Consider the following 72,089-nt stretch of genomic DNA (forward strand, 5'->3'; position numbering starts at 1 on the left):
ACTTACATAAATGATTAAAATATATAACATAACTATCGTAATTATTATAATTTTATGATATAATTATAATTAGCATATTTTGTCATAATTAAATATTGATTTGATATAATTATAATGAAAAAAGTTTCCTAAAATAATATAATCATACATTATTTATGAGCTAATTATAATACAGTTAAAGATATTATTATATCATAATGTCTACTTACTATATTAATATAATATCAAAAGGTACATGTTTCATTATTTTTTATAGATAAAATCGGTTTTTATTGGCAACTAAATTGTGTTTAGGTCAACGAAAATTATATGTTTAGGTAGAGATTTTTTGTCAAATATAATAAAAATACAAATAAAGAAATAAAGGATAAAAATAAACTTAAATAATATATCTGGCACCACTTCATTTTATTAATTATTAAATTATTTAAAAATAGTACATTCACGAAAAATACTCATAATATATAAATTGAGGCAATAATTTAAAATTTTCTAATTATAATTTAATCAAATACTAATATAAAAATCAAATTACCTAAACAATATTGAATCTATTCTAGTTTTTAGTCACGTATAATATAGAGTCATTATCGTAACGATAACCAACTGAAATAACATCGTAAATATCAACATTTAGAATTCGTGCAAATTCAAACCATCCTCTTGTTAAATAAGCTTCATCATCCGCTATCCATGCAATGCGGCAAGGTATAGAATTGTCACACCGAGAAACCAAACTAACCCTTATTCCTCTCAATGGCATTGCATGCATGCAAAAGAAAGCCGGTAATTTCTGAAAAAATCACAATATGTTATAAAATTATTCTAATAATGAACAAATTAAAATAAGAAAATTTAAATATATTACCAATCGTTGAAATTGCATATCCGAGTTTGTCACGAATTTAGCAAAACTGAACTTAAATTGAGAGAATTCAAACTCATTATGTGCTCCACTTTGAAGATTTTCGGGCAGACGTAAAAAGCATGGAGGGGATGGAACTTAAACTTGCCTTATAAAATTCCGTGGATGCAATTCCTCAATTAAAAATCGAGCTCCTCCCAAGAAAGCTAACTTTAACCACATTCCATTAGGTTAGTCATAATAGGTGAGTAGATCCAACCATCCTTCGGTAAGGTAGAGATTATTGCCCCTTCTTTGAACGCTTACATCCATGTAGTTGGAACCTGAATCAGTGAAGATAACTCGATGAGGTATTTCATGGATATGATGCATTGTAAACGATTGTAGTAAAAGACAATCGAACTGGAACATTAGATGATAAGAATAACTTAGAGTAATAACAATTAATAAATTATTAAAAGAATAATATAATAGAATGAGTATATGAAAAATATTATAAAAAATTAAAAATTGTACCTTAAAAGGATCAACTTCAATAAAAAACGAAGAATATATTCTTATTCTATGAAGTAGTAAAAACAAATACTAAATATAAAATTATGAGCTGACTCTCAAATTTAGATTCATGTACCACAGAAAAATACTATTTATAGACCTTAGTAAAACAAAAATAAATATGTAAATTACTTATTATTAAGGCAATTTTTTATTATGTACAGTAATTACGTATTATAATTGATAAGTAGTTTAATAGTGTATCAAATATTGATTTGATATCTATACCAATATATAATGGGGATATGGAAGTTTGGTATCCAAATATTTCTTCCTATTTTGCCCCTGTTTCTTTTTTAAACCAAAATGAGTTGACTCATGACAAAACTTAAAAACTGAACTATTTCTAATACATGAAACTGACACCACGTACTCAAAAGACATAATATTTTGAAATTAAATTTATTAAATGTATTTTTATCTATAATTATTCATGATAATTTTTAAAAATTATTAAAAAATAAATAATTAATATAAATAACATTATACTACAATCATAATAATAATATAAATAAATAAATTACGTCAACAAAATATTAATTATTTATGATTTTTTATTTATAATTTTTTAATAAGTATTTTTTATACATAATAGTCCATAATACAATAGTATATAAGTGATCAATATATCATTATAGTTCAATAACTGATAGTATATAAAATATATTTATTTTATTAATAGTTATTTCAATGGGACAATAGTATTTAAAGTATTGAAATAATTAAATTTACAACACATGGTTTACATATTTTTTATGTCCAATATTTATTTTTTTAAACAAAATTTACAAATAAAAGTGTACTCATTAATTAAATTTATACCAATATATACAATATACAATATATAATGGACTATACCAACGTATAATGGGAATAAAAACATTTGGTACCCAATTTTTTCTTACTATTTTATCCCTGCTTATTTTTTTATTTAGACACTGGATTCAATATATAAAAAACTGTTATTTACTCCACGATAGAATGTCAAACTGATTCCATCAACCCACGATATATTTTAAAACGGTAAAAAACTGTACGTACTCGCTTTAAAAACTAACTCACTTTCAACTCTTAAGAGACTCTTTCCCTTTCAATCGTGCTCTCACAAACGTTTTTTCTCTACATATTATTCCTATCTTTCTGACAAATAAAAATGGAAACTTCACGAAATTCGCAGACAGATTATGCTAGGCGAAGAAGACAGAACATGACCGAAGAACAGAGACAACAATACCTGGCTAGAAGACGTGCAAGTTATCGGGAGATGATTCGACAAGGAAAACAAGTTGCCATATCAACTGATACAACTTCAATGCCAAACACTGGTGGAGGTGCCGATTAACTACAAACATAGGGGTAGCCAGATTGACTACAATTAGACAAATGGCCAGAGCTACCATTTATCATCAATCTGTTACAGGTAACACGATAACATAATTTAAATTTCTTTGTTATAAATTGAATTAGTTCTTAATAATTATATTTTATTTTTTAAAAAATGCAGGAATGAAAGCCCATGGCAATAGAACTGCCATAGGTACAGAAATAAAAATAACATAATTGGTTACTATTTTATCATTAATATTTTGTAACAAAATTAATTAAATTAATATTACTATATATGGTTTATCATCTAAGCAGTATCTTTCTTAATCAAACAACATATTAATCGTATATGAAGTTAAAAGTTAACATTCCAAATTTTTTAGACATCATTCATCTATAAATTTTTTTTTCAAAAATTAATGGTCAGTAACTAATAATAATATTTCTTTAATATATTTCATTCCCGTCGTCCAATATAATATATAACGTAATATATCATTTTTATATATTTGTATTAAAAAAATAAAAAATGATGTCATGTAAGACTAACGACAAAAAGTACTCTTATATTAAAGTTTTTGATAATGATTTTATAATAAAAAATAAAATTTATATATTAAATTAATAAATCAATGTAACATTAAAATTCTTAACAACACTTTAATTTAATTTTTTTTAATTTTTTGTATTCTCAATTGATAATGATATATAATTCTAAGAAATCAAAAATAAAATTAGGATATATCTCACCTACGTACAAATATAACAGCTAAAAAAATAACAAAAGCTATCTATCTATACCAATATATAATGGGAAAACACATGTTCTCATCTATTTTTTTTATCCTTTTTTTTTATTAAAAAATGAACTTACCTACGAACAAAATTTAAAAATTGAACCACTTCTAATAAAGAAAACACATACTACGTACTTAGGATAAATGACATTCTGAAATTAAATTTATTAATTATATTTTTATCTTTAACTTTTCATGATATTTTTTTAAAATTTATTAAAATTTCAATAATTAATATAGATAACGTTATACTATAATAATAATAATAATAATAATAATAATAATAATAATAATAATAATGATATAAATAAAATTATGTCATCAATAAATGCCAACATATAATCGAGATGCACAGATTTAGTATCCAATTCTTTTTTTAGTATCCAATTCTTTTGACTCTGTTTCTTTTTTATTAAAAAATGGGTTTAACAGAATTTAAAAATTGAACCACTTATAATAAAGAAAACTGACACTACGTACTCCAGATACATAATATTTTAAAATTAAATTTATTAATTATATTTTTATCTTTAATTTTTCATGATATTTTTTAAAAATTATTAAATATAGATAATTAATATAAATAACGTTATACTATAATTATAATAATGATATATAAATAAAATTACGTGAACAAAATATTAATAATTTATTATTTTTTATTAGTATGTTTCATACATAATAGCCTATAATACAATAGTATATAAGTGATCAATATATTATTATAGGACAATAACTGATAGTATATAAAATAAAATATAATTATTTTATTAATAGTTATTCCAATGGACAATAGTATTTAAATTATAAAGAAACATAAATCATTATTAACTAAAGTCATTGGAATAATTAAATCTACAACACATGGTTTACATATTTTTTATGTCCAATATTTTTTTTTAAAATTACATATAAAAGTGTACTCATTAATCAAATATATACCAATATATAATAAACTATACATAATGGTTAAAAAATTACAAGAGTTATTATTTTTTATTTTCTGTTATAAAAATAGTCCTACATAAATAAAGATTAGTTCCTTTTATTTTATAAAGATTAATTCCTTTTATTATCAACATAAACACAAAAAAACAAGAATACATTATAGTATAACAAATAAATTATTCTTTAATCATATCTTTGTATTCTTAATTGTCTTAATTGATGAAATACTCATCATATCATCAATTTAAGGTAATAAATTAACAAAATAAGTTAAAATATCTCATGCATTAATGGACGAAATTCAAACCTTTGAGAAAAAGTACTATAAAAAAATATAATAGAAGCATAGAAAAAACTATTTATATTATAATAAAAAAATCTAGATCAATTCTAAAATAATTAAAGTTATCGATATTTTATTTCTTGCAATCAAAATTAACTAATATTATGATAACTAATTCTTCTCTTATGAGTTTAATTATGCTTATTTTATATATTGCTCTTTAAAAATATAGGTACCGAAATATATGGTAACGGAGTTAGTCCAAGTAACAGATCTCTTGTAAACACATCGATATAAGTTATTTTACCTGCACATTAAATCTTCTTAACGTAGAATATTATCAAGATTAACCAACTTAATTAACACGCTTTATTTTATTGCTGAGCACTAATTTGTTATTAATTCTAAAATAATTAAAGTTACCGATATTTTGTTTGACACAATCAACGTTAACTAATTATTCTCTTATTAGTTTAACTTATGCTTATTTTCTATATTGCTCTTTAAAAATATAGGTACGAAAATACATAATAACAGAACTGGTCCAAGTAATAGATCATCTGGTTAGTATCTTTATATGCTTTAAACATGTAAATACATCGATATAAGTTAATTTGTCTGCACATCAAATCTTCTTAACGTAGAATATTAACAAAATTAACCAACTTAATTAATACACTTTATTTTATTGCTAAGCGCTAATATTCTATTTTTTTAAAAAGGTAGATAACATATGAATGTTGCATTGTTTTTAAATATAGGTGTACATCAAGACACTATTACAACTACTAATTCAATTCCTCAACCAATTGCTTCTTATGAACCAACTATAAACAATACTAGAAGTCATGCAAATATAAATGGTGAGTACTCTATTTATATTTTTAATATTTTATCATCATCATCATATAATAATCATTACTATATAAAATGTGATTAGTTAAACTTATTGTATTATTATGTTTATTAGTTATCGTAATAACAAATGCATTTTTATTATGTTTATTATCTGTACTGCTTATTATATATTGTAACCAAAATTTTGAATTTAATAAAAAAATTTAAAATAAATACTTAACAAATAAAACATTTAAAATAATTGATACATTCATGAAACTAATAATACTAACAATAACTATATAATAAAATTTTTGTAACAATATATATCTTTTAAAATTAAGAAAAAAAAACTGAACAAAAAAAATTTAAACACAAAAACAACAATTAATAGATACTACAAAAATATTGATGTCCTATCTCATGTATTTAAAAATAAACTGTATAAATTATATGGGTCCTTTTTATTATAAGGTCATTAACAAATTAAGCATTTAATAAATGGTGAAATTTACAAATAGCACAAAGTGTTCTAATTTCTTAAAATAAAAAAAAACTAAACATTATATTAAAAGTTACAAGTCAACACGTAACTAAATAATGTAGATCTCAAATTAAAAACATAGATAACGGTATATACATTCTTATGAGTTATAAAATTTTTTTTTAATGAATTACTGATTTAAGTACTAACTCAAAAAAATGCTACTACATCGTTTATCCAATAGCAAAAACTATGAGACACATAATATTATTTAGTGATGCAAAATAAATTTTAATATCGTTATAGTTACTAGGAAATAAACCCTTAATGATAACAAGATTATCAAATTAAAATTTAATAATGTATAAAATATTATAAACATAAACACCAACAAAAATAAAAAAACACCATGTATGTTAACCATAAAAAAATATTTATGCAATTTTAATGGACAAATTTTTTATTATATCGTTAATTTATCATAATAATTTTAAAAAATATAATTAAAATGATTACAAATTAGTGGGCAACATTCAAAATTTTCATAAAATTAAATAGCAAATAAAAACACAATAGAATTATATCATTTTAAAAATATTCTTTGTATATTTCAGTATAACTCAGAATAAAAATTTGTTCTATTAAATAAATTATATTTAACTTCATATATTACCTAGAACTTCAAACTTTGACAATCTTATATGAGTTTAGGCAATAGAAAAATATAGAAAAAGACACGACATTTTTAAAAATTACGTTTAATTTTGAAAACACAAACCTCAATTGAAAAGTTGTATATATATTCTTTGTTCACCCTTGATTTCACTATCTAAAATAATATGAAATAATTAATAAATTCTACCCGAGTACCTAACCATACAATTATTGGCACATGTAGGAAAAGAAATCTATAACATAATATTTTAATATTCCTATGCGAGTGCAGAAATTAGACACCATGTCCGAACATCCCACAATTGTGCTCGAAATTTTCAAGCGAATACAACAGTGCTTCAAACTACACTGCCTCCTACAAGGACATGTACACACTGTAATGCACGTCTGTTTCACCATGAAACATTTGACATGTGTTGCAATGGAGGAAAAGTCTCTTTGCCCCAAGTAAATGCTCCTCAGGAATTACTAGACATCTTCTTAGACCCTTCTGCAGAAGGGAACCATTTTAGGAAACACATTCGTGGTTACAATCATGTTTTTTCATTCACTTCGTGTGGTATACACATAGACGAACAATTAGCTTCAGCAAGTCATGGTATATATACATTTCGTGCTCAATGATCAATGTACCACAGTATAGGAAGATTTCATCCTGATCAGGGGGCGCGGCCACGCTTCTTGCAACTATATATATATACACGATACTAATCACGAGTTACAAAATAGGATGCTGGAGAACACACAACTGCATGAAAGTTTGGTTTTGAAGCTACAACAATTGTTGCACCGATATAATCCTTTTATCCATGTATTCCGCTAGCTTGCACAACGACTAGATGTGCAAGGGTGTAGTTTGGTGATCAGAGAGTGACCTGCTAATCAACCACAATACAGTCTCCCAACTGCTTCACAAGTAGCAGCCATAATAGTCGGTGATGACATTGAAACAATGGTGCGAGGACGGGATATCAAGGTTCAAACTCATGCTGGTAACCTCAGAAGGATTCAAGAGTTTGTTGGGTATTACGATCCACTACAATATCCTCTTCTTTTTCCATTTGGAACCCATGGATGGGATATAAATACTCGAACTCAACGTGAAAACAAAGTATCATGCCGGACATATTATAGCTATATGCTCCAGGTATAAACTTCTATATTTGTTACATCATTTATAGACTTCCGTAGATGATAGTTTGTACCAATATATCATTTCACAATTTCTAACAATTTTCTATAATCCTCAATATTCGTAGATCCGCCCCAATGATCACTCAACAGTTTTGCAAGCGGGGCGACTTCTTCAACAATATGTTGTTGACAACTATGTGAAAATGGAAACAGGCAAGTTAAGATGGGTTCGACAAAGACAAAAGGAACTTTGAGCTGAACTGTATCAAGGCTTGCAAGATGCTTTGCACACAGGAGAGAATAATGCTGGTAATTATTCAACTTAACGGCCACATGATTGATCATTACGTGTTCCTAATTTTAAACTTTAAAACTAATAATACTTTTCTCTAAAATCTGTTTTAGAAAATGTTGGCAGAAGAACGATATTACCATCGTCGTTCGTGGGCAGTCGTCGAGACATGACTCAACGGTACGATGATGGAATGGCTATTGTTCTTAAAGAAGGCAAACCGGATATTTTTCTAACTATGACATGCAATCCATCATGGTCAGAAATAGCTTCGGAACTCAGTCCTACTCAAACTCCATAGGATCGTCCGGATCTAACAACTAGGATTTTCAGAGCCAAGTTCGAACAATTAAAGCAGGATGTTATTACCAAAGGTGTATTGGAAAAGGTGAAAAGTTATATTTATGTCACCGAATTTCAGAAAAGAGGATTGCCACACGTACATATGTTGCTAATCTTAGAAAACAATGACAAATTGAGTGATCCTGACCAATATGATAGTTTGGTCCGAGCGGAAATACCATGTAAAGAAACAGAACCACACTTACATGAGGCAGTGCTAAGGCATATGGTCCATGGTCCTTGCGGAACACTAAATCAATCTTCAACATGCATGAAGAACGGTCAATGTAAACGCAACTACCCAAAAGAGTTCATACCAGAGACACGACGAGGTGATGACTCATATCCTCAATATAGGAGGCGATTTGATACTCCAATTCATATCAACCAAAATGTCACAATTGACAATAGATGGGTGGTTCCGTACAACCCTTGGCTACTACTGAAGTATGATTGCCATATCAATGTAGAGATATGTAGCAGTATCAAGAGCATAAAATATCTATACAAGTATTGCTATAAGGGACCAGACCGTGTGGCAATGGAGGTTCACAAAAGTTCTCATTATGATGAGGTGCAACAATTTATTGATGCAAGATGGATTGCCGCTCCAGAGGCATGCTGGAGGATATTTCGATTCAACCTTTACCGAATGTACCCATCAGTTGAGAGGTTGCAAGTTCATTTGCCAAATCAACATCAAGTGAGCTTTTATGAGTACCAAACTATTTCTGAAATAGTTAATAATGACTATTTCTCAAGAACAATGCTCACTGAATTCTTTGCACTTAATCGGGCCGATGACCAACAATCTAGACATCTTTTGTACAGGAAAATTCCAGAATATTACAGTTGGCACAGCAAGGAAAAAGAATGGCGTCAACGTAGGTCACAAAAGAGAGCTATCGGTCGGATCTATACCATTTCGCCAACAGAAGGTGAAAAATTCTATTTGCGTATTCTCTTGTCAAATGTAAGAGGCCCAACTGGTTGGGATGATTTGCTAACGGTCGATGGTGTCCAATATTCGTCCTTTAAGCAATCCGCTCAGCATCGAGGACTGTTGGAGAGTGATAGTAGTATAAGATCATGTTTGGTTGAGGCATCCATTTTGAGAATGCCATGTGCTTTAAGAAGGTTGTTTGCCACCATTCTAATTTTTTGTGAGCCAACAGATGTAAGAAGTCTGTGGGACGAGTTTCTTTCATGTATGGTGGATGATTACGCATCAACAAGCACTACAACCTGCAATGGGTTGACAAATCGTTTGCTTAGGGATTTAAATGACATCCTCCTACAACATGGAAAACATATTGCACAATACGATTTACCAGCTCTAACCTCGGACAACGACAATGACAACTTCATGCCTAGAATTATTCAAGAAGAAATGTCCATCGAAATTCCTCAAGAAGACCTGTGTTCTATAGAAAGATTGAATCATGACCAGTCTGCAGCTTTCAGGTGCATTATGAATACAATTGATCGAAGAGAAAGTGGAGTGTTCTTCGTGGATGGACCAGGAGGAGCAGGTAAGACATTTCTTTACAGAGCTATAATTGCAGATTTAAGAAGTAAAGGGCATATTGCCTTGGTAACTGCGTCCTCAGGAATAGCTGCAACTTTACTGCCTGGTGGTCGAACAGCTCATTCTAGATTTAAGATCCCAATCAATGCAGAGCCATCCTCCACGTGCAATATAAGTAAACAATCTGATCTTGCAAAACTGATTAGGCAGACGACCGCGATAATTTGGGATGAAGCGCCAATGACTAATAAAGAGACAATGGAATCACTGGACCACACATTACGAGACATCTTAGAAAACAATAATCCATTTGGAGGGAAGGTGATGGTTATGGGAGGGGATTTTTGCCAAGTACTACCTGTTGTGCCGAAAGGAAGTAAGTCGCAAATGATTTCAGCTTCTATTGTTAAATCACATTTGTGGGCATTCACCAAAATTCTCCACCTGCGACAGAATATGCGATCCCTTAATGATCGTGATTTTGCGGAGTATCTTATGCGCATAGGGGATGGGATTGAGCCTACCATATGTGAAGACTTGGTACAAATAGAAGTAGGCATGGCAATACCATGGGAAGGTGAGGCATCATTACACAAATTAATAGAAGAAACCTTTCCAAATTTGCAATCTCATGGGTGGGATGCATCTTATATGGTGGAGAGAGCGATATTGACACCCAAGAATCATGATGTGCAACAGCTTAATGATATAGTCATCAACCAATTTCTAGGAGACGAACGAATTTTAGCATCCTTTGATGAAGTAGAAGGAGATACAAATAATCTGTATCAACAAGAATATCTTAACTCGATCTCCACAGGTGGATTGCCACCTCATATGTTGAAGGTAAAAAAAGGTGCTCCTCTGATGTTACTGAGAAACATAGATCCTAAGGCAGGCTTATGCAATGGCACAAGGCTACTGTGTCGAGGAACTTTTCAAAATATGTTAGACGTGGAAATCTTAACAGGCCATCACTCTGGAAAAAGAGCTTTTTTGCCTCGGATAAAACACAAAACAACTGAGAACTCAGGACTACCCTTTGTGCTTATTAGAAAACAATTTCCTGTAAGGTTGAGTTTTGCCTTAACGATAAATAAATCACAAGGGCAAACTATCCCTAAGGTAGGGATCTATCTCCCTAAACATGTGTTTAGCCATGGTCAATTATATGTTGCTCTATCTCGAAGTGTTTCTCAGTCAACCACAAAAATCTTAGTCAAAGAAGGAACAGTAGATGGAAAAAGGGGACAATTCACAAAGAATGTGGTGTTCAAAGAAATTTTGTTACTTGCACCTCAGGTAATTTATGTCCTTGGCAAATATGTGAGCCTTTTTACAAGTATAATCCGTGTATTATGTAATTTTATCATTACAATATCAATATTGGAATAGATAGTTTTGTTCACTAATTTTAACAACTAATGACTAAGATTTTTAACAGATAAATTGATATCAAGAGAGCTCATCAGCATATTAAAAGAGATAAGCGAAAGGAACTGGAACCTCTACTTTACCCAACAGGTATGCACCAACTACGATTCACATATAAATTATATCATACATCCTTAAAATATATCATTATTGGTTTTTTAATAAATTATAGTTTGCAATGTTTGTATATACTTTGAAAAGAATTCAAAATTTGATTTCTTTAAATGTTGCTATCAATTTTATAATTTTAGCAATAAAATTATAAAAATTAAAATTTTAAAACTAATAAAAGGTAGAGGTATGTCTTATTTGGGATATATCATTACTTAATTCTAAAGTAATATATAGGACACTACTGTAATATATTGTGATACATATATGCAATAAATTACAGGAAACAGGATTTCAATCGTTATGGAATACATGGAAGGATGAGCAATCAATGAGACCAATCGACAATAAAGTAAGGATTACAGAATTATTGACAGTGACAACTACACTGATGATACATATTTTTGTTTTAGTGTTATTGATCAAACGTGAAATTGACACAGGTTCATCCAATCAAAATTTATTCTATTGGTTGGGGAGGTACAGTTAAAGCAGACAAAACTCAACTATGGAAGATGGTAAAAAGGAAAATATTGGAACAAAAAAATAAAAGGTAATGCAATAAACTTTTGTTACATAATAAATATTTCCGTCTATTTCGTCCTATATACCAACTATGTTAAAACTTTAACTCTTTTTTTTTCAGCCATGAACTTAGAAGAACACAATTAACTCATTTCGAACCAAAACAATATCATTGCAGGTAATTATTATTAAAAAAAATCCTAACAAAAAAAGATGTAATTTCATTTAATTTACATTTTGTCAATGATAAACAAGGATTAATGTCATTTCTTTTGTCCTTTCAGAAAGTTCAATGCAAAACAAGATGTCACAATTCTACAGGTTTTAATTAAATTCTTCTCTATAATAAGCAATCAATTTAATTGAATAAACCTGAAGCGTTTATACGGTTATTTATATGATAAACAAAATCTGACAGTTTTTCAAGATGCAAGAAGTTATTGACAAAGAGATATATGATGAATTACGAAGGATTTTTTCCAGGTACACAATCTTTGTATTTTCCTATTTTTTCAGTAATACTCTTATAGTTTGATATTTTAAAACAAAAAAATAAGCATATTCATTTCTTCTATCCTTCCATTATTTGTAGGAAAATGCAGGTCTCTCCAGATTCAGAATCATATTTTGGCCTACCACTTAAAAAAGAAGAAGACAAACATGAATATCCATGATATTTAGAAAAAATTAATCTTTTATAAATAACTAACATGCATTTGAGTTTATAGATATATACTCTTTTTAAATTAGGATAATATTTTTGTCGTTATTTCTGGAACTATATCTTTTTCTGATAATATACATATATCTTTATTGTGTGCTTTTATAATTTAGCATTTTAAAGGTTTTCTATAGTAGTTTTACCCTCAACAGAATATGAAACAAATAAGGTTACGTTAATTTTAAAATGATGAAAAAAATATTTATTTGGCAAATTTAAAGAATAAATGATATATTGATATCAACACTAAAATATGATATAAATAAGATCACGTTAAACTTAAAACTTAACAAATATAATCTAATAAATTTAAAGAACGAATAAATATATTTTAAAAAATAGTACAAAAATATGTTTTATTTTATCTCATGTATTTATTAATGTATTGTACAAATTATATGAATCCTTTTTATTATAGAATTTTTATCCAACTAAAAATTTAATAGATAGCAAAATTTGGTCATGGCAAAATGTGTTCTAATTTCTTAAAAAATATCAAAATACTATATTAAATATTACAAGTCAATAGGTAACTAAATTAAAAATTCTCAAATTAAAAACATAGATAACATTGTATATATTTTTATGAGTTATCGGACAAATTTTTATTAAATAACTAATTTAAGTACAAACTAAAAAAAATGCTACTACAAATATTATTTAATGGCAGTAACTGTAATACACATAACATCATTTAGTGATGAAAAATAAATCTTAATTAAATTACAGTAACAAAATAATAAGCCCTTGATTATAAAAAAACTTATCAAATTGAAATTTAATAATGTATGGAATATAACATAAACACCAAAAAAAAAACAAAATAAAGTACAATGAATAAACTATTTTTTAAAAATATTTTTGCAATTTTAGCAGACAAAATCCTCATCATATCGTTATTTTGTCATAATAAATTTAAAAAGTTAAGTTAAAAATATTATAAATTAATAGACGACATTCAAAACTTTTAAAGAAATACAATAGAAGTATTATCATTCTGAAAATACTTTTTGTATATTTTAAAATAGTTGAGAATAAAAATTTACTCTATCGAATATTTCACCTCATATATTACCTAGAATTTTAAACTATGACCATTTTATATTACCTATCTGTTGTATGGTTTTATAATTTAACATTTTAAAGTGTCTTATAGTAATTTTAGTTTCAACAAAATATGATATAAATAAGATCACGTCAATATTAAAATAAAAAATCTAATAAATTTAAAAAGTAAATAATATATTAACAAAAAAAATAAAATTAATTTCTTAAAAATAATAGAAAAGCGGCTGAACAGGCACGTTAGTGCCTGTTGAGCTGCTAGTAATTATAATGAAGATATGTTCCTAAATTAGTATAATTATATATTATTAATTAAATATTAATTATAATATAATAATATAATTATAATAAAAGTATTTTTTATAAAATAATTTAGAATAGATGAAAAATTTCATTCGTTTTGGAGGGAAAACGAACTCACGAGAGATCAACACATCACCCTTATTAGCTGGGGTAAAACCAATTTTAGTATATTAAGTAGATAATTTTTTTTTGTTTGCAATACATTTAGGGCTTGTTTGGGTGAGCTTCTAAGAAAAGATCTTTTTTCGAGTTATCTTTTTTTAAAAGATCTTATAGAGAAGTAAAAGTAATTTTATGTTTGGATATCTCATGTAAAAAGGTCTTTTTATCTATCAATTATGTTTGGATATAACAATATAAAAGTACTTTTTTGTTTATTTATTACATGAAAAACATCTTTTTTTAAGAAAAAAAGATCTTTTAAAAAAAGATGTAAATTACAGCTTCTCAAAAAAGATCTTTTTTTTATTTTACTAGTGCTTTTACTTTTACTACTAGAAATTTGCCAAACACGTTAAAAAATAAAAAAAAGATATTTTTTCATTGAAAAAAGATATTTTTTTAACAAAATAATGGCGCCCAAACATGCACTTAATACATTGATACTCTATTTGTTCTCTAATGATAAGTGTCTCTTCCTAATTTTGTTTTTATATCAAATTAATTGTATTTTCAGATTTCAATAACTCATTAATTAATTTATAGATACCTTTTAAATATTTATTGAAAATAAAATATTAGTTAATATCATGAATTCATGATCATAGAGAGAAAATACATTGTGATTATAGCAATAATTTGTCTTTTACTTTTACTTTCAAATTTGTAAATATTTAAGAAAATTTACTGATTATTTTAATCAATATATTCGATTAAAGAAGACAATTAATTTGAAAAGAATGAATAATGTATTTGAAGAATAAAAAATCTCTAATTTGATTCTTAATCAATATCCTTAAAGCACTCTTAAAAAAAATATTTAAAGAGTTAAAACTTAAAAATTTTTATTTTATTTTAAATATTTAATAAAAGAATGCACTCTTTAGTTGAATATTTTTTAAACAGACCAAACAGGGTGTTGAAAAAAACTAAAAAAAAAAAAAACACAAAGAAAGAAAGAAAGAAAGAAAGTGAGTGCAAAAACAAAAGAGGAAGAGGAACACTGTTAAGAGCGATCGAAAAGCTTCGCACTCACACAGAGGAAACAAAGCTCAATACATAATTTCAGCAAACAAAATAAATTCAAAAAAGGGGGAAACAAAACGAGAGAGAAAGAGATATATGTGTATACAGAGAGCGCCATAAGCCATAGTCGAAGCTTCGAAGATTCGGAATCAGCAAGTTCCGAGGTTCGAGATTTCTATGCAAATTCTCTGAACTGCGCTGAGGTCAGAGCACAATCAATAATAAACTTCAAAGCTTTATTTACGTCGTTGTTCTTCATTGTGCTTCCTTCCATTGTTGCAAATTTCAAGAAAATAAAAACTCTGGCGTTGCTCAATTTCGTTCAACTAAGTCGTCTTTTCAGGATTTGGAGTTCGGAGCTCTCGAATTTCGCGCGACAATGAGGATTTCTGCTTTGATGCAAGTGGTGTTGTAATGCTCGCGCTTCGCGCTTTTACGACGCAACGGGCATGGTGTTTCATGCCCCGAGTTTGGTGATTCAAGCTTAGGGTTTTGATTTGCCACGCAATTCGTTGAATTCAGGTTAGTTTCAATGTTTCCGTGCTCGGAGCTAGCACGTTCCATTTGCGGTTTTGATCTCTAGGGTTTAGGTGTTTGGGATGTTGAGATTTAGCTTTTGCATTATTTGGTGTATTCGTTTGTAAGTTTTGAGCTATGGTGTAACTGTTTTTCAGTTTCAGAATTGTAACTTTCTGATATGTTACTGTTATTGGTATGATTTGTGCATCTGGTTGTTGTAGTATTCAGGGCTTATGGTAGTTTGATTTGTTTAAATGATATGGGAGAGGGTAGATTTTGGTTTCTTTGCAAATAGAAATAACTGTAATTCAGTTGAAATTGATGTTCCGGGTTGGTTGGTTATTTGCTGATTTGTTGTCTGCTGTATGAATCTTTCTGTTCAGAGATGCAACCACAGCAGAGCTCTAGAATTGATTTGGTCGAATTGAAAGCGCATATTGTAAAGAAGGTTGGAGCTGATAAGTCGAAGCGCTATTTCTATTACTTGGGCAGGTTTTTGAGTCAGAAGCTGAGAAAGAATGAGTTTGACAAATTGTGCTTTCGGTTACTCGGAAGGGAGAACATTCCATTGCATAATCATTTTATAAGATCAATTTTGAAGAATGCTTGCCAAGCAAATTCCGCACCACCAGTACAGCCATCCGGTACTCCGAAATCAGTGGCACATGCTTCTAACATATCTCCTAGTAGACAAGATGGACATGAACAGAGTGTTACCAACTTCCAAAGTCAAAATCAAAATGCACCCATTTGGTCAAATGGGGTTCTGCCAGTCTCCCCACGCAAGGTTCGGTCTGGAATGCGTGATAGGAAGCTTAAAGATAGACCAAGCCCTCTTGGACCAAATGGGAAAGTTGACTCTGTTGTTCATCAATCCACAGCTACTGAAGACAGTGGTAGTAAGGTTGAAATGGAGAATGGAACACTTAGTCATTGTGATTATCAAAGGCCCATACATCATCTTAAAGCAGTTGCCGAGCTACCTGAGAATGAAATAGGGGATGTTATTCAGAGACCTGCCGAAAAGTCAAGAATACATAACAAGGGGCCAACCAAAACATCGATTGTTGAAGATGGGGAAGAGGTGGAGCAGTTAAACCACGTCAGCTTTTCTAGAAGTCCCCTGACAGCACCGCTTGGAATTCCTTACTGCTCTGCTAGCGTGGGTGGGACCCGCAAAGCAGTGCCGGTTAGTAGCAGTAGTGATTTTGTTAGTTGTTGTGACAGTGGTAGCTTGTATGATACAGATACATTGAGAAGGCACATGCAACAGATTGCCATGGTACAGGGTCTTGGAGGTGTTTCTTTAGAATGTGCAAACACTTTGAATAATATGGTAGATGTGTACTTGAAACGCTTAATCAGGTCTTGTGTTGATTTAGTGGGCGCTCAGACTACAAATCATTCAAGGAAGCCCCTTGTCTCTAAACAGCAGATTCAGGGGAAGGTCATGAACGGCATATGGCCAAATAATCTTTCACATGTGCAGAGTGTTGGTGGCCTGGTAGAACCTGAGCCCGAACACAGACCACCCTGCTCTGTATCTTTGCATGATTTTAAGATTGCCATGCAGCTAAATCCACGTCAGCTTGGAGAAGATTGGCCTCTGTTGTTAGAGAAAATTTCCATGCAGTCCTTTGACGAATAACACATGTACTAAAGTTTTTCTTCTTAAGCAAAGATTGGGTCTGTTTATTAAGGTTCTGTAAGGCTCTGGCAAGTTCGGTGTTCATTAGCACAATTAGTTCTGCTCTCATTGCCAGGAGGAACCAGGTGAGACTCATCTTGGAAAACTTCTAGCCCTTCCAGACTCAAATACAGGTTCTGAGTGCTAGTTAAAGGGCTAGTATGGATCACAGTTCACAGATTTATTTAACTGCAACCAGGGGTGCTATCAAATCAAGCCCATGATTGGTTGTGCTGTTGTATGTTTAGCATTGATGTTGGCTGTATTTGCCATTGTTAAAGATCATAAGGTTTTTCTTTCTGCTTGCAGCCAATCTCTTAATAAAATTATCAGGTAGTAAGCCCATCCACGTGTCACAGTCATGTGAGTCCAGTTCCCACCATTTTGTTCGAGCATGTAATGTGCATCTTCCTACATGATCGATTGATGTCAATGTTTGGTGGATTGTAATTCTCTAGAGGATTTATTTTGAATGTTGTATGGGCAGTGCATGCTTTGCTCGGTGTGTCATGACCAACATACAATGTGTAGTGTGAAAAAAACTTGTTCCCAAAAGCTGTTTTCTCTGACATGTATTCTTTCCCACTTTGAAATTCAAATATCAAAATTTGGTATAAAAAAATCTTACATGCTTTTGCCCTCTCAATCAGGCTCGTTCATTCATTCATTCATTCTTTCTACCCCCCCTCCTTTTAATGTTATCGTTACTATTATTATGCTGCATCATAAAAAAAAATTACCAAAGCACACTTTTTCCTGTTTCATTTTTATCTCTTTTGGCTGCACCAAAATAAGGTTCAACCCCAAGAACACCAGGAACAGACTGTCGGCCTAAGCATTGCAAAGAACCAGGTTGACTGGGGAAGAATGGAGATACACTGGAAAATACCAGGATGGAACAAAGATCAGGGATCAGCCTCAAAGGAGAACGATGGAGAGACTGAGAGAACTGGTTGTGAAGTAAGGATCTCTCAATCTCACTTTTTTCCCTGTCATGCACATTTTTCCACACTCCTCTCAGCCAGCTCATTTCTCAAATAAACTAAAACGATGAACATTTGATCTCTCTTTCTTGATTTCTCTCTCATTATCTTCAAAGGTAGTGTGGTGAGAAATGGTGGTCTGGAAGCTCTCTTGGCCAGAGAAGATTACGCAGAGGAGGACGGATGTGAAGAACAAGAAATGGGAGCAAGGGAAGAATGGCGTCGAGTGAGAGAAACGGCTGCAATGATGGGTATTAAAAAGGTGATTGAAGGGGTTGATGGTGGTGACTGTGGAGAGCAGGGGGTCCTAGGTAGGTGTTTTTTAGGGTTATACTATTGGGCTCTAAGGGATGTGAGGCAATAGCCAAATTAAAAGGTTTACAACATTTTTTTTCCATACAAAAACATAAGTCTTTTCTGCATTTGTTTATAGAATACTGTAATATTATGGAATTTATTGAGTCTTTATTCATGTTCATTAAATTGGGTTCATGATTTCAACATGGCTTCAAGAAAAGCAGAAGCAGCTAGTTAGTTTTAGGCTCTTCTTGTGTTCCTAAATTATGAGTATTGTTCAAAAACTGTTATATGCTCTGCATTTTTTCCCCAATGGTACCCTTTTTCTTAAGCTTGGTGATCTTTCAGCTACTTATGGATTGTGAAGAACTGTTTGATATTTGATTCTCTCAGGCAAATAGGATAATACATGGTAGAATGGAAATGAGAAGCAGATGCACTATGATTCGATGCCATCAATTTGAACAAAAATCAAAATACTGATGTTTTGCCATGTAAAATAATCTCTTTCCGTAAAGTACTAAGGTTAATTTTGTGTTTGAACTTTTATCATTTTGAGTAAACTGATGTTGCAACTTGCAGTTTAGAATTAAGGCTTGATCTTGTGGAGTTTTGCAAATTATTTATGTATTTGTCATTATTTATTTATTTATTATGTATACTTCAGTTGACAGTAACAAGGTTGTCCTCAAATCAAGTAGGGATCGTAGCCTGCAGCACAGGGATATATATATATATATATATATATATATATATATATAGCTGTAAAAGGATCTTTGGAGATGAAATTCAGAGTGATAACCATCACATTGTGTGAGGTTCTAGCGTAGGAAGAGAGTTGGAGATGAAATTTAGAGTGATAACCGTTGCATTGTGTGTTGGTTCTATCCTAGGAAGATAGAGCAGAAACTGTTGCCATGAGGCAGAGCAGTTTCAGAAGAACAAATATTATGTAAGAGGGAAAAGGAATAAACCAAAAGTTAACTTATATGACAGACGAGATATTTTGGTAAAGTTAATATCTTTAACAGACTAGGTTGACAATTAAAGGTACTTGCTTACTTAGTGTTGATGATCATTGTTCTTCCTGTTTTCACACTCTTTTATATATATATATATATTGATGTGTATATTTTGCTTACCTAGTAGGATAAAGCTTTGTTGTTATTGTTGTAAAAATTATAAAGTCAAGATTATTTCAAGCTGAGGATGGACTTCGAAAATGTGGTATATCTCCATTATCGGTAGATGGATAAAATCTACTGAATCTTCACTGGTGTTGTGCCTTTTGGAGGTATACCATAAAGAGGTGAGCTCATTGTCCAAAATTATGTATAGATGGTCCTTTTGGTTCTGCTTCTCAAGACCATGTAAACTATAGCATCGTGGTACTGATTTTCTTTGGCATTGGACCCACAACTTCCATTAGCATCTGTAAAGATGTAGCTACAACACAGTGATCATGTAGGGGCTTTTATGTATATAGTCTGCTTTATATTTTTTGATGTTATAGTGCATAATGCTAAAATTCAATTTGATCATCATCTTTTCCATTAAGTAAAGACCAAAATTTTGATATTTGTAATAAAGCAGTTTCAGATAATGCAGTAACTTAACAAAGGGTGCACTTAAAGCATATATTTGATCAGAAGAGAGCAAAACTGCTTTGACTGGGTTAGAGATATGATGAATGAAATTTACAACTTCAAACATGAATCAGGTATGTCTTAACTGACAGTACAACCGTTATTATTGTCTCATTCTTGCATAAGTAATATCATGTTAAATAATTGATATAAAGACAGCATCAGTTATGTCATGATATACCCAAGCTGTATTAACGTGATGTGTGAGAATATATTAAATGTTTTAAAGTGTAATATGTTTGACCTTAGAAGATGATAGGTGATTCATTACTATTTGTGTCAGGATTGGTTTGTAAAGATGATAAAAAGACGAGAGTAGCACTCCAACCTATAAGCTGACGCCGAGTTTTTTTTTTTTTCTAACTATTTCTCAAGATGTTGTCTCTCTTTTAGGCTGCATTAGATTTACAAATTACCTGTTTGAGTCATTGCCAACTGCTTGCTGTTAATTGAAATGTAGTGCAATTAGAAATAACAGTGAACTATGTCTATTCATGGTAGGTGGGTTTAGTGCTAGAAGTGAGTCAATTCTGTTCCTAAACCAACTTGAGTTCGACTCATTAATAACTTGATAAGTCGAGCTTACGAGTTTATGAGCCAAACTTGAGCTTGGATTTGAATTCTTATATATTAAATGAGTCGAGTTTGGCTTTTGGTAAGCTAAGCAAGCTCATTGGCTTATGAGCTAACTTGATTATATAATTAGTTAATTACCATAATTATAATTTTATATTACTTATTATAAATTATAGATATTTACATTATTGTTAATATATATTACTTATTTTATATTCTTAATTTATAATAAGTGTGCACCATATTTATTGATCTTTTGATATAAAATTTATAATTATCTTTATTTTCATAATATATATGATATGATAAAGTATATAGACTAAAGATAATATATATAATTGAAGTGTTTTTTATATGTAATTTATAATTTTTATCAATTATGTTCAATTGTTCATGCTATTTGAAGTTTTGAGCTAGAGTTTCTGGTGAGTCGACTGGCAAGCTTGAGCTTTATAATTATGCTCAATTGCGAATCAGCCAGCCATGAGCCGAGCTCAATTTTGTTAACCAAGCTTGAACTTGGCCTGCCTAAGTATAGTTATGGTGGCTACAGTGGCTATGGAACAGTTGTTTGAAATTGTTTAATTTTGTTAATTGTGATTTATTAGGGGAGTCATAATAGTAAATTTTGAGACGTTTACTACAAGAGCAAAATGTGAAAATTTACATATATACTGATTAAATGATAACAAATAGAAAGAACGAGGAAATAATATCGTATTCAGAAAAGATTGGACGTGGCCAAGCGTAATTTAATTCATCACTCATTTTATTTCATCAAAACACTCCACATAACATAGTGAAACAGGAAGAAAACATCTAAACCATTGTAGAATTAAACTCTGTAGTAAACACTAATTAACATGTGGAATGTACTTCATTTGCTGTGAATACGTAATCAGAACCAGTAGCCATTTCTTGATTAGGATTTTTTTTTTTTTAAATTTTATTTTTATGTTGTATACATGTATTATATAATCTCACGCCAATTTTGAGAAGGAAAGGACCTTCCTAATGAATTTTACCTTATTTTAAGAGTACAGATACAGCTTCAATAGCAGAACCATGTCGGGACTGTGTATATGGTTATCAACTTGATTATGATGTGTTTGGCATTGATGTGTTTTGTCATTATCATGAACACAGGAAGTTTGTTAGTTTAGTAGTATTATGTTTAATAACGACTGTACAATGGAAATGTTATTTCCATTTTGGATCCAATTATTTGCGCTTTCCTTTTATACGTATTGAATATGTATTTTGTGACGACACAAAAATTTTGAAATCTATGCAATCTTTGTTTTCGAGGAACACATAAATTTGTGTGTTTTCGTGTACACATGTAATGATATATGGTGACTTTTGATAAAATTTTGCAGTGTGTTTTGACCAATGATATGAAGATAGCAGTATGTTTTGTTTGGGTTCAAATTAATAGATCATTTAAGGATCCCTGAATTGATGCTGTAATAGATCGTAATTGCAGGGGAAAAAAAAAAAACTATTTTGATCATTGTGAATTGTTTAGAGTATGGTAGGTTGTGGACAAAGAAAATAAGTTTTGCAGGCATACAGTTGTTTTAGCTCGAGCAAGGGATTATGATATGTAAAAAGAGCCGAGGGTTGCTATTCAATACGAGGATTGATTGAAATTCAATATATCAGTGACAACATTAACATCTGTTGAAGTTTTTTTAGGTGATTTCCGTTTTATGCCCGAACTTGCTACCATTTTTCATATCAATAATTTGGGACAATAAATGAATTTCTCATCAATGTTATTTTGTCATGAAATATGTAGAGATGGAATGTGAAGTATTACATTTGTTGTGTAAAATTTTTTATTCTCCCATCCAGCAAAATATAAAAAATATGCTCTCTTCTCTCGTTTCTTTTATTTTTTCTTTTCATTCAAAATTGTTCTCATTTTTCCTTTTCCTCCCCCTCTTGTTCACCTTCTCTTCGTTTGTTCAACTAGTGGAGATAAAAATTGAAAGACTAGTCAACTTAGATAAGGATATGTGGTTTATTGTTAGATATTTCTTCTTTAAAAGTTGTTCTTTGCAAGTTGTTTGATTTCTTCATGGAATTAACTTGATGGTTTAATTTGGACATTTAGTTGGTTCATGTTCCATGGTTCATATTTTTTAGTAAATTATATAAATAAAATTTTAAAGGTTTCAAAGTTATTTTTATATAATAAATGTGATTTGCTTAAAAAATATTTTAATATAATTTACTAACATGTATATGCGATAGTTATTATAATTTTTTAATAAAAATATTGTATTAAAATGAGTTTCAATAAAAGTGATACTTTTAAGTGTCATTAATATTATTTTATTAAATGTATTGAATAATAAATATTATTTTTATTTTCAATATTTTGATTTTATTGTTAATTTTTTTCTGCTTTTATCTCTAAAGTTTTAATATTTTTCAATTATATTTCTGGATTGGTCAACATATGATATGACGTCGCAATTATATTTTGACACACATTAGTGTAGAGTGCTATGCAGCACTTTCTTTAAAAGTGTTAATACATAACGATATAATTGAAACATATTTAAAAATTAAAGACAAAATTAAAACAAGTTAAAGATTAATGATATTTTTAAAATTTTTTAAAATTTTAGAAAAAAAAATACATTTGACCCCAAAAAGTATCACGCTCTTTAATATTTTTAATATTCCTAGTATACTTAAATATTACCAATACTTCTTAATATTTGTTAGTTATTTTGGAGTATATAGAAAAATAAACTTAAGTTTTGTTTGAATATAAAATAAAATAATTTAAATAAGATAATGTGTTTAAAGATATTTTTAAATAAAAAAGGCATTTACTTTATCAAATATCACATATAAATTTAAATATAGAAGTCAAAACGGTAATTTTATAATTATCTCGGTCTCAATAATAAACATGATATAATAAAATAAAATAAAGAGTAAATATTCTTTCTGATCCTTAACCATTTATTTTATGGACATTGCATCTCCTAATAATTATAAAAATACAAATCCATCTTTATCTACTCTTGTATTTGTTCAATCCAATCCTTGAGATCGGTTGACAGCAGGTCAATGTTAACGTATCAGGTAACTATATCTATATGGCTTTGTCTCCTTTGTAATAGAGACAAATCGCTCCCTGAGCTCCTCAACCATCTCCCTCCTCCGCTTTACTCGCTTCTTATCTGCCAAATAAAATAAAATAAAATAAAATTTGAGTGTTAAAATAAATGAAACTCACGATGGTAGTGGTGAGTGATGAAGAAAAATGAGAAAGTAAAAAAAATGCATAGGAAAGAGAGGAGGGAGAAAAAATTTAGGAAAATATAAAATTTTCATTAATTATCATACATAAATGGTGGTGATAATAGTGTTAATGATGTTGATGATTGTGAGTGCGGTGGCGATGGCAAAGAGGGAGGATAAGAGGGAAAGGGAGGAGTGTGAGTGCGGTGGCGGTGGAGAAATACATTAGCATATTTTGTAGGCTAATTTTTTTGGTTATGGAAGATGTGAATGTGTTGTGCCGAGTTATGGATGATAAAGGTGCTAGACTAATTTGTGGGACAACTTTTTACTCAAATTTGGTATTAAGAAATTGGACCATTCGATTTCATTGTTTTTAAATTTTTGTAAGCAAATCAGAGGATCCGTTTTGCATGGATGGAAGATCTGAAATTCACATCAAGCTTATCGGACCCTGCGATTTGTGCATGAATATTTTTTTATTTTTCCTAAATGAAATCGGATAGTCCGTTTTGATTATTAATTTTTTTTAATTAGATTCAACAACTCGCTGGTCCGAGTTGTGCATGAATAAAATTTTTTTTATTTTTCCTAAATGAAATCGAATGGTCCGTTTTCATTATTATATGTTTTTTTTAATTAGGTTAAACAACTCGCTTGGTCCGAGTTGTGTGTGTATATATATACATGCAAAGGTGTGTAAATCGTAATCAACCGACCAGATCCAATCTTCTTCATCTTCTTCGACTTCTCTTCTTTCTCATGGTCTGGTGTTTATCTGGTTGGGTTGGAAAAAAAAAGTTGATAGTGAAGTTTCTGTTTCTGTTTCTGTTTAAGTGAGTGAGAGAAATGGATGATAGAATTTTTTTTAAAGTGTATTATTTTGGTCAGATTTTGTTGCAGACGTCTGAATGAGTAAAATTTGTTTGTGAAGATCCGTTAGATGTTGTTATTCCCTTCATAATTTCATTTGAAGAACTTAAATGTGTGATTTGTGAAAAGAGAGATTCGGAGATGTCAAGAAAAATATCATGAATTTTATACAGATATCACATACCAATATTTGGTGAATTCGTTTAATTTCAGACCAAATATATAACGGACGAAGCGAGTATGCAAAAGATGATTTCAATGTATATTGAAAGTCGTGCTCAAATCTCGTTCATCGAGTTGTACATTGAATTCGAACAAGCTGAGGCTTACCGAAATATTTTACGGGAAGACTACAATAATAACAGTGAGGAAGAGTTCAAAAACAATTACGAAGTTGTTGGTCCAAACGGAGATGAAGATTAAGGTGACGGCACTGTGGCTCCGAATGTGACAAACGTGGCAAATGCACTCGCGAACGAAGTGCCATTTGAGGAGCCATCTTTCATGCGAGTTTTGGATTTGGAAGCCATACATGCTCCGGAGTTTCCAGACTATATGAGTGCAGGTACATAATTGCGTATATCTATAAGAAGGAATAGAATTTTGTAATAGTTGATATTGATCGATGGACCAAATAGTTAAGTGACTTGTGAAAGTATAATCAATTAGCATTTGTAAAAGTGTTTATTTAGTCAAGTTTAAAATAAAAATATTTTGAGTTAATTGGTATTTAGGAACCTGTATTTATTTAGTTAAGATTCTTAGGATCAGTCAAGACTTTTCCGTGTGTCTTGTCTAGATTCCGTTCTTGATGAGGAACTCCCAGAATGAAACCGAACTGTCGTCTAAAACTGTTGGTAGCATGCCATTCAATACATTCAAAAGATACCAACGGCACCGTTGCACTCCAAACAACCGAGTGCATGTAGATGTCTGCAGCTGCAAAAATTATGTCTGAATCAACACGATCAATAGAATATGCAACCCACAAAAGCTGGTAACAATAAAGCAAATAAATGATTACAATCAAAATAACTATATCACTAAACCTGAACCAAATATTACGTTAATGAAAACACACCTGACCTTCCTGAAGATCATCCAGGGCCTTCCTAAAATGAGCAAGCTTAAGATATCTATAGACTCGGTCTCCACACTCCCAGTTACACCACCTAATATGACTTATCTCATTAACACAATTGGATTCTAAATATGAAGATACCAGGTAAATGTAAGATAATGTTACCTGTTTGCAAGTGGAAAACTGCGGGGTTCCCTAGGAACCGGCGCTAGATATGGTAGGCGAATCCAAACCCAACAGAGCAGAAGTGTTAGCGGACCATCGATTTTCTTACAGTTCAAAATGTGATGCCCTGCATAATGCCCTGTACATGTGTGCTAGGCATACTGATCCCCAACTGTACTGCCCGATACTAGCAAAATCACTGAGCAGAGGCAGAAACTTCCAGTAGACAGATGTCCCAGACTTGTCTCCAAACAAGATCGTGCCGATCAACAGCATGATGTGGCACTTGACGTACACATGAATACTGTTTTCATCAATCAACTGTAACCGTTCTTTTAAATCCCATAGCCACGTCAGTTTTATGCAGCTTCCTCTACAATCTGACTTTCTCGGTGCGACCCCAAATTGGTGCAGACACTCTGCCTCTAAAGCTTCAAAACTACTCAAAGTCATCCCTGTGACTGGAAGACCGTCGGTCGGAAGACCGAAGATCATAGCCACGTCTTCCAGTGTCACGACACATTCACCAACCGGAAGGTGAAAAGTATGTGTATCCGGGTGCCACCTTTCCACTAAAGCATTTACCAGTGCTTTCTGACATTGAACTACTCCAATTTGGGCCACATGGTAAAAACCAATAGATCGTAAATGCTCCTCCACCTTTTCATTGTACCGATCAGGAGGGACAGGGTGGTCACATATCAACATTCGTAAACTCTACAAAAGCATAACAAAATCACGATTCAAATTCCACAACTATCATAGATAATTTAAAAATATCTAATTAAAACATATAATTTTACTGATAATACTAAAACCTCAAATAAAATAACATATTTCTGTCAACATTATTCCAAAAAAATTATACACCGAAATTATAACAGTTAACTAATTAATTATTATTACTAAAATTATTACACAAAATTATAAACAAGTCATTTTTATTACTAATCTATTATATTGGAAAAAATTCTCCATAAGAATTAATTACATTTAAGCACACATATTTCTAACTATTATTTAAACTTATAACCCTAAATTTTTAAAATTAATTATAACAGTTAAATACTTAACTCTAATTTCTAATATTATTACAAAAATTTATAAACGAGTCATTTTTAATATTGATCTATTATATTGGAAAAAATTTCTAAGCAAGAATTAATTATATTTAAACACACTTATCTAACTATCATTTAAATATATATTCCTAAATTTTTAAATTTAATTATAACAGTTAACCACTTAACTATAATTTTTAATATTATTACAAAAAATTCTAAACAACTATTTTTTTTCTAATCTATTATATTACAAAAAAGTCTAAACAAGAATAACTACATTTAAACATATATATTTCTAACTATTATTTAAACATATATTCTTAAATTTCTACAATTAACTATAACTACTTAATTATAACTTCTAATATTACTCCAAAAAATTTTAAAAAGGTCTTTTTTATTAAAAATCTATTATATTATAAACAATTTTAAACAAGAATCAACTACATTTACACCTTTTTTAAACATTTATTTCTAAAGTTCTATTAATAAAATTATATACTAAGTCACATATATCTTTCTCAATTCAACTTCTAACAACAATAAACTTACATAATCAAAATAGTTGAGATATTTTATAATGTGAAGTTTCGGGCGATCAACATTTCTGAATTTTGATTTCTTGGACATTTTAATTTTCTTCTCCTCAATTGGATGAAGCAGCAAGCGTTCAGGGAAGAAGAAGATGGAAGTATGGATGTTGGGTGGAGAAGGAAGCCAGGAAGGGAAAATGAGGGTACGCATGCAATGAAGGCGAGTTGTGGGGTTAAGGGGGCACTGTCGCTGGAGAGTTACTTGCGTGCAACACGTGGCTTGGGCTTGCACAACTCGAAGGGTCCGTGTTGCTGTCACAACTCATTCGGTCCGATTTGGCCTCTACCCCTTGCTCGGTCCAATTACTATGTGGCTGACACCACAAGTAGGTAAAGCTCCACTCTTCTTCATAATGTGATCTTATACTAACTCACTCTCCATAATAAAATTAATTTGGGTATCTTGTAATGCTAATTTTCTAAAGATATAATTAAAATATATTTTAAAAAGATTTCAAAAACATAATGACGCAAAGTATATTTGAGCCAAAAATATTACAAATCCCTAACAAAATATTAGTACTCGATTCTAATTTTCATGTGAGAGATGATGCAAATTTAATCTTATCAGTTAACAAAATAACTAAATAATTTCTAAATATATTATTTAATAAATTATTTAAATATACAAACTTAATTGATTATTTTTATAACATCAAAATATAAATGTGTAATTTAATTTTTTTAGATTTAAAAGCTAAACTAATTTTAAAATTATAAAATTTTAATTGTGTTAAATTCATTTTTTAAATTGACTTATATGTATAAACATAGGTCAAATAACTAAATTTTGATTGATTTTTGGATTAACCTGATTTGCAAAGTTATTTATTTAATAAAATAATTTTTTAAATGGAAAATAAAATAATGTAAAATAATTTTGTTTAAATAAAATAAAATATAGGAATAATTTATATAATTTTGTTTGAATGGAAAATAAAATAATGTAAAATAAGATAAAAGATTTAATTTAAAAAAACATTTACTTTGTAAAATATCATATATATAGAAAACAAAATAATGCAAGATAAGATAAAAGATTTAAATTTTTTTAAAAAACATTTGCTTTGTCAAATATCACATATAAATTTAAAATATGAAAGTCAAAGTGATAAACGTATAATTATCTTTGTTTCAATAATAAATAAAATAAGACAAGGCAAAATAAGATAAAAGATTGATGAATAAATTAAAAAATATAGATTTTTACATTATGAAATCAAATAATCTTACGTTTTTGATAGAAATCAATCAAGTGGTAATTACTTGTTTTTCATTTTTAATTTTTTTTTGGTTAAAACATAAAAGTTTTATTTAAGTCGTTGTTCTTCGTTGTGCTTCCTTCCATTGCTGCAAATTTCAAAATTTTCTTTCTTTTTATTTTTTATTTTTTAATTTTCTTTTTCGCGCTGGCGTTGCTCAGTTTCGTTCAACTCAGTGATCTTTTTATGATTTGAAGTTCGAAGCTTTCGAATTTCGCTCAAAAATTGGGGTTTCTGATTAGATGCAAGTTGTGTAGTAATGCTCGCGCTTCGTGTTGTTACGATGCAACAGGCATGGTGGTTCGAGCCCCAAGTTTGGTGCTTAGGGTTTTGATTTGCCACGCAATTCGCTGAATTCAGGTTAGTTTCAATGTTTCCGTGCTTGGAGTTAGCAAGTTCCGTTTGCAGTTTTGATCTCTAGGGTTTTGGTGTTTGGGAAGTTGAGATTTGGCTTTTGCACTGTTTGCTGTATTGGTTTGTGAATTTTGTGCTGTAATGTAACTGTTTTCCAGTTTCAGAATTGTAACTTTCTGGTTTGTTACAGTTATTGGTATGATTTGTGCATCTGGTTGTTGTGATATGCAGAGTTTATGGTACTTTGATTTAAGTTAAATGATATGAGAGAGGATAGATTTCGGTTTCTTTGGAAACAGAATTAACTGCAATTCAGCTGAAATCGACATTTCGGGTTGGTTGGTTATTTGCTGATTTTTTGCATGGTGTATGAATCTTTCTGTTCAGAGATGCAACCACAGAAAAGCTCTAGACTCGATTTGGCCGAATTGAAAGCACATATTGTAAAGAAGGTTGGAGCTGATAAGTCGAAGTGGTATTTCTATTACTTGAGCAGGTTTTTGAGTCAGAAGCTGGGGAAGAATGAATTTGACAAGTTGTGCTTTCGGGTACTTGGAAGGGAGAATATTCCATTGCATAATCGTCTTATAAGGTCGATTTTGAGGAATGCTTGCCAAGCAAAATCTCCACCACCAGTACATCCATCCGGTACTCCGAAATCGGTAGCACATGCTACTAACATATCTCCTAGTAGACAAGATGGACATGAACTGAGTGTTACCAACATCCAAAGTCAAAATCAAAATGCACCCATTTGGTCAAATGGGGTTCTGCCAGTTTCCCCGCGCAAAGTTCGGTCCGGAATGCGTGATAGGAAGCTTAAAGATAGACCAAGCCCTCTTGGACCAAATGGGAAAGTTGACTCTGTTGTTCATCAACCCACAGCTACTGAAGACAGTGGTAGTAAGGTTGAAATGGAGAATGGAACACTTAGTCAATGTGATTATCAAAGGCACATACAGCATCTTCAAGCAGTTGCTGAGCTACCTGAGACTGAAATAGGGGACGCTATTCATAGACCTGCTGAAAAATCAAGAATAAATGACAAGGGGCCAACCAAAATATCGATTGTTGAAGATGGGGAAGAGGTGGAGCAGTTAAACCACCTCAGTTTCTCTAGAGGTTCTCTGACAGCACCGCTTGGGATTCCTTATTGCTCTGCAAGCATGGGTGGGTCCCACAAAGCAGTGCCTGTTAGTAGCAGTGGTGGTTTTGTTAGTTGTTGTGACAGTGGTAGCTTGCATGATACAGATACCTTGAGACGGCGCATGGATGAGATTGCCACGGTTCAAGGTCTTGGTGGTGTTTCTATAGAATGTGCGAACACGTTGAATAACATGGTAGATGTGTACTTGAAACGGTTGATCAGGTCTTGTGTCGATTTAGCTGGAGCTCGTTCTACAAATCAGTCAAGGAAGCCCTCTGTCCCAAAACAGATTCAGGGGAAGGTCATCAACGGCATGTGGCCAAATAATCATTCACATTTGCAGAGCATTGTTGGGCCGGTAGAACCTGAGCCCGAAAACAGACCACCTTGCTCTGTATCTTTGCCTGATTTTAACATTGCCATGCAGCTAAATCCACGGCAACTTGGAGAAGATTGGCCTCTGTTGCTAGAGAAAATTTCTATGCAGTCCTTTGAAAGATAACTTGTATTAAAGTTTTTCTTCTAAAGCAAAGGTAGGGTCTGTTCATTAAGGTTCTGTGTGGCCCAGCCAAGTTTGGCGTTCATTGGTGAACTTAGTTTTGCTCTCATTGCGAGGAGGAGCCGAACCAGATGAGACCCATGATACCATGGGTGACTTCTAGCTCTTGCAGAATCAAATGCTGGTTCTGAGTTCTATTTAAAGGGCTAATATGGATCACAGTTCACAGATTTATTTAACTGCAACCAGGGGTGCTATCAAATCGAGCCCATGATTGGTTGCACTGTTGTATGTTTAGCATTGATGTTGGCTGTATTCGCCATATTTAAAGATCATAAGGTTTTTCTTTCTGCTTTGCAGCCAATGAGAAAGAAAACTCAAGAAAGTTTTGCAGGTATACTGTTGTTTTAGCTGGGAACAAGGGACTATGACATGTACAATAGCTGAAGGTTTCTCTTTATGTATTCTTAGAATATGAAGATTGATTGAAATTCAATATCAATAACAACATTAACATCTATTGAAGTTTTCTAGAGTGAGGAAGGGGGGGTTCTTGATCCGCAGTTTTCTGCTTCTTATACATTGGTAGATTACATATGTCCTGGTGAAAATTAGTTTTTGTGACAATAATTGAAGTTCTTATCATATGTTGAAGAGGCTTACATTTTTGACATATATGTTTTTATCAATTTTACCTTTATTTACTTTTCTCTCTGATAATGAATATTGGATTCTTTTTAATCAGTTGTTTTCTTCTCTTTCTATTTTTGGAAATAGCGGTAGAGTACCCTAAACTGCATGGAATCTAGATAGTCATATTGCAAGTTGGAGGTAGTAAAGTTGCTGAGAATAAGGTGACACAGTAAGGTAGGAAAGACAATGGTTAAAGATATTATAAAAATATATATATAACAGTTCCTTTTTTCGAAGTTAGGAGTGAGATTCAAACCTGAGACTTCTAGTTTAGAATAATGAGATTATGTTATTTGAGCTATAATTCCATAGTAGCAAAATATATATATATATATATATATATATATATATATATATATATATATATATATATATATATATATATATTTATGGATTTGGCTAGAATATTTACATGCTTTAAATGAAGATTCAATGTGATGTGTTTTTGGATGCAAACGTTAGTCGAGGGCCAAACAACTAGAAACTTACTTTTCGCAACCTCGCATTTACTTGAGATATTAAAATTAGATATCAATATATCAATTATCTATTTTAACCTTTGAAATATTGTAATATTTCTTATATATATAAGATATTATAATATTTTGTATATTATTTATTTATTTTTTAATTAAAAATTGAAATACTATTTAGATATCTTTATTTTAAAAGTTAAAATGATACTAATTGACTAACCTACCTTTTAGATTTAACTTTCTTATATTAATTACATCAAATATGATTTTGTTAGTGTACTTATTGACTACACGAGAAAAAAGAATGTTATTATAAGAAATTAAAAAAAATTATGTATTTCTCTTAGGTGTGTCAACTACTTTCTTTTATTGAAAAAAAAAATATTAGTAGATATTTTTATATTAGAGAGAGAGAGAATTTGTTGTTATTAATAAGTTATATATTTTGCACGTCTTAAATCTTAAGGTATCCGGAGCTCAGAACCAATGTGCACACTACTTAAAATTGAAAGGGGTATTTTAGACTTTTGGTGATGATCCAATCAGGAGAAAATAAATTAACAATATAATACAGATGTAAGAATTTTGGTCACAATGCTACATTTTAAGTGGTGGTTGAGGTTTGTGCGTATACAGCTTTTATCACACTTTGTTGCTGAAAATATAACAATAAAAATGAAGCAAAAGAAATGCTAAACACCATACTTCTCTCTGGATCCAATTAACTTTTTTTTTTCTTTCTGTTTTTTTTTTTCCAATTGAACCATTGATCTCGGTCTTATCTCTAAGGTAGTATTTGGTAGAGAGATAGAGACTGAAAGATTGAGATTGAGAGACAGAGACTAAGAGACAGAGATCGAAATAAATTTCAGTATTCTGTTTGGTGCAAAGTGAGAGACAGGAATTGAAACAAGAATAAAACTCTAATTTAATTTGCAAAAATGATAAAATTGGAATTAATTAATTGAAATGAAGGTATTTTAGGTATAAAATGTTATTAAAATTTCAGTCTCCGTCTCTAAAAATTTCAGTCCCTTGTGTCCTTACTTTTTGGAGGTACTGAAATACTGAAATTTTAGAGACAGAGACAGAAATTTTAGTACCAGTCTCTAAGCCAACAAACATGATACTGTATCTTAATCTCCCAATCTCTGTCCCAATACCTCAAAACAAATGCTACCTAAAAATTCGATTAACCCATTACAGAATCCAAAATGTCTCAAATTGTAGTTGGCATGCAATTACATTGTGGTACCAATTCATATAATTTAACGGCCAATATGCTACGCATTAAAAAGAAAATCAGATACTAAAGTAATGAGTCATATAAAATATATATTAAAAGGGTAAGAAATAATATATATTTATACATAATATATATATATATATATATATATTTTATTATGTAAAAATTATATTATAAATTATTAAATAATATATTTGACTAATTTATAGAATATTGTGAGTTTGGTTTTATTATTATTATTATTTGGAGTACTTGGTTGAAAAAAAATGATAAAATTATCAGGAATCAAGAAATAAGCGTTGCGAAAATAATCAACCGGTCAATTAGGAATTATAAAGACTAGAGTGATATTTGATATTTTGGGTTGTTAATAACATTGACAAAAAAATTAAAAATTAGTTTATTTTATCAGTCTAATACTTTTTCATTAATATTTCACCTTGTCTTATTGAATTTTTTGTTTCAAAAAAATATGTCTGTATTTTTATACGAGGACTTTTTAGTGGCAGTATCTCCCTTGATGCACTTTGAATATAAAGAAGTTGGTTCAGCACTCTTTAAGAGCTTCACTCACAAATTAATGCAAGCATGAGAGTGCATGCTTTGTCAGATTATTCTCCCAAATGCACAACACTTGCCAAAAAGCACTTCTTCTTGGTCTCTAGCTCTTGTTCTGGTTCCGTCACATTGAACAATCTAAGATTCCTCAGAAATTAAAAGGATATATTTCCATTATTCTTACTTTCATTTCTCCTTTTCCACTATTTAAGGATGCAATAGTCACAAGACCAAAGTTAATATTATTACACACAACACAAGATGAGTTCTCAGATTCTATTTTACCTTGTTCTGCAGCTCCTGGCCAGCAATTGTTATGCTCAACTTCGCCTCGATTATTACCGGAACACATGCCCGGATGTCGAATCCATAGTTCGCACAGCCGTTGAAACAAAACTTCAGCAAACATTTGTTACAGCACCGGGCACACTGAGGTTATTTTTCCACGACTGTTTTGTTCGGGTTAGTACATAGTACATACAGTTATGTGTATTATTTTTTTCTTTTTGCAACGCAATTGCCGTTACAATTGTTGTTATTGGATATACGCACTTATTTCCAACAATCTCCCACTTACACGAGCGACAGGTGTTAGTTATGGCTGGCTATTGAGGCATGCAATGCGGCGGCTATTAAAACATGAAAATACTGAAATTTGTTTGTGTGTGGACAGGGATGTGATGCTTCAGTGATGCTGGCATCAAGAAACGGCAGTGCAGAGAAGGATAACGGTATCAATCTGTCACTGGCTGGTGACGGTTTTGATACCGTCATCAAAGCCAAGGCTGCCGTGGATAGTGTACCTCGCTGCCAAAATAAGGTTTCTTGTGCTGATATTCTGGCAATGGCTGCTAGGGACGTTGTTGCTTTGGTAAATAATAAACATAAACTTTGCAGACTCATGTATCTTTGACTTTCATATCTTTTGGAAGATTATGTATATATCCAACTTGGGTTGATACCGTGGTTGGCTCATCAGTCTGCAATTCGAGTCTAGTCTTGTATATGCAGTAATCTATTGTCCAGCTATAATAAACCCTTAAATGAAGTTTGGATCCACGACAGATTAGTCTTTGACATGCAGGAGAATAGTGAAGAATAAAAAAAATTACCATCTTAATATGTGCACTAAAACTTAAAAAAAAGGCAGTTATCACTTAGCAATGAAGTATTTTTTTTAAAAGAATTATTAATCATTTACTGTTGGATAGGATATAAACTACGTTAAAATTCTGTTCAATAGTAAATGATAAATAATAGAAGATTCAATGGTTTATTTTTAAATGCAAAATGAATGTGAAAAACACTTCTCCATATAATTTAGCTTAATCCAAATCCCAAAATGACAATTTATTTGGTGTTTTCAGACAGGAGGACCATCTTATGCAGTTGAGTTAGGAAGGTTAGATGGGAGAATCAGTACTAAAGCTAGTGTGAGACACCATCTACCTCATGCTGATTTCACACTAACACAGCTTATTCAGATGTTTGCTTCAAATGGACTGACCCTTAGAGATCTTGTTGCATTATCAGGTATTTCATATTTCATATTTCATTCATAATGATCAATATACTTTTTGAGAAAAGGTTCAATATTCATAATATAATTCATATTAACTTTCAATAAACATGGTTTATAGCTTATTTGGCAACTATGTTACTGAGAAATATAGAAGCACTGAAAAATACAAATTTATTTAGAGGTGTGAAAGCATAAAAGAAAAAATATGAACCATTGAAATGTATGATCATTCACAGGAACACATACTATTGGTTTCTCTCACTGCAACCAATTCTCCAAAAGAATCTACAACTTCAGAACCAAGAACAGAATTGATCCAACATTGAATCCGGAATATGCGAAACAACTCCTGCAACTGTGTCCTAAAAGTGTTGACCCCAGAATTGCCATAGACATGGATCCAACTACACCTAGAACATTTGATAACCAGTACTACAAGAATCTCCAACAAGGAAAAGGGCTTCTTGCTTCTGACCAGACTTTGTTCACTGATAAAAGATCAAGAAAGCTAGTGAACTTGTTCGCCTCGAACGGCACAGAATTCGAACAGGCTTTTGTGGTTGCTATGAGGAAGCTTGGAAGGATAGGGATCAGAACAGGGAACCAGGGAGAAATCAGGAGAGATTGCACTATGATTAACTAAACAATTCATAATCAACTACTTGTTTCTGTTCTTTGTTATTCTTGCAGACATAGATAATAAGTTTTAAAACATGTCCTTGCTTATAAAATTGTTAAGATACTTTTAGTCATATATAAATTTTTTACTATTGATTAGGGAGGTGTGGCCAAATTTAGGTCTGCAAGCACAAAAGCTAATCAGTAGTGAAAATCTATATATGTTTCACACATGAGGATCCGTTTCTGCAAAAGAACTTCGGTGAAACTTTATTTTTTAAGCATCTTTATTTTTAACCATCTTATTATCTCTATATACCAACCACATGCCGCTTACATTATTGAATATTGATACAACTAACAAGATTAGCGTTGAGGAATGTGAAGAGAACCAAATTCAATATTAGAAAAACCATATAACCACTGAGAATTATATTGGGCTATTAAAATGTGATCTTAACAACACTAATATCATCCCAAAAGAAAAAGGATGTTATTTGGTTGCAAAAGAGAACAGTACCTCTCTCATCCTAGCATAATTTGAGAAAAATGGAGTAACCATTCAGATTTTCACAACACTGTTAACATTTCTTTTTTGGATAACCTAAAGACATGATTGAGATTTAGGCCTTTTGAGTCTTTCTTCCTCATTATATCTGCTTATGATCTCAGAAAACCACCAAACAGTTTCCACTGAAGCTTGTTACCTCTTCTGTTCTTTAAACTGTGTAGTGCTGCTGAATAGTATCAATGTCGAGTCCCTTGAGCTTCACCACAGATTCGACATGTCCCTTGAGAGTATGAAGCTCCCTAAGCCTATACAACACATTGAGATTCAAAAAAAAAAAGGGAAGTTGTTTAAAGAACTTGATATAAGCACTGTCTTGAAGTCATACAAGTTAACAAATGGCTTACCTTGCAACCTCGGCACGTCTCTTTGCTTGCTCCGCAATCTCAGAAAGCTCCCTGTAGCTGTTTTTGTCATTGAAGAGGTTAGAGGTTTCAGGAGGCTGAAGACCATGGAGTGTTCTCTGTGCTGCAGCCCACTGTGCTTCCCTCTCTTCTTTTCCATAGTCTTTCTTGGTAGTGAAGGCAGTCTGTAATGAGAGCATGAGAAAAAGCATTTTGTGAATCTTGATCCCTCTTGATTACATCAAAAATGTTGTAAGAACAATGAATCATATAAGAACATACCTTGTTCTCCAAAAGATTGTCCCATGCCTTTCCACTCAGAATATAGCGGATCGCGAATTTGAGCAAATCAAGAGGAATGTATGTCACTAAACTGTAGATCCAAATTACACCAGCCCAACCCCATCCCATTCCCTTGATTCTTGCAAAGCCCCAGTTAGCATATACTGCTATGAAAGTTGCTACCTGTCAATTACAGAAATTACAAAAGTCAACGCATGAGAAATTCAAGACTAGTTGATAGAGCAGCTCCTAAGTTAGTGTTTTGTTCTTGTTCATGGATAAAAAGGATAGAAACAATGAGATAATAGATATGCATCTCTTTTGTTCTAATGATGAAACATACTCCTTAATTAGCATTTCAGTTTAGAGTTGTATATCAAGTTATTTCCATGAACATAGAGACTTGAGATAGACAGTTTTTGGGTGCTATAATAATTGTGAAAACAAAATTTCATATGCTGAAAGAGGAATAAGAGGTTCAAGCTTACCAGCTGAGCAATCAAGAAGGCACCTAGTAGGAGAAGACCGGGTCTTTCGACATACGACCAGCTGCGAGACCTAGTGACGAAAATTAGAGCCTGACTTATGATACTGACTTGTAGATACAGAGCTGCCATCATCTCATCAGGGTTATTTCTAATGTGCCTCACACCAAACTTGTTCTGCAACAATGTAAGTCATCTTCATCAGGCTTGATGATTTCATTACTTCATAATAGTGATAAGAAAAACAACTAAAGAAATCAGTATCTTGATTTAGAAGTGATTAGACATATAAATTATTTACCGGGAAGAAATCAGTATCTTTCATGGCCCAGAAAAATACTACTGTCATCAGTGCCATGTAACTGCCTAACACAACACCGGTAGCAAATATCTCCCTCAGTTTCCAGCTGTCAGGCATCGGCGATGGCTTCACTCGATCCTTGGATATTGTCATAATGGTACCTAATTGTATGGGAATGAAGAATATGAGTGTTAGCACTTCAGCCAAATCAACAATTTTATCTGTGACAAGGAGAAGAAACCAAGATAAATAACATGAATATGAAGCAGATATTATCTTACCATCATTTAGTATAGCAATAATCAAAACCATGAAGGGTGCAAAATCAAACTTCCAGATCAATGCAATGAACATGAAGCCAAACTGCACAATAAAAGAATATACAAATAAATCACATGTGAAAAAGCTTAGCTTTCTTTAGTTTCAAACTATTTTCTTCACTTACCACAATTCGAATAGTAATTGACACAGCATAGATCTGCCCACCAATCCAAAACAACTTGATATCAGGTAACTAGAAACATTAAAATGAACTCAAACAATAAGTTAAATAATGAAAGAAACTAACAGTATAGTTCTTCATCCTCTGAAAAATAGCCCTGCTAGTGAGCACAGCACTGATAATGACACTCAAACCAGGCTCAGTGAGGACAATATCAGAGGCACTTCTTGCAGCATCTGTAGCATCAGCAACAGCAATTCCAATATCGGCTTTCTTCAAGGCAGGGGCATCGTTTACACCATCACCCGTCATTCCACATATATGCTTCCTCTCTTGCAGCCTCTTCACAATTTCATACTTGTGTTCTACCATGTGATACAAAGAATAAAATAAGCAATTGAAATTTTGAAAGGTAATCACAGTGCATGAAAAATCTACCAGGAAACACTCCGGCGAATCCATCAGCCTTCTCAATTAACTCATCAACTGGAAGAGCTGAAATAGAAGCATCCTTGTCTTGGCCAAGCAATGCAGATGATGGATACATGTTTGTTCCCATTCCGAGCCTACGACCAGTTTCCTTGCCGATGGCGAGCTGATCCCCTGAAGATTGAGGCACACAAAACAATTCAAAGCTATAGACTCGAACTCTTGAAGTCATGGTAAGACTATTATGAGTTACAAAAATGTCTGATGTGAGCCTTACCAGTAATCATCTTAACATTTACACCGAGATTAAGTGCTCTTCTAATGGTTTCGGCACTGTCATGCCTGGGAGGATCAAAGAGTGGTAGCAGGCCAACAAATTGCCATGGTCCACCTGGACTATCTTTTGATTTCTCAGGTACTTCCTGTTACAAAGATTAGTATCAATATAGAAGCATTCAAGAGTAGACATTGGTATCAGCTTTGTGTACCTGTCTTGCAACACCTAAAGACCGAAGTCCACGCTCGGCGAACTTATCAATCACTGCATGAACCTTCTTCCTGACATCCTCTTTGCAGTTGCAAAGGGTTATGATCTAAATAAAGAGGGAAAAAGAGGCCTTTGTCAGCCTTATAACCATCACAAGAAGGTGGCAATGAAACAAGTTTTTACCTGCTCTGGAGCCCCTTTGCTGGCACGGTGCCAATTTCCATCAGAATCAATGTAAGTTAGAGCAGTCCTCTTGTCTACAGGATTGAATGGAAGAAAATGGACCTCCCTGATTCCAGCTCGAGCCTGGTCAGTGAAAACACTAAAATTATGAGATAAATTTAAAGATTTTATCTGTATCTAAAGAGAGTGGTTTTGGTATATTTATTTACCTCCTTTGGATCAGCAAGCATGCCAACAATGGCAGCATCTATAGCATCCTGATTTTCAGTCCTAGAGGCCCTTGCAGCAAGAAGGATAACATACTCCTTCTCAACACCCTTAGCAAAGACCTCAATCAAGTTTCTATCAACACTGAGCTTATTCAATGTCAAGGTTCCAGTTTTGTCACTGCAGAGGACATCCATCCCAGCCATTTCCTCAATAGCCGTCATACGTTTCGTGATTGCGCCCTGCTGAGACAGCCTGTGAGAGCCAATAGCCATGGTGACTGACAAGACAGTTGGCATGGCAATCGGAATTCCTCCGATCAAGAGGACTAACAGATTGTCAATTCCATCTCTGTACCTTCGGTGCTGTATGGGGTACATGACTATGAGCTCAATGAGAATTCCAACAGCAATGGAGCAAATGCAGAAGTTACCAATTGCTGTAAGAACTTTCTGGAAGTGTCCAACTTGGTTAGTGCTGTCCACCAAGTGAGCCGCTTTACCGAAGAAGGTGTGCACACCTGTGGCAATCACAACTGCTTCTATCTCACCCTTCTTCACTGTTGATCCAGAAAATACTTCATCCGTGGGGTTCTTCGTCACCGGAAGAGATTCTCCTGTTAAAGCAGACTGATCCACACTTAGAGGATCTCCCTCGAGAAGACGAGCATCGGCCGGAATGATATCTCCTAATTTAATGCTGATTATGTCTCCTGGTACTAAAATTGCAGCATCTTGTTCACTCCAGTGCCCATCTCTTAGTACCTTGGTTTTAGGAGCTAAACCAGCCATGAGAGCAGCAGCAGCATTTCCAGCATTGTTTTCTTCAATGAAACTGATTGTGGAGTTGATCACCAAAAGAGCAATGATTCCCACAAAGTCTTGCCAATCAGGGGGCCTTCCTCCACCATTTGCCAATGCAATTGCCATTATAGCAGCAGCTTCCATCACCCATGACAAGGGGTTCCACATAAACCCCAAGAACTTCAAAAACTTGCTCTCCTGTAATCATAATAATAATATTCCAACTCTTAAATCAAATCACTTAGAATAGAACACTTGCTTAAGCAGACGAGTCGACTAATTCGAGTTGGTTATTTAACTAGTCTATAAAACTCTATGAGAAACAATATGTATGTTGAAGAAAACATACTTTTTTCTCTTCCAATTTGTTTGGCCCAAAGACTTGAAGGCGGTTGGCACCTTCGTCTGAGGTTAAACCTGCTCTTGAACATTTCAGCTGCTCAAACACTTCCTCAATTGGAATTCGTTCCTGTGTGGGACAACATTCAATTCAAGCTTGTTATTCTTTCAAATCTAACAAAATAAATAAATAAACAAACAACTGGTGCTAAGTACTAACAAGGTTTGCCAGTATCTGCAACAAAAGATTAGGAGAATGGACGATCACTTAATCACTTTTGTTATTTTGGTTCATATACTAACATGCAATGAACTACAAAAGTTTGTAACCGCCACTATCCATCCTATCGCCACAAAAACTAGTTATTATGTAAAATGTAACGGTATGTTTTGTTTATATTTTCATTTTCTGTTTTAATTTAAGAATTTAAGCTTAATAAAAGAATGTTATAAATCCTTAGTTAAAAGAATTCATTTTATCATTCTAATAAATTGAATATATAAACAATTTTAATAGCTTACTATTTAATTTACATTTATTTATTAAATAACAAATATTCTTAATAAGATTTCAAATAATATTTACACATGTTTAAAGAATTATTTAAAAATTAATATAACTTTAATTTATACGACTCATTAAAATTATAATCAAATACTCAATCAAACGCTTGGAGAGAATAGTATTTAATTATAGTGAAAATTTATATGCAGTTATTTTCATATGAAATTAATAATCAAGAATCGTAAATGACAATTTAGTTAAATCTATTAAGTTATTTAACGGCTCTCAACTATCAACTTCACATAAAATTAACTTAACTGAAGGTGAGTTTTTACATTTACTATTTATCACTCAAGTCAAACATTTGAAACAGTAAAATACTAAAATTCCACATCCTTGACCTTGTGGGAAGTGAACTACTGAATTTCTAGGAATATATTTATCTATCCAATAATTAGAATTATCTAAATACAGAAAAGGAAAAGGTTAAACTAATATTATACATATAATTTTTGTAAATATTACTATTAGAATCAAATATGAAAAGATAATATAACTAGAAATAAAATAATAATATATAATTGAAAGGAACAGGCATGAAAATGATAGAGGCTAAAGTATTTATTAGAGAGAGATGGAAAAAGGCAGAAAAAATGGCGCGTGAATACCGAAATAGAGAAGCGTGCCGTACGCTCTGCCCTCAATTTTATTTGTAGTCTTCGTTCATTGTTTACCCTCATCTCAACTTGCGCATTTTTCGGAATCTAAACTCTAACTTAACCCAACAACAACATACATTATCACAAATAATTGTGTTATCGTATCTTTTACTTTTCTTTAATGGAAATACTTGTCTTCACATCATCTGGAATTTCAAACTTTACTATTATCTTCTATTATAAAATTTGCAATATGTTATAGTAAAAAAAAAACATAACTATATTATATTATAAATAACTCCAATACTGGTCTCTAAATCTTGAATAATCTAAAATTTTAGTTTTAAATATTATTATTGAAATTGATACCACCTTTATGCTAAACCTCGTCGCTATCAAATTGCATATAATTAATTTCAGGGTAGATTCACTCATGCTATTAATTTCTTTGTACGTTACACACTTATCTTTTAAAAATTTATGCATGTTTATAAGAAAAATACTATCCCTCATTCAAATTTATTATTTTTTATTATTAATTATCGTTTCAATTTTTTTATTTAATTTTTTTAGTCTGATAATCCAACAATATACTTTATCTCATATTCTTAAATATTAATAATTAATTGATAGCCAAAATTAATAAATTCTAATAGTCTTCTAATATTTTTCTATTTATAATTGTTAAAATTAATAATATACATAAATTTATAAATAAAATCAGAAAAATCTCTTTTTTTCTGCTGTTATAGGATAAAAATAACAGTGATGTCTATATATTTTATAATAATTTAATAATTTTGATATTAGACTAACAGTTAAAAATTACGAAAATATTTAGTAATAAAAAAATTAATTAAAAACAATTAGAATTTATTTTATTTAATATCTATTAGTTAATACAAAATAAAATAAAAATTTAATTTTTTTTATCTTTCTAGTATTACTGCAAAAATTTCATGTCATCTGTAAAATAGAATGTTTTTCCATCATTTACTTTTTTAAATCTATTATTTGATGTCCAAAATAAAAGACGTGTTTATATGTTTATATACTAAATAATTTTGTTAACAAGTGTATTAAAGTTATTTACTAAAATTATTTATCTTAAAAATTATTTTAGATTTTACATAATTTTCATATACTAAATTCTTTATAATTTAATTCTTTTAATTTTTTTTAAAAAAAAATTTCCATATTTAATATCTAGTCTTTTTAAATAATAATTAGTTAAATCCTATACCAAATGGTGAATTATATTATATATTTTAAGAAATAGTATTTATATTATTTTTTATATATGATGTTTTACTATAATTTTATAAATTACTTTTAATATTACAAAAAAAATTTACAATAAAAAACATAAAAAAAATGAAGTTAACGTAGAAACACAAATAAAAGTATAAAACTAATAAAGAAGATGATGGAGGATGCAAGTGGACCAGCCAGAATGAAAAGAGTTCAGTACTTCTCACTCCACACACTTTCTTCTTAAACACTCATTTGTTTCATGCTTTTGACAAAGCAGAATCAAAATAATTAATTAATTAAAAAAAGCATCAACAGTTGTAGCTTATAAATATTTTATTTGATAACTGTCCAGAATATCGATATAAAGTTATAAACAAAAAGTAAAAGCCAATAGAAATATTCAGTTAATCAATTTTATCTACCTAAACATCTAACAGTATATTAAAACAAAAAAACTCTTCCAACTTATTATTAATAGAGTTTTATTTTGATGCACTGTAAAAAGTAAAATATTTTATACAATCGTATAATTTATATTATTAATATAATTAATTTTTTATATATCATAATTAAATACACATACAAAACTATTTTATTCTCACAGTACGTGAAAATTAAATTCTTAATACTATAATAATTTAATTGTATAAAACTATTTATACAACTAATCAAAATTGAAGTAATAAAATACCAAAAGTACCCCCAAAAATAAGCTAGTCTTTAAAGTAACGAAACAACGTCTAGAATCCCAGGACAACAGTTTCAGTTTCAGTTTCATTCAAGCCAAAAGTTTACGAAGGAAAAAAAAAATCACAAATCTCTCTTAAAATTCAAACTTATTATTAGAAATTTAATATGTACATATATATAGAGAAATAAAAGACAATAATAATAATAATAATTACAAATTTTAATCAGTAATATTAAGAAGTTGAAGCTTCCAATCCCACTGATCCAGTTTTCAATTTGTATGGTCATATTAAGCAAAGGCAAGCAAGAAAAAAATAATAATGCAAATTTAAACTTAGCATAAATGGCATGGAAAATCTGTTTCTTGATCTTATTTCCTTTAATTTTGCAAAGTAGATATAGAAAAAAAATTAATTGTCTAATTTTACCAAATCATTATAATTCACGAAACCAAAACAAAGAAAAATTAAGCAAGCTGATAATAAACTCTTAAATTTTCCAAAAGAATAATAAAAGTGAGAAACAGAATGATGAAAAATGAAGATGAAGAAGAAGAAGAAGAAGAAGTGGGTGATGGAAGATGTTATTACCAGATCAACTTGCTCGTTCTTTATCTCTTCGAGGCTGATGCCACCCATGTTTAATTCGTAACAAAGAGTAGTAGTTAGCTTCAACACTAACACTAGCAATGACAAAATAGATATATATGAATAATTGAATTATTATTATTATTATTATTTTTATTATTATGATGAAGATGTGGGAGAGATTTGTGTGAAGGAAAGAGACGCTTAAATAGAGGCGAGTGAATGCTTGTGAGTCATTGCATTCGAGCAAAAGTCCAAACCAAAATAAATGCTATTTCTTTTCTTTTCTTTTCTTTTCTTTTCTTTTCTTTGCTTATTAGAAATAATGTGCTTACAATGGATCACCACTAGTCACACCCTACCCATATTAGACCATATAACATAAATTCAATGCATTTTTACACAACTCAAATTAAAAGACAAAAAGGGAAAAAAAAAGTAAAAGGAATTGAGGATTAGGCTTTGGGTTTGGTTTTAGGTTTAGGATGAGGGAGTGTTTAATGTTTTGTTTGTTTGATGTGTGATGTGAAGTGAATCTAAGTGCCCCCCTCTTCACCTTTGAATAAATTGAGATTTGGAGGATGGCATGTATATATATGTGTGTGTATTATATTATTTAATTTAATATGTGGCTATTCAAGGGACTGAAAGCTTTGTTATTGTTACCTTACAATGATAAAAAGGATGGTGGCTCAACCTGGGTGGCTCTGCTTTGTGGGTGGTGGGTTCCACTCACCAACACTTTTGTATTCAATGCATTATTAATTTATTATTGTGTAGATTTTGTTTGGGAAAAAAAACACTAATTAATTAATATTTTTCAAACCTGGAAAATTTCTTAAATTGTGTAGATACTAGATAAGTCAAATAAAAGATATAGAAAATAATAACCACTATGCTGAAAATTTTTAATGAAAAACAAAATGTTAAAATTACCAATGCTGCATTTAACAAATTAAGAATATTAGAAATTTTACCATTAAATATTTATTAATAATTATTAGTGGCATTATATATATATATATATATATATATATATAGAGAGAGAGAGAGAGAGAGAGAGAGAGAGAGAGAGAGAGAGAGAGAGAGAGAGAGAGAGAGAGAGCAAAACCATTTTTTCTACAAATAATTTAATCTGGATATATTATGTTGGCAAATTTTTCTATTGTATGTATATGGTAATTAGAATTCAAGTTTGGTCTAATAGTATTTATCATTATTAGGCACTATATATATATAAAATTTAATATTTATTACCTAAATTATTATATAAACCTTCTATAAATATAAGAAGTCTCATTAAATTAGTCATTATGTTTTTAATTTATATAATATTTATATGTATTAATTAATGTATTATATCAAGATACAACCAAATTAAATTTATAGATATTTTTTGCGACCAATTTGACTACTTTGTCTAAACATATTAGAAAAAAAAAGATTTGAATCTTCTCAAGTTTGAATTTTATTTTTGAGAATAAAGTGTAATCTTCTATTTTTGAATAATTTCTCTTTCATATTTATTCTTGATCCCACCTATAAAATAAATGGTGAAAGATCTTACTTTACTCTTTAAAGTGAAATTTAAACTTTAGAAGATCTAAATCCGAAAAAAAAAAATTACAGCAAAGCTAATATTTTCCTATTTACCGTGGAAAGTCACTTGTAAAATTTGGCGTGAGTCTCTAATAAATTCATAGCGGAAAATTACAGCATTTGTGTTTATGATAATAAATTTGCAGCAAATCCTATAAAAATTTCTTGACTCTCCTCACTTTTAAAGAAATCGTCCTTTCTCCGGATTTTTCCCTTTCTAGAACTCAAATTCAGGATCATTTGTTAATGACCAAAGTACTTTTTGTGTTCAATAATCAACCAACAAAAACAAATATAATTTTTTAAGCTAACAATTAGAAGTTACCTAAATATTTATTGAAAAAAGTTTATTTTTATTTTTTTCATATAACAAGTACGTACCAAATTTATAAAAAATCTGGATTCAATTCATAGGATCTATAATGGTATTTTATTTGTATCTGATCCGAAATTTATAGATATGTTTTGATTCGTAAATTTATTGGATAAGATCTTATATCCACAAATAAGTTGGATCAGATAGCAGATTTCATATATATATATATATTTGCAGATTTAATCTACGGATTTGCAAATCCAAATAATACATAAATTATATATAGTAATACACTTTTAAAATGTTGATTGGTATATTAAAATTTATATTATTATTTGTTTGTTGTTATTATTAGAATGTCAAAAAATTAGATTTGACTGTTTTATTTTTATTGTTTAAGAAATATTATTTAATAATATTTTAAGAATAAATAAATTTAAAAAAATAAAAAATTTTACATTTTTGAATTATTTATTTATTTTTTTTAGCTAGTAATATTCAAAATCTAATCCGAATCCAAAAATATAAATATCTAATTTGATCAGATCATATAAAAATTGAAAATAAATAAAATTTTGATCCGATCCGATTCGAGTTCACCCTTAGTTTTAATACTCTTATTTCACTTACTTTCTTTTGCTCTAATGCCTTGATTGCTAGACCAATGAAAAATTACGTTTGATTGGTAAGTCCAACAGCTTGACCCAAATAATAGTCACATTTCCATCAAGTACTTGCAAGCCACATTGGTTGCTGGGTAATATAAATATATATTTGTTTGGGCTATTCCAATAGACGAAGAAGTACATTAAGATCACATTCAAATAGTTCTTTGTTATGATATTTGCTGAAAATTATTGAGACCTAAGAAACCCTAGATTGAACTATACTCAAATAATGGAAGCTATTGGAAGACAATGGTAAACATCTTATTAAATGAGGAAAAGAGCATATACACCTATTATTGCTACAACATAGAGACTATTTTACATGAGAATGACATGATATGTCTTGTCTTGTTATGAATTTAGTTAAAGGCATTAATTCCATTTGAAGTTGATAGTTGAGAATCGTGAGATAATTTAATGTATTTGACTAAAAGTGAAAATTCAGGTGCAGTCGACTTCACGTGAATTTGATAATTGAGAGTTGTTAAATGATTTGACTGATTTGACTAAATTTTTATCTAACAGCTCTTAACTATCAACTTTACATAAAGTCGACTGCACCTGAGTTTTCACTGTAACTAAATTATTATTATCAAATAATTTTTATTTATCAATTTTATATAAAGACAACTGCATATAAATTTTCACTTTTAACTTTTTTTAAAAAAAATTGGGAAGCGTTAGTAACGAATAATACTAGTAGAACAATAACTTTGATTAACAGATAGAGTGAAGGTTAGTCTAGGCTTGTTTTGGAGCGTGGGTGGCTCAAATTTTGAAGAATAAGATTAATTGGTCTTTTATTTATATGTAGCAATGTCGAAGAAAAGAAAATTAATAAAATACTAAAATCACAACTCTCATATTTTGAATAATAAAATTGATTGGTGTTTTATTCATTCTTGTTTTGATAGCAATGACGAAAAGATGAAAATACCATAAAACGTTTATTCACACAATAGTGATTATTTCTCTCTATGTAATTTAAATTATAACACAATCTTTTTTCTGAGAAATTAAAAAAAGAAAAAAAAAAAGAAAGCATTAATTCTATCTAGGTAAACCTGGCAAGTAGTACCTAAACGGAATTAATGATGTCTAAAGAGGTGAAATAGAGGCTAATTATAAAAAAGGAAAAAGAATACTAAAAGATTGTGATTCAATTAATTTAGTCATAAAAATTAGTGGATAATTTAGTTTGGTTCCAAAATTATACAAACATAATTCGCATTAGTCCTTATTCATTTTGTTAATGTTTTGAACCCATATTGATATGAATATATGACCTATCAAATTGAGATTCGGGTTCACACACAAGACTACTAATAATATGCTTCGAAAAGGAGTCAATTCAATGAGTTCAAATATGACTATTAAATCAACTTGTATATTCTCTTTTTCCAAATTCTAAACTTAATAATGGAAAATTTTAATCTTTATTTTAAAAGTATATTTTCAAATAGGCTGCTAAAATATTTTGCGTTAGATGTTTTTGTCCTTAAATTTTTTTTATTATATTGAGGTCTTTAAACTTTATAAAAAAAAATATATATAAATTTTTATTTTAGTCAAATTTATTGTTTTTTATTTGGACAAATAGGTTTTTAAAAATATGACAGAAGGATCTATGTGTCTTAATTTTATAAAGTTTAAAGATCTCAATGTAAAAAATTTTTTGAGGATGAAAACATCCGGTGCGAAAATTTTGAGGGACCTATTTAAGTATATACTCTTATTTTAAATCAATCTTTTTTTTTATTTTAAAAAAGATATCATACACTTTATAAATGAGTAAAGTATTATTTTTGTCTCCAATATTTAGGATAAATTCTAAAATTGTTTCTAACATTTAAATCATCATCCTAACTATTTAAGTTACTAACGTTTTAAAATCGATTTAATGTTGTCTTATCATTAGTGATCTGTTAAATATGACTCTTAGAAAATTACCAAATTAAATAACATAAAAATAAATTTTAATAAAATAATGAATTACATTACAAATTTAAGATTTTTACTCATCATCATAAAATACTTGTAGAATGATTAATAAATAAATTTTCGAAAGAGAAAAAAGAAGCATGATATATATATATATATATATATATATATATATATATATATATATATATATTATATCTTTTTATTTTTAATATATTGAATTTTTTTAATATTTAATTTAAAAAAATTTTATTTTTTAATTTTAAAATAAATTTTATTTTTATTTTTTAATAATATCAAGTTTTAAATAGTATACATAGTCATGCTTTGTTTAAAAAAAAAAGGAGGACCTACATGCATTATTTTTTTCTCTTTTTTCTTTTATATTTTTATACGCTTAAGATCATCAAAATAGATTAAATTTACAGTTAGTGGAATATTTTTACTTCTAAATTTAGACTTGTTAAAATAACTTTTTGTATTACATCCTCACCAGGGACATACATAAGGGGACGAGTGGCGGTCTCGGTCCCCAATTTTTTTTAATTGTAAAAAAAAATATTTAGTACTTAGCCTAATATAAATAAAAGTTCAATCTAATTTAAATATTAATAATTTTTAATATTTAAAAAGTAAGCAACAATATTAAAAAAATCTGAAAAAGATATTATTACTAATATTTTTTAATTAAATAAAAATTTTTAAATCTCATGAAGTGAATTCTTTTTCTTCTTGTCTTTTTTTATTCATTTGGTATTAATTCTCTCTGTTTCAACTGCTACAATTAAGAGATCTTTTTCAACTATGAATATTGTAAAAAATAACTTAGAAACAAAATAAAAGATAAATTTCTTACAAATTGCCTTTTAATTATATTGAAAAGAAAATTACTGAAAAATTTGACACAAATTCTATTATCGGTGAATTTTATGATACGAAAAATCGACCACTTTATTAGTAAAAAGTATACACATATTTTTTTACTTTAAAATATATTCTCTGTCGATATATTTTTGTAATACATTATACATCTTATATTATATAATTTTTATATATAATTTTTTAATATTATATATGTTATTGGCCTCCTATAATATCATTTCTCTCATCCTCACTAATTCACTATGTATGTGAGTAAGTACCATTTTCCATTACTTCACCTCGCTTATGCATGGTCTTATTAATGTATATGCGTGGACATGCGCTTTTTGCAAATGTCTAGTAAAATACTTTTTAAAATTAATTTTTACTTTTTAAAGTTAAAAATTTTAATATAATCTTATATATTAATGAATATTTATATCTATAGTTATTACGTTTATTTATTAAAATATTTAAATATTAAAAATAATTTTATTAAATATAATTTTTATTATTTGTATTTATTAAAATGATTTTTAAAAAGTTATTATAAAATGTATATTACCAAATTAAATCTTAATATTACTCAATTCTATGTTAATGTTGAATTCCATAAAATTTAGTATATAGATGATAAATATCATGTTTTACTACAGAATCGTAATATTTAAAAGTAAAAATTTGCATATATATATATAGTGAAGTGACAATTAAGTCTCTGAAGATTTACACTTCAAACAGAATAGACTAGATCTTTAAAGATTACAAACGTTAGATACGTTAGATCTTTCTGTCAAATGTTGACACAAAACGGAATGGAATTGACTACGTGTATCATTATTAATAATGATATGTCCGTTGGTGTCAGGTGAGAATAAAAACGTCGTTGTTTCGAGAAATTCTCCTCCCCTTTTAAGTTCAGAAATTTTCCTTAATCCTCTCCATATCTCTTTATTTATCTATAAATACTTATAGATTATCAAAGTTTTTCTCCAAAATTAGTGATTTTCGTGACGATCTTATGACATTGTAGAAGGAAGAAGACAGTGTGTGTTGTGTGACATTCATCCTCCAAGTAAGAAATTTTTTAGTTATTTTTGTGTTTGGAAGGTTGCGGTTTCTTTTTGTGTGGTCCCAATGATGTAAAAAATTTGTGCTTTATGTTTAAAAGTATGTAAAGCAAGTGGTTATGATTTTTTATTGGTAAAATCTTGTATGAACCATTAAAATAATATGAATGTCTACTCTTTTTGGGTTTAAGCTTTTTGTTCTTTGCTGAAAATTGTGCATAAACCATTAAAAAACTGTGAATTTTTAGTTTTTTGGTTTGGTAGTGAGTTAATATTGTCTGTAAGGAAGAAAGATCCTATAGAGCCACTGAAAATAAGGCTAGGAGGAGTCTTATGGTCACTTGCACCAAGTGTGACAATCCTAACTACAGCTACAAGATTTTCAAGAGAATTCCAACAATAAAGAAAGGCACTAAAAAAAGGACCAAAGCTCAACATGAGTCTACCTCTCAAGAGGTACACTGTCTCAGAGTGCACCCAACATTAGCAACAAGAAACTACTGTTAATTCTAAAGTTAGTCTTTAACTCTTTCAAACGGGAGGATTAGTTGTCGATGTAATATATTTTATGAGGGTTTAATTGTATATTTCATAACTTTTATAAAGGTTTAATTGTCCTTTTTATAATTTTTATAAGGGTTTAATTATACACTAAAAAGTAGGAGTGTTCGCGGTGCGGTTTGGATCGGTTTTGAGTCAAAAACTCATCCGATCCGAACACTAATTTTACTTGCGGTGCGGTTTGGATTGGATGATGTTTTAAAAAAAATCCGATCCGATCCGATCCAATTTCAAGCGGTTTGGATTGGATTGGATTTGCGGTTTTGTAAATTAAAAAAATTAAATACATATAACAAGTCTTAACATCAAATTTTAAATAATTAACAATGACATAATAAGTCTCAACAATATCTTAAAAAACTAACGATAACATAACATAAAAATAAAATTATAGGTTAGTTAAAATAAATAATAAATAACATTTTGAACATAAACTATTTATTAAATAATAATAATACATGAATAATATAAAAATATATAATAAATTAAACATGTTATAAGTATAATTATAAATATAATAATAAAATAATAATATTATAATACATTGTGCGGTTTGGATTGGATTGGATCGGTTTTAAAAAGTAGATCCGAAATCCGATCCGATCCAGCGGTTTGTAAAAAATAAAATCCAATCAGATCCAAATTAGTGCGGTTTTAATCGGTTTCGGTTTGGATTGGATTGGATGAGCGGTTTAATTTGGATCGGTTTGGATTTGAACACCCCTACTAAAAAGTGAAATTGTACATGTTTTATGCAACTGTTATTCTATGTTTTAGCCAAATTAAGTCCCAGCAATGAATATCCCATAATCCACAAGCACAACTATAGTTAGTGATGCTGCTATTGCTAACAATGTCAACCCTATTGTTATATATATTATTTATGGAATATATTAGTCATTAATGTTGGTCTGACATTGTGTAGGAGTAATCATCCGAGGCAATCAAAGAAAGGAAAAAGTCAATCAAGGCCTTCATCAAACAAGCCACTAAATTCAGCTCTCTTTAAGAAGAAAGAAGCTATTGTTAAGTCTGCACAAGCTCCTCGCCTACAGCTTGCCTCACAACCACAACTAGCTCAAGGGCCAACTGATCATTTCTCTGCAGAAACAAGGACAACAACAAACATTAGACCAGCCTAAAGAATGTTAAAATTTTTAGGCCTAGGCCTTGAAATTAAAATATTGATCTCCTTAGATTGAATGAATCATGACTTAATTTTTTGGGTTTGAAAACTTTGATTTGGACATGCTATTTTGATAGATATAATATTATTTTAGGGATGATATTTTTTTGGTAGATATGATGTTATTTTGAGTGTGAAGTTTTCTTTTGGATTTAGTACAATAGTGTTGTGCTTTATATTTTTAGGGTGAATCTGGTCATATTTTGGATTCAGGTGATGTCATTCCATAAGTCTATTGATGTATTTAACTCATTTTGAGTAATGTTTATTATCTATGTTAATTATGTTTCACTTCGGATTACATATTGTACTTTTATCATTGATGTGGTTGTTTATTAGATTTTACAAATATTTAAAACAACCGGATAATATCATTCATTGTAAATAAACTACATGCTTACAATAATGGTTCACACTTCACAACTAACTTCATTCATGGTAAACAAACTACATTACATTTACAGTAACAATTCTAATTCACCTATTACTACTACACAAGACAAACACAACTACTACAAATATAAACCCAATAAAAAGAAAAAGCAAACATTCCTAAATCGACTAACAACAATTCTAGAAAATTTCTGCTTCTCTAACGCCAAAATTCTTTCCTCCAAATCAATCAATCTCTGCTTCCAACCATGCTTTTCACTTTCTATAACTTTCTCATACCCAACAGCTTCATCCAGCCATTTAAAGAATTTGTAGTATGGTGAATTCTCTTGTAAAAAAAGAATTCAAGAAATGAAAATATTTTTTTTTTTGCGCAGAACAAGTCAAAGTAACTATAAGAAGAAGATAGCAATTACCCAAAAATTTGGGCATCCTAGAAACAACCGATTAGGATTCTCCGTTGTTCTAGACTTGTATATTGTTGCATACAATTAACAGTCACACCTGGGAGCTTTCGATGCTATTCATTCTGCATTGTGCTAGGATTTTGTTTTGTTTCAGGGTGAATAATTAGGAATTCTGGACAATCAGAATTTAGGACATGTTAAAATCAAACAACATTCAAGGACCAATTTGTCCTCATCATTTAGAGCAATTCTAATTTGGCATTTAACGGACATCTCACTTACATTAACAGAATCAAGAAGAAGCTAAGTGGATGAAAAATGAGTTTGCTATCTAAAATAAGGAGAGTGATTATAATAAGGTCAGTAATAAATAGTCTATCGATATATTATCTTAGCTTATTTAAAATACCAATTATTGTAGCTAAAAAAATTATATCGCGACAAAAAATTTCTTTTGGGATTAAAAGATGGTGATAGAGTAATTCCCATAGTTAAATGGAACAAAATTCAATTACCAAAGAAATACGAAAACTTGGAGTAGGCGACATGATTATTTAAAATACTGCCCTTCTGTTCAAATAGTGGTGGAGGTATTTCGAAAAAGAAAATAGTAAATTCTTGCTATGATATCAAATCAAATATCAAGGTAGAGGATTACAAATGCAAGAACTCTAATGAACCTTGAATGGATATTGTAGCAACAATAAATGGTAATAAGATATTACAAGAATTGCAACAGAGAGGGTATGAAGATGTGTGTGGAAAGTGGTGACAACACCAGATTTTGGGAAGATAATTGGCTTGGGGATAAAGGCTTGAAAGAGATATATCCTGACTTGTACACTGTTTCGAATATGAAGAACACTATTATTAGCGATTGTGGATTGTGGAATGGCACAACATAGGTTTGGAATTTCCAATGGCGTAGGAACTTATTTGAGAGAGAAAAAAAAATCATTTGTGGATTATAATATACTGGGGAGTGTTTGTTTATGTGCAGGTACCAAGTACCAAAGACAAAATTGTTTGGAAGCACAATCCTGATGAAAATTTTATTTCTAAATCATTCAAATAGAAGCCAATTGAGATGATGCTTGGAGAGCCACAATAAAAAAAATCTTTTGATAAGCCATGGAGTGGTCTGGTTCTCCCACGGGAATATGTTGATTTTTGAGAAGAAAACTACATCAAAAGATGAGGTATGGGGGAGAAGCTTGGAGACTATGCTAACAGTGGAGTGCTGAAGTTGATAAAAAGAAGAAAAGAACCAAGAGCCGGCCTAGGCAGAAAAAGACAAGTTTTGACAGCAATTCAACAAGGCTATGATGGACCTGTGCGCAAAAAGTAGAAGGAGAAGAAAAATTTCATCATTGGAGGGTATCTAACAGAGTAATGGAGTATCAAAGTGTTACACGAGTGATAAGATCATAGTCAAATTAAAAGAAGAAGCAACCATTATGACAAATTGAGACATCAACACAATTTGTATTAGAACAGACTATACATATAAGCGTTTTTTGTTTACAAATCATATAAGTTGGACTAAACCCAATAAAAAAGACGTTCACCCATATGAGCATGTTAACACGCGCGCTATTCAACGGTCACCATTATTAAAGACGCTTCTTCTTCTTCTTCCTCCTCGATCAAAACTACAACTGTCGTTTTTCTTTGCGTTTCTCCTTCTTCTCCTCCTCTTCCTTCTTCTTCTCTTTCTTCTTTCTGTTTCTCCTCTTTTTTTTTTGCGTGTTTCATCTTCATTGTCTTTTTTATTACTGTTGTTGTTGCTACATTTTTTTTCCTCCTTCTCTTTCTATTGATTGTGTAACATTATGTATTTTTTTCTTGTTATTTGATTTTTTTTTTCTCCCGAGAAGAATTATGAAAATATGAAATAAGAAGATAAAAAGAAGAAGAAGCAGCAGAAGATGAGAAGGAGGAAGAGGAAAAGTTTTGAATTATGCAGAACTCATCAGCACACATACACTAAAAATTCTTAAACAATATACCTAAATATCTTCGTGTTATACCCAAATTTGCTGCAAATATAGAAAAATGTTTCCTCTAATACTGCATTTTTTTCTTCTTTTTTTTCTTATTTCTTTCTTTATTTTAGTTGAATGAATGTAAGTTCATCCTCTTCCAAATAATTTTATACCATTATGTGTTTCTTCTTCTTTGTTTGATTTTTTTGTTTTTATTCTTGTTAAAAATTAAAACAAGAAGAAACTTGAAAAGATAAAATAAGAAAAAAAAGATGAATACGAAAAAAAGAAGATGATGATGATGATAAAAAAGAAGAAGAAGAAGAAGCAGCAAAAGATGAGGATGAGAAAGAAGAAGAGTTTTGAATTATGCAGAATTTATCAGCACACATACACCAAAAATTCTTAAAGAATACACCCATATATCTTCGTATTACACCCAAATTTGTTGCAAATACAGAAAATATTTTCTTTAATGCAGAATTTTTACATTACATTCAATTCAAACCATCAACGATGAAATATTATTCACCTACAGAATCATAAACTACTAATGAAAAAATTAACTAGAATCAAACCACACGTCAACTACTTGATTGGATTCAAAACAATAATCAATTTTATTTTGGTTCAATTGACAATCAGAACTTAAATTATTTATTATCTTCAACAACGAGATAGCTGATGATGGAGGAGAAAGAGGAAAAAGAAGGAGGAGAAGAAATTCCAATGAAAAAGGAAAGAGAAAGAGGAGGAGGTGGTGGTAGTGTTGGTGATGACGATAACAACGTGAGAAAAAATTAATAAAAAAGAAAAAGAGAGAACGTGTAGTAATGGCACAAAGAAAAACGTGCGTGTATGAGTGTAAATGACTTACATATAAAAAAAAACGTTTGTATATGGAGAATAATTGTTAGAGGAATTAATGCAATCTCTTCGAAGGAGAGGTTGCCATCGTTATATCATACAAAAGCGCTATATAGAGTGGTGTGAGAAGAAGAACAACACAAGGTAGGAAGATAAGTTTCCATACAACAGATTCTGTACGGTAAAAATCTAATTTCAAAATTTAAAATTAAAGTATAGTATGCACAATGCATTTGATTGGTGATCAGTATAAAAATCTCAAGCCAATACAAAAGGAGAGACTTGGATAGTATGATAGATGTTAAAACAGTCCTAAGCTTCCAAGAAAATAGAGAAATTGGGTCACAATGTTACAAGTGTAGAAGGATGGTGTAATAAAGCATACCTGGATATGTAAAATAGTACATACTAACATAGGGAAAGATGATGTAAATGCATTGTAGCACGAACTTTTGTAAATTTTCCATTTTAGGTCAATAACTTAACAAAACTTTCTAAAAGAAAAGGTATTAGGGTATTTAAAATAACAAATTTTATATTTCTTTAAATTATATTACTTTTAAAATAAATTTTAGAAATAAAATTTTACAATAAACTAAAAGAATTAAATCAAAGCAATCGTTCTCATTTATGTACAGTTAAGTATGAGGGTGGTAATAAATATGATAAGATGATAAAGTTTAGATGCAATTTTAATCATATATGCGAATTAAAAATTGCTCTAAAATTTAACTTTATCCTACCCTACGTGTGGATTGAGAATATCTCAATTCTAATCCTATTCACACCCTAAAATTTTAGACACGACCCTATCTAATTCTATCTTCAACAAAATTAATTTTTTAACCAAATGCAATATTTAATTTATCACTCACAAAATAGTTAAAAAAGGGATGATTTATTAGCATTCCTATTTCAATAATTTTTTTTCTATAAATTCATACATATATATTATATATAAAAAATATGCCTGAAGTGTCATTATCAAAAATAAAAGTGGTATCATTTAAAAAAAACGAAAAGATAAAATAAAAAGATAAATGAGTAATTGTTAAATAATAGAAGATGCATTATAATGAAATATTGTTTAACAACCACTAATTTATATTTTTTATTATACTTTTTTTTTATTATTTTATAATGATAAATTAACTTAAACGATCGTTTTTTTATGATATATAAGAATTATATTGATGCTATAATTTGTTAAATTTGTCGGATTTATATCCTAAAAAAGAGAACTATGTACCTATCTCTTGTGATTCATGATTAGCATATGAGTTAAGTGGATGGAGGATAATATTTATGTGAAGTTTGGTACTCGAGAATACATATCCTGTCTAATCTCTTCTGGCATGTACGTAATCGTTATTCGCCAAGAGAATTAGCTGAAACTGTGGATCTTTTCCTTATAACATTATATATAGTGATTAAGTTATAAGTATCAAAGACTTATAGCTAGTTTGTTTGGATCAACTTAAAAAAAAAATCGTTTTTCGAGTTATTTTTTTAAAAAAATTTTATAGAAAAAATAAAAGTAATTTTATATTTGGATATCTTATGTAAAAATTTATCACTCCAAACTCATCAGATACAAAAACCATATGTAATAATTATGCTAGTTAGTAGTTACTACTATCCTCCTTTTTTTTCACGGTATCTCTTCAAGGATTTGCTGAATAAATTCGTTACTGCATGCATAAACTAAGATTTAAATATCTAACACTTATTTAAATGGATTAATAAATTAACTATTAAATCGACCTAACTTAATTTACTACTCTTCTCCTTTTGACCCTAGAATAAGCAACATAATTGTGGTATACCTTTCACTATATTTTCTTAACTAAAACTTAAGAAACAATAATTAAGATAAAGTTTTAGTAGTATTAATTAATTATGCATGTGATCTTTTTACAATATGTATGTAGACACTTTTAATGTAATAGTTAATATAATGTCCGAGGTTAGTTTATGTGAGTTTATCAATTTTGATGTAATTAAAAGTCCTATGAATAATTTTAGACACTATATTAATTACAATTAAAAAGTGTTTGCATAGTTTAAGTAGCCTTAGATAAAAGTTTGACAAGAACTAATAAGACTGGTGTTTCTCTAAAATTGGAGAACATAGTTGATCATTTTAAAAATTAGAAAATCAAATTAGCTGTTCCAACTAATATTAGAACCAAAATAAGCCTTACATGCATGTTAAATATAGGGTTATATATGGATTATTTCCACGGTTGAAAATTGCATGAGATTATAATTCAATGACCGCAGAGATATCATTATTTATATATTTTTATTAATTTAAATTTTTGAAAAAAAAATATATTATGATATTATATTAAAATTTTTATGATAAAAAAATCTAAATTTCGATACTTGTTAAATTAAAAAAAAGAGTAAAGTAACGTTTTTGTTCCTAACGTTTGGAGTAAGTTCTATTTGTGTCCCTAACGTTTAAATCGTCCTATTTGTATCCCTAACGTTTATAAAAGTGATTCAATGTTATCCTACTATCAATTATACTAACAAATTAGATTATATTTTTCAATTATTCTCACTTGGATGTATTCATTCTCAATTAGGTCTCACTTGGATGTGTTTGATTTTAATATTATACCCACTGTTTGTGTTTAGATTCAATTATGTCCTAGAAAAGTGAATTATGTAAATGTTGTAGGAATTAGTTTCGACTTTTGATGAGCTATTTTTCGGAGTAGATCATCAATTCTATCCTATACATTTGTATTCTAACTTTAAGAAAAGATTTTTAAAATTCAAACTAAAGCGTTCATGATATGTAATTGACGGCAGGATAACATTGAATCACTTTTACAAACGTTAGGGATACAAATAGAACGATTTAAATGTTAGGGACACAAATAGGATTTACCCCAACGTTGGGGGACAAAAACGATACTTTAATTTACTCATTAAAAAAAAGAATTTTAGAATAAGATAAGAAAGACCAATATAAAAAATTCATGCAAATTTAAAAAAAAAAACTCTTATATAAAAAGTATGTAAAGATATAGTTATTCATCTGTTTTATTCTATAAACTTAAACTAAAAAAAAAAAGAAAAAAAAAAGTAGTATTTGACAATGGCTGAATCAATCAATTAGTTGCAAAAAATGTGAAAACGAGCCTAACAACACGGCAGTAGTACCAAAAGGTTACACGTTGATATATACATGATATACATAAATTAAAATTGATGACATTCATCTACCTTATTAGTACCTAAATACCAGAATTTGAAGAACATGGAAAATTCCTTGGTGTCCAAAGTAGGCAAGGTAGCCAAGTTTGTATGATCCTCCAATAGTAAAGAAAAGAATAGATGTCTCCTACTTAATTTAGATATATTTTATTTATATCAAATGGCCTCACATGTTAAAAATTATTGAAAAGAAAATTCGTTGCATGGAGTTCATGTAAGCTTTTTCTCTCTATTTATTCATCGTTTTGTGTGACAGCACTAAAGTGAGACTTTCAAATACGACTCGTATCTTATGCCGAAATATATCAATAATATTTTATCATAAATCGCCGCAGCACAAAAGTGAGTTTTACTTTTAATTTATTTTGAGGATAAATCAGTCTTTTTCTCAGTTTTTAATGGAAAACCCTTTTTCTCAGTGTTTAATTTATCTTTTTTTAAAAATGTTAGAGAATAATTTATTCTTTTGTTTTATTGAAATTAATTTGTTTAATATTTTAAAATATTAGAGATAATTTTTCAATTTTTTTTAAAAACTAATTTGTCTACAACAAAAAATATAAAAGATAATAATTAGTGGTTGATCTTAAATTTATTTTGTGCAAAAAAAATTATATCAAATAAACTTTAAATATAATTTTAAATTTTTTTAAAAGAAAAAAATTAGAGACCAATTGTTTTGGCTAACAATCAATAAAATTTTATCTCTAGAATAAAAACTTTCAAACTCTTAATCATTTTTTCAACTACTATTCTTTAGCTAATTGTCGATTAAAAAAATGGTTCTCAAATAAAATAAAGTCAATTTTCAAAATATTAAGAAAAACATATTTGAATAAAGAGACTTCCAACCTTTTTATTTTAGAAAAATACAAATTTTTATTAAAAATTTGTCAAATACATAAATTAATCTTGGAAGGAGGGTTATTTGTAATGTATAAGAATTTTAAACCCTCACAACATTATCGATATTTTTTTAATATATTCTCTTATTTCTTATTTAATAATATTTTTTAAATTATTTATACTGCAATTATTTTTTTTTTTTGCGATCACTTCTAATGATCTTTTTCTCTTAACATTATCAATGCAAAAATCTTTTAAAAATAAACTTATTAATAGTTTATAAAAATTTAATTGCACAACAAAAATAATAAAGATAAAAATTATAATAATAAAAATAAAAAAATGATAATATTAATTAATCTTATTATTGAAAAGAATGTTGTAAAGATTTAAAACTATCTATAGACTAAAAAAAATATCTTACAAAATCAATTTGTGTAGGTTATTATTTAACAAATTTTTTAATAAATAAGAATTATTTTTTATATACAAGTATTTTTCCTATACAAATTATATAAGGTTTTTATATTCACGTGTTTTCACGTTTTTTTTCGTACTTCTTCTTCTTCTTTTTCGTAATTTTTTTCATTTATTATTGTCGTCATCAACACCACCTATTCCTCCTCTTTCTCTTCCTCCTTCTTTTTTCATTAGAATTTATTCTCCTCTTTTTTTTTCTCTTTCTCCTCCATCATCAGTTATCTCGTTGTTGAAGATAATAAATAATTCAGGTTCAGATTTTCAATTAAATCAGAACGAAATTGATTATTATTTTGAATTCAATCAAGTGGCTGAGATGTGGTTCAATTCAGAAGAAAAAATATAGCATTACAGGAAATCTTTTTTGTATTTTCAGCAAATTTGGGTGTAGTACGAAGATATTTGGGTGTAACACGAAGATATTTGGGTGTATTTTAAAAATTTTTAAGTGTATTTTTATTCTGATAAGTTCTGCATAATTCAAAACTCTTTCTCTTCCTCCTCTTCATCTTCTACTGCTTCTTTTTTTTTCATCATCGTCACCATCTTCTTCTTCTTTTTTTCTTATTCATCTTTTCTTTTTTGTTTTACCTTTTCAAGTTTCTTCTTATTTTACTCTCTTAGCAAGAATAAAAAATAAAAAATATAATGCTACAAAATTACTTGGAAGAAGATAAACTTACATTCATTTAACTAAAAAAAAAGAAATAAGGAAAAAAGAAGAAGAAAAAAAATGCAGCATTAGAGAAAATATTTTTCTGTATTTGCAACAAATTTGGGTGTAACACAAAGATATTTGGGTGTAACACAAAGATATTTGGGTGTATTTTTATTGTGATAAGTTATGCATAATTCAAAACTCTTCCTCTTTCTCCTCCTCATCTTCTACTACTACTTCTTCTTTTTTTTCTTATTCATCTTTTCCTTTTTATTTTACTTTCTCAAGTTTCTTCTTGTTTTATTCTCTTAACAAGAATAAAAACAAAAAAATCAAACAAAGAAAAAGAAGAAACACATAATGCTATAAAATTATTTGGAAGAGGATGAACTTACATTCATTTAACTAAAAGAAAGAAAGAAATAAGGAAAAAAAGAAGAAGAAAAAATGCAGCATTAGAGAAAATATTTTTTTGTATTTGCAGCAAATTTGGGTGTAACACGAAGATATATAGGTGTATTTTAAGAATTTTTTTGTGTATTTTTATTCTAATAAGTTCTGCATAATTCAAAACTCTTCCTCTTCCTCCTCCTCATCTTCTACTGCTTCTTCTTCCTCATCTTCTTATTTCGTTTTCTTATAATTCTTCTTGGAAAAAAAATCGAACAAAGAAAAAAAATACATAATGTTATAAAATTAATAGAAAGAGGAAGAGGAAAAAATGCAGCAACAACAACAGTAATAAAAAAATAACGATGAAGATGAAACACGCGAAGAAAAAGAGAAGAAATGCAAAGAAGAAGGAGAACAAAGAAGAGGAGGAGGAGAAGGAGGAACGCAAAGAAGAAGATTCCATAATGGTGAGTGAGAGTGCGCTTTGAAAACGATTGAATGACGCGCGTATTATCACGCTCGAGTGGGTGAATGTAATTTTTGTTAGACTTGACCCAATTTGTAAGACTTGTAAGTTAAAAAGACTTGTATGTGTAGCATAGCTCAATAAATAATTTGTTTGTTCTAAAATAAAACAAGGTTATAAATCAATTTTTTTTTTTAAAGAATGAAAAATGAAGAAAGACCGAGTTAGTTCTTTATTCAATATATTATCCTTAAAAAAATGGCTACATACCACAATTATAGTTCCAAGTTCCAATGCAAGTATTATAATTGGGATATACTAACAAACAATGATACATGTTAGAAGAACATTAGGTGGAGATGTATTTTTAGGCGTGAAAGCAATTAGTGGCTAAGGCTTCGTTGGAGGAGTGAGTGGGACACAGCATGCTGCTATTGCTATCAATTTGACATTTCATTTTTGTGTACGTACGGTATTCGTAAGGATACACATCTAATTTATTGTGATAAAGATTGAGCATTCATTTATGTCTCACCATTTTCCTCATTCAACTTTTAGGGCTACCTTAATTTGCTTCTCTTTATGAACAAAAACAAAAGCACTTAATTTTAATTAAAAAAATACTTTTCATATATTTACGTTTATGTTTGGTTATGCCTATGAAAATAAGTAGATTATAAAACTTTGTAAGTTTTTTGCTTATTTTGAAGTTGAAACAATACGTAAACAAGGTGTGATAGAATAATAGAATACATGCAATTCAGATTCTCATATATGCTCTTTGTTTTCTATTTCTGTTTCTTGTAATCCAAGAAACCATTGTTATTAATTATAAATCAATTTATATCATTAGAATCATCATGAAAAGTGTTGAAGTCAAAATGATCAAAGAATTAAAGAAATAAAGTTTGAGTTAAATATAATAATCATTAATTTGTTTGATTTTGTTAGAAGTTAACATATTCGAAGATTAAAGATTTTTCAAGAATATTCAAGAGAATAGTACAATTATAATATACTACAACATTGAAAAAATTCAAAATCAAATTGAATTGAAATTGAAAGCCAAGCAACCTAAATTAGAAGATTATGGAAACTACATAAATGCAAGTTGTGTTTCTAGCACAAGTTGAAGGAAGATTCATCAAGCTAACTCATGAAATGGTGGCCAATATAAAATTGATTTGTGGTTCATAAATTATCATTTTAGTAGGAAGCATTGCCTATATAAAGGCACATGTGCTTTGTGTGTGTTCCATAAATGAATGAATATGTTTCGAAATATTAGAAATTCACTTCATATTATTATGAGTGTAGGTGAGTTTGAGAGATTGAAAATATGATAGCGTCGTTTATATAAATGAGTGATCTTAGGGCCAATTAAGTGTGGGTATTATACTTTCATTTGGTATCAGAGCTGGTTAATCCAGCACTTGGTGTTTGAGAGTTTGTAAGGTGTGAGAGAATTCTCACATAGTTGTTTATTCATAGAGTCGGTATGGAAAACACTTTCAATATTGTGTGGCCCGGTCCCAAGTTAGATGGAAAACTTGATTATAGTTATTGGGAGACTTTGATGTCTACCCATTTGAAAGCCCAGAACCTGTGAAATTTCATTGAACCGAGATTGCAAAAAAGAGCAGATGTTACCCAACAGAGGAGAGATCAATTGGCGTTATCTTAAATTCATCAAGGAGTAGATTATACGGTGTTTGGAAAAATAGAAAATGTCAAAAGTGCAAAAGAAGCATGGTGGAACACGTTGAAGGCGTCATACAAACGCATAAATAAAGCTCAGAAAGCAAAGTTACAGTCCTTGAGAAGAGAATATGAAAGATACGAGATATCTAGCTCAGAAATTGTTGAGCAATATTTTACTCGTGTTACAGATCTTCTCAACAAGATGAGAGTCTATGGAGAAGATATGCCCGATAGGAAAGTGGTGGAGAAAATTCTTCGCACCATGCTGATGAAGTATGATCATGTGGTAACTATGATATTAGAGTCCCACGATATGGACACCATGACGATTGCAGAGTTGTAAGGAACCATGGAAAGCTATATCAGCAAAATACTGGAGAAGTCAGAAAAATCAACTGAGGAAGCCCTGAAAAGTCGAGTGAATTTAAATAATATTGCAGAATCAAGCCGTACACAAGAAGGACGAGGTCGTGGTTTTAATTTTCAAAGTAGATGCAGAGGAAGTTTCAGAGGTAGAGGTCGTGGCAATTGCAACCAAGGAAGTTACAATAATTTTACACCACCTTATCAAGGAAGAGGTGGAACAAATTTCAGGCCTGTCAATTGAGGAAGAGGTCGAGGCAATTTTTACCAAGAAAAAACCAATTTTAACTGGTTTCATTGTGGAAAGTATGGACACAAAGTAGCAGATTACAGATTCAAAATGGTGAATAACAATCAAGCACACGTTGCAGAAAATCAGCATAAAAAAACTAATGATAATCCGGGTACTCAAACTTTATTTTTTACAAGTAATTCATATGCTGAAGATGAAAATATATGGTACTTAGATAATACTTGCAGTAATCATATGTCTGGTAGGAAAGAGTTATTTTCTTCTCTAGATGATTCAATTAAACTATTATTGAAGTTTGGTAATAGTACAAAGATCCCTATTGAAGGAAAAGGGCACATACCAATTAGATTGAAGGATGGATCTCTGAGTTATATTTATGATATTTTCTATGCTCCTGAACTTGGTTACAATTTACTGAGTATGGGACAATTATCTGAGAAGGGATATAAGATGATAATTTATCATAGATATTATACTGTGTTTGATAATAATGGAAGGTTCATAGATAAAGTAAAGATGACTTCAAACAGAATATTTCCGTTAAAAATTCAACATGTTAATCCCTCTTGCATGAGTTTTGTGATACTTGATGATAACTGACTGTGGCATATGCGGTTTGGACATTTTTATTTTTCTGGCCTGAACTACCTGCCAAGAAAAGGACTTATTTCTGGTCTACCATGGATTCATATTGCCAAGTGTGTTTGTGAGATTTGTCAACTAGAAAAGAAGCATAGAGATCCATTCCCTACAGGAAAGTCATAAGGAGCTAGAAGATTACTTGAAATTATGCATTCAGATCTCTATTCTGTAGAAGTTCCAAGTAATGGTGGTAGTAGATACTTTATCACTTTTATTTAACATTTTAGTAGATATACATGGGTATACTTTTTTAAGCAGAAATCATAAGCATGTGGTGTCTTTAAGGCATTCAAGGCATTTGTCAAAAAACAAAGTGGCTATAAAATCAAAATTCTCAGAACACACAGAGGAATAGAATATCTTGCGTGTAAACAGATTACTTTAAACAACATGGAATTCAACACCAACTAACAACTAGATACACTCCTCAACAAAACAGAGTTATTGAAAGAAAGAATAGAACCATCATGGATATGGTCAGATGCATGCTTAAGTCAAAACAAATGCCTAAAGAGTTTTAGGCAGAAGCAGTCGCAACGACAGTTCATATTTTAAACAGGTGTCCAATGAAGAGTGTTCGTGATAAAACTCCAGAGGAAGCTTGGAGTGGAAAGCGGCCTTCCATTCATCATTTGAGTCTTTGGGTGTATAACTTATGCCCATGTACCAGATCAATTAAGAAAGAAGTTAGATGATAAAGGCGAGAAGTGTATCTTTATCGGCTATAGCACAGACTCAAAAGCATACAAGTTATACAATCCAGAAACAAAGAAAGTAATCATCAGTAGAGACGTGATGTTTGACGAGAAAGCCATGTGGGACTGGGACACAAAGACAGAAAAGCAGTCGATGGTAATTTCAAATACATGTGATGATGAAGAAGAAAGACAACCAGACGCAACCGAACAACCAGAATCATCTAGAAAACCTCAAAGAGAGTGGAGACTACCTGCTAGATTAGCATATTATGAAGTTGGCAATGACAACGATCCATTCGATGAAGAAATCACAAATTTTGCTCTATTTTCAGATTGTGAGTCATTGAAATTTGAAGAAGCCTCTAAAGACAATAATTGGAAGAAAACAATGGATGAGAAAATTCATGCCATTGAGAAGAATGGCACATGGGAGCTGACAGATTTACCAGCAGATAAGAAACCGATTGGAGTAAAGTGGGTTTACAAGACTAAGTACAAACCCAGTGGTGAAGTTGATCGTTTCAAAGCAAGATTAGTTGCTAAGTGATACAAACAAAAGCCAGGTATCGATTATTTTGAAGTATTTGCTCCTGTTGCAAGATTAGACACTATTCGTATGATTATTTCACTCTCGACTCAAAATAAGTGGAAGATATATCAAATGGATGTTAAGTCTGCATTTCTAAATGGCACTTTAGAAGAAGAAGTGTATGTTGAGCAACCTGCAGGATATGAAGTTCTTGGAAAAGAAGATAAGTTTACAAGTTGAAGAAAGCCTTGTACGGGTTAAAACAAGCACCAAGAGCATGGTACAAGAAGATTAATTCTTATTTTACTCAGAATGGTTTCAAAAGATGTCCGTTTGAACATACGCTTTATATCAAGTTCGTTGAACCTAGAGATATCTTGATCGTGTGTCTTTATGTTGATGATTTAATCTTTACTGGCAATAATTTGAAGATAATTGCAAAATTCAGGGAGGCTATGATAAAGCACTTTGAAATGATAGATATGGGTTTGATGTCTTACTTTTTTGGCATTGAAGTGGTTCAAAGAGATGATAGAATTTTCATTTCTCAGAAAAAATATGCAAATGATATTTTGAAGAAATTTCAAATGGAACATTCAAAGCTAGTTCCTACTCTAGTCGAAGAGAAGTTCAAGTTACTCGGAGAGGATAAAGGAAGAGCAGTAAATCCTACATATTACAAAAGCTTAATTGGAAGTCTGAGATACTTAACTACAACCAGACCAGATATTGTGTTTGGAGTTAGTTTGTTTAGCAAATTTATTGAGGAGCCTTATACCACTCATTTGCAAGCGACAAAAAGAATTCTTCGATATATCAAAGGTACTTTAAATGGTTGTATTTATTATGAAAATACTAATGAAGTAAATCTTGTTGGTTACACGGGTAGTGGTTGGGTTGGAGATATAGAAACAAGAAAAAGTACTTCAGGGTTTGTATTTCATCTTGGTTCTGGTGCAATTTCATGATCTTCAAAGAAACAACCAGTAGTTACTCTCTCTACAGCAGAAGCAGAATATATAGCAGCAACTAAGTTGTGCAACGCAAGCAGTTTGGCTAAGAAGAATTCTTGAGGAATTGAATGAGCAACAAAGTACTCCAACAACAATATTTTGCGATAACAAGTCTGCTATTGCACTTTGCAAAAATTCAGTATTCCATGAAAAGTCAAAGCATATTGATATTCGGGTTCATAAAATCAGAGAGTTGGTAATTGAGAAAGAAGTTGTGATCGAGTATTGTCTAATTGAAGAACAAGTTGCAGATATATTTACAAAACCGTTGAAGACAGAGTTATTTACAAGATGAAAAAGATGCTTAGAATAATTAATTCTGCAAACTTGATTTAAGGGAGGCAATGTTATTAATTATAAATCAATTTGCATCATTAGAATCTTCATGAAAAGTGTTGAAGTCAAAATGGTCAAAGAATTAAAGAAGCAAAGTTTGAGTTGAATACAATAATCATCAATTTGTTTGATTTTGCTAGAAGCTAACATATTGGAAGATTGAACATTTTTAAAGAATATTCAAGAGAGTAGTACAACTACAATATACTACAACATTGAAAAAATTCAAAATCAAATTGAATTGAAATTGAAAGCCAAACAACCTAAATTAGAAGACTATGGAAACTATATGAATGCAAGTTGTGTTTAATTTCTAGCACAAGTTGAAGGAAGATTCATGAAGCCAACTCATGAAATGGTGGCCATTACAAAATTAATTTGTGGTTCATAAATTATTATTTTAGTAGGAAGCATTGCCTATATAAAGGTACATATGCTTTGTGTATTGTGTGTGTTTCATAAATGAATGAATATGTTTTGAAATATTAGAAATTCTCTTCTTATTAGGGTTAAGTATTGTTTTCGTCCCTAACATTTTGGGTCAAAATCAAAATCGTCCCCAACATTTTCTCGTTATTAAAATCATCCTCAATGTTAAAAATTACTTTAAAATCATCCTTTCTTGAATTCTTGGACCAAAATACCCTCATCATCATCATTCTTCTCTTCACCTTCCTCACCCCACCACCTCCACTGCCACCAACATTACCACCACAACCACCACCAGCACCAACACCAACACCACCACCAATACCAATACCAAGAACACCAAACAACAGCAACAACACCAAACCAAGAAGCAGAAATAGAAAGCTAGAAAGCAGAAACAAGATGCAGAAGCAGAAAGTGATGCAGATGAGGCGGCGAGGCGGAGGCGGCGGCAGTGGCTCGGGTCTCCTCTCTCCCTCGCGATCCCAACGATGACGGCCACAAGCTTCGCCGCCGCCGTCCCCCGCCCCCCTTTCCCCTTCCCCCTCCTCCTCCCCCACACCCTTTCCCCCCACCCCCACCCCGCGTTCTTTCCCCTCCCCCCCCCCACATGCGTCCTTTCCCCTTTCCCCCTTCGCCGGTGCCGTCCCCCCTCCCCTCTTCCCCTCTCCCTTTTCCATTCTCCCCTGCCCCCTTGCCCTTCCCCTTTACACTTCTCCCCTCTCCCCTGCCCCCTCCCATGTTTTCTTTTTTTTTTTTTATGATGATGAGGGTATTTTAATCCAAGAATTCGGGAAAGAATTATTTTAAAGCGTTTTTTAACGTTGAGGATGATTTTAATAACGAAAAAAGGTCGGGGACGATTTTGATTTTGACCCAAGACGTTAGGGATGAAAACAATACTTAACCCCTTCTTATTATTATGAGTGTTGGTGAGTTTGAAAGATTGAAAATATGATAGCGTTATTTATATGAATGAGTGATCTTGGAGCCAATTAAGTATGGGTATTATACTTTCAACCATCTTCTTCATCTTTCTGAATGAATGTAACAAGACTACAACTTAAGCTCGTGGATCCTTGCCTTTGTCAATCCCTCCTTCAAAAATCACATTATTCATTGTTCAAGTGCTTTGGAAATTTGGCAGAAGTTGCAGAATTACCTTGCCAAAACTATAATGTTCAATATCAAACAACTTCAAAATTAATTAAAATTCATCAAGAACAAAAAATATCAATCTCAGACTATTTGGCCCAAATCAAGAATTTGGTATATTCTCTCGGTTTAATTACTCTGTTGGTCCCTATAGTTTCGTGAAATTTTCAATTAGGTCCCTATACTTTTTTTCTTTTTAATTGGGTCCCTGCACTATTTTTTTTTTCAATTAAGTCCCTTTTAATAGTAATTGGCTTAATTTTATAGGACCCAACTAAAAAAAAGAATTGGTATAGGGACCTAAATAAAAGAAAAAAAAGTATAGAGACCCAATTAAAAAAAATTGGTGCAAGAACTCAAGTAAAAGAAAAAAAGTATAGGGACCTAATTGAAAATTTTGCGAAACTATAGGGACCAACAGAGTAATTAAACCTATTCTCTCATCGCTATTAGTTATGATCTTAGCAATGATGATAACGTCGAAGCCATATGTGAAAAAGAATTTTCAAGCTATATCACATTTGTTCAGGCAAAACCAAATTATTCAGCATTAGTGAGGTTGAGAATTTTCTTCTCTCCCATGGGGACACAATCGAAAAAAATTCAAACAAGCCTCACTCTCTCTTGCTCAAGCCAATCTTGCTTAGTCTTTTTTCTCGAACTCAAGAAATCTTGGTCAAGGTTTTGAGGACGAAGAGGAACTCAGTGGTAGTTCTTCAGAGGAGGAAGAAGCTCCTGACAACTTGGCAATTGCCAATTCTATTAAATTTGTAATCGTTCTAATCACACTATTTTATAATGTTTCTTCAGGTTTGATCACAATTATGAAAGTAATTCTTCTTTTGGTTTATCCTCACCATCTTTTTTATACTACAAAAAAATGTTGAGTAGTGTCGAAATTACTGTAAAAAAACGAATAAAATCCGATGATAAGTTAATCACCGACAGTATAAAACTCGCCACTAACTAGTTACCATCAGTTTTTTTCGTCCGACGATAATTCTGCAATGGATTACCTACTCGAAAAATTATTTAGTTACTGACGAATTTTTCTGAGGGTAACGTTGGCACTACAATATCTTGTTTTTCACATTATTACCGTTGGATTATGCCCTTCAGATGGTAATGTCAATTTTTTTTAAAATATTGTGACACAATTTTTTAAAATATTTTTTTAATTTTATTTTTTTTAATTTATTTTTCACATAATTTGTGGTCAAATTATAAATAATAGAAATCAATTATGTAATATTAAATATCAAATATTCAAATAAATTAAAATTCAAATAAATCAAATACAATGAAACAGTAAAACAAAGGCCTAATCACTAAAGATCCTGATAGTCATCGTCGTCGTCATTCCCGTGGTCCTGCTGAGGCGACAGAGAAGATGGTGATGTCTGTGTCTTACTAGCAGCACCGCTGCCACCAACAATGCCGCTACCACCGGCGCACATCTGAGCCTAGTACACCGTCATCTGTTGCTCTATCCACTGAAGTCGCTCCAACTGCTCCCTCCACTCCAGCCAAAGGTCATCCGTGCCCGTCATGCATGTGAAGATCTTCTGATATCTCTCCCAAGTCTCGGTCAGCTTCTAAGCCTGTTCATGAAGCCTCCGGGTGAACTCCTACACTTACAACCTCAAATCAATGCCTTCCTCGGGATCAACGGCTTGACTGGTGGTAGAGGTGGACGATGGCCTCAACGTGGAGGTGCGAAGGCTGCTGGCAAAGAACGACTCCAACCCGTATACGTGATTCTTGTACGGCGTTGAGGCGGTCTCGCAACAAACCGTATCAGAATCGACAACTGAAGCAGCAGAGCCACTGACGTCCTCCCCACTTTGCTGAGATTAATGAGTTGCGACTTCCAGTCTCTGCATGTAGGACTCTTGTGTAACACGTGTTATTATGATTAGAACGACATCTGTACAGTTAATTGAA

At 30.5% G+C, this 72,089-nt stretch overlaps 5 protein-coding genes across 9 annotated transcripts; 4 read left to right on the forward strand and 1 right to left on the reverse strand.

Annotated features, from left to right (window-relative positions):
• The first annotated feature begins 8,641 nt into the window (after positions 1-8,641).
• Positions 8,642-12,810, forward strand: LOC130934769 (uncharacterized). Its single transcript, XM_057864306.1, has 7 exons — positions 8,642-11,368; positions 11,895-11,963; positions 12,055-12,164; positions 12,258-12,314; positions 12,421-12,457; positions 12,555-12,619; positions 12,729-12,810. The coding sequence occupies exons 1-7, from the start codon at positions 8,642-8,644 to the stop codon at positions 12,808-12,810; spliced, it is 3,147 nt and encodes a 1,048-aa protein (XP_057720289.1).
• A 2,508-nt stretch (positions 12,811-15,318) lies between these two features.
• On the forward strand, positions 15,319-19,639 carry LOC130935348 (uncharacterized). 4 transcript variants are annotated; one of them, XR_009067854.1, is made up of 5 exons: positions 15,319-15,613; positions 15,754-15,932; positions 16,313-17,702; positions 18,412-18,576; positions 18,716-19,639. XR_009067854.1 is itself a non-coding variant. In XM_057865052.1 (3 exons), exon 3 carries the CDS (start codon positions 16,315-16,317, stop codon positions 17,575-17,577), a length of 1,263 nt encoding a protein of 420 aa, XP_057721035.1. In that variant the 5' UTR covers positions 15,319-15,613; positions 15,754-15,932; positions 16,313-16,314; the 3' UTR covers positions 17,578-19,639. The 4 variants fall into 4 exon arrangements, 1 of the variants encoding a protein (XP_057721035.1); XR_009067853.1 differs by having other exon boundaries at positions 16,313-18,576; positions 18,720-19,639; XR_009067852.1 differs by having other exon boundaries at positions 16,313-18,576; positions 18,716-19,638.
• Positions 19,640-29,488: 9,849 nt separating this feature from the next.
• Positions 29,489-31,940, forward strand: LOC130936709 (uncharacterized). Of its 2 annotated transcripts, none has more exons than XM_057866839.1 (2): positions 29,489-29,780; positions 30,006-31,940. In XM_057866839.1, exon 2 carries the CDS (start codon positions 30,137-30,139, stop codon positions 31,421-31,423), a length of 1,287 nt encoding a protein of 428 aa, XP_057722822.1. In that variant the 5' UTR covers positions 29,489-29,780; positions 30,006-30,136; the 3' UTR covers positions 31,424-31,940. The 2 variants fall into 2 exon arrangements, with proteins under 2 accessions (XP_057722822.1, XP_057722824.1); XM_057866841.1 differs by having other exon boundaries at positions 29,491-29,780; positions 30,162-31,940.
• Positions 31,941-34,394: 2,454 nt separating this feature from the next.
• LOC130936720 (peroxidase 45-like) lies at positions 34,395-36,869 on the forward strand. Its single transcript, XM_057866860.1, has 4 exons — positions 34,395-34,855; positions 35,067-35,264; positions 35,761-35,926; positions 36,152-36,869. The coding sequence occupies exons 1-4, from the start codon at positions 34,655-34,657 to the stop codon at positions 36,556-36,558; spliced, it is 972 nt and encodes a 323-aa protein (XP_057722843.1). The 5' UTR covers positions 34,395-34,654; the 3' UTR covers positions 36,559-36,869.
• Positions 36,870-36,936: 67 nt separating this feature from the next.
• LOC130936719 (plasma membrane ATPase 4-like) lies at positions 36,937-45,636 on the reverse strand. The gene is made up of 15 exons (XM_057866859.1): positions 45,102-45,636; positions 41,414-41,533; positions 40,264-41,262; positions 40,055-40,177; positions 39,873-39,977; positions 39,662-39,806; positions 39,394-39,558; positions 39,082-39,320; positions 38,959-38,991; positions 38,795-38,876; positions 38,514-38,674; positions 38,216-38,389; positions 37,728-37,910; positions 37,449-37,630; positions 36,937-37,349 (listed from the first exon to the last, which is right to left on the reverse strand). The coding sequence occupies exons 1-15, from the start codon at positions 45,147-45,149 to the stop codon at positions 37,253-37,255; spliced, it is 2,856 nt and encodes a 951-aa protein (XP_057722842.1). The 5' UTR covers positions 45,150-45,636; the 3' UTR covers positions 36,937-37,252.
• Between the last annotated feature and the right edge of the window lie 26,453 nt (positions 45,637-72,089).

The sequence above is a fragment of the Arachis stenosperma genome, chromosome 6, assembly GCF_014773155.1.
Source record: "Arachis stenosperma cultivar V10309 chromosome 6, arast.V10309.gnm1.PFL2, whole genome shotgun sequence".
Classification (NCBI taxonomy): Eukaryota; Viridiplantae; Streptophyta; class Magnoliopsida; order Fabales; family Fabaceae; genus Arachis; species Arachis stenosperma.

Coding starts and splice junctions, on each gene's coding strand:
- LOC130935348 (XM_057865052.1), top strand. CDS start 16,315: ATGCAACCACAGCAGAGCTCTAGAATTGATTTGGTCGAATTGAAAGCG.
- LOC130936719 (XM_057866859.1), bottom strand. CDS start 45,149: ATGGGTGGCATCAGCCTCGAAGAGATAAAGAACGAGCAAGTTGATCTG. Junction 41,263..41,413: donor ACAAATTGGAAGAGAAAAAA/GTATGTTTTCTT, acceptor TTATGATTACAG/GAGAGCAAGTTTTTGAAGTT. Junction 37,631..37,727: donor ACAATCTTTTGGAGAACAAG/GTATGTTCTTAT, acceptor CTCTCATTACAG/ACTGCCTTCACTACCAAGAA.
- LOC130936709 (XM_057866839.1), top strand. CDS start 30,137: ATGGTGTATGAATCTTTCTGTTCAGAGATGCAACCACAGAAAAGCTCT.
- LOC130936720 (XM_057866860.1), top strand. CDS start 34,655: ATGAGTTCTCAGATTCTATTTTACCTTGTTCTGCAGCTCCTGGCCAGC. Junction 34,856..35,066: donor TCCACGACTGTTTTGTTCGG/GTTAGTACATAG, acceptor GTGTGTGGACAG/GGATGTGATGCTTCAGTGAT. Junction 35,265..35,760: donor CTAGGGACGTTGTTGCTTTG/GTAAATAATAAA, acceptor TGGTGTTTTCAG/ACAGGAGGACCATCTTATGC.
- LOC130934769 (XM_057864306.1), top strand. CDS start 8,642: ATGTTGCTAATCTTAGAAAACAATGACAAATTGAGTGATCCTGACCAA. Junction 12,315..12,420: donor CCAAAACAATATCATTGCAG/GTAATTATTATT, acceptor TTGTCCTTTCAG/AAAGTTCAATGCAAAACAAG. Junction 12,458..12,554: donor AAGATGTCACAATTCTACAG/GTTTTAATTAAA, acceptor AAAATCTGACAG/TTTTTCAAGATGCAAGAAGT.